The 72,089-nt window shown below is 33.1% G+C and overlaps 5 protein-coding genes and 1 non-coding gene across 10 annotated transcripts; all 6 read left to right on the top strand.

The window, feature by feature from the left end:
* Positions 1-3,483: 3,483 nt before the first annotated feature.
* On the top strand, positions 3,484-7,354 carry LOC129876771 (GDSL esterase/lipase At5g45960-like). Its single transcript, XM_055952264.1, has 5 exons — positions 3,484-3,785; positions 4,416-4,546; positions 5,102-5,335; positions 6,229-6,496; positions 7,078-7,354. Exons 1-5 carry the CDS (start codon positions 3,530-3,532, stop codon positions 7,266-7,268), a joined length of 1,080 nt encoding a protein of 359 aa, XP_055808239.1. The 5' UTR covers positions 3,484-3,529; the 3' UTR covers positions 7,269-7,354.
* A 2,088-nt stretch (positions 7,355-9,442) lies between these two features.
* Positions 9,443-24,311, top strand: LOC129876620 (apoptosis inhibitor 5-like protein API5). Its single transcript, XM_055952102.1, has 16 exons — positions 9,443-9,621; positions 10,624-10,788; positions 13,061-13,160; positions 13,251-13,316; positions 16,502-16,599; positions 16,687-16,761; positions 17,035-17,184; positions 18,742-18,807; positions 18,892-18,957; positions 19,209-19,319; positions 19,591-19,680; positions 19,756-19,862; positions 22,551-22,665; positions 22,757-22,822; positions 22,903-23,006; positions 23,744-24,311. The coding sequence occupies exons 1-16, from the start codon at positions 9,538-9,540 to the stop codon at positions 23,940-23,942; spliced, it is 1,662 nt and encodes a 553-aa protein (XP_055808077.1). The 5' UTR covers positions 9,443-9,537; the 3' UTR covers positions 23,943-24,311.
* Positions 24,312-25,608: 1,297 nt separating this feature from the next.
* Positions 25,609-25,682, top strand: TRNAI-UAU (transfer RNA isoleucine (anticodon UAU)). The gene has a single exon. It is a non-coding gene; the product is annotated as a tRNA-Ile (tRNA).
* A 3,802-nt stretch (positions 25,683-29,484) lies between these two features.
* Positions 29,485-37,506, top strand: LOC129876542 (protein IQ-DOMAIN 9-like). 4 transcript variants are annotated; one of them, XM_055952000.1, is made up of 7 exons: positions 29,485-29,650; positions 32,569-32,733; positions 32,956-33,034; positions 33,497-33,649; positions 34,639-34,866; positions 36,579-36,692; positions 36,772-37,506. In XM_055952000.1, the coding sequence occupies exons 3-7, from the start codon at positions 32,984-32,986 to the stop codon at positions 37,141-37,143; spliced, it is 918 nt and encodes a 305-aa protein (XP_055807975.1). In that variant the 5' UTR covers positions 29,485-29,650; positions 32,569-32,733; positions 32,956-32,983; the 3' UTR covers positions 37,144-37,506. The 4 variants fall into 4 exon arrangements, with proteins under 4 accessions (XP_055807975.1, XP_055807974.1, XP_055807973.1 ...); XM_055951999.1 differs by having other exon boundaries at positions 32,608-32,733; XM_055951998.1 differs by lacking the exon at positions 32,569-32,733 and having other exon boundaries at positions 29,486-29,650.
* A 13,787-nt stretch (positions 37,507-51,293) lies between these two features.
* Positions 51,294-59,560, top strand: LOC129877358 (nudix hydrolase 15, mitochondrial-like). The gene is made up of 4 exons (XM_055952857.1): positions 51,294-51,788; positions 53,178-53,320; positions 58,972-59,091; positions 59,181-59,560. The coding sequence occupies exons 1-4, from the start codon at positions 51,374-51,376 to the stop codon at positions 59,403-59,405; spliced, it is 903 nt and encodes a 300-aa protein (XP_055808832.1). The 5' UTR covers positions 51,294-51,373; the 3' UTR covers positions 59,406-59,560.
* Positions 59,561-66,910: 7,350 nt separating this feature from the next.
* On the top strand, positions 66,911-69,934 carry LOC129876361 (nudix hydrolase 11-like). 2 transcript variants are annotated; one of them, XM_055951775.1, is made up of 4 exons: positions 66,911-67,254; positions 68,467-68,609; positions 69,443-69,562; positions 69,644-69,934. In XM_055951775.1, exons 1-4 carry the CDS (start codon positions 66,969-66,971, stop codon positions 69,845-69,847), a joined length of 753 nt encoding a protein of 250 aa, XP_055807750.1. In that variant the 5' UTR covers positions 66,911-66,968; the 3' UTR covers positions 69,848-69,934. The 2 variants fall into 2 exon arrangements, with proteins under 2 accessions (XP_055807750.1, XP_055807751.1); XM_055951776.1 differs by having other exon boundaries at positions 69,446-69,562.
* The last annotated feature ends 2,155 nt before the right edge of the window (positions 69,935-72,089 follow it).

Here is a 72,089-nt window from a genome sequence, read left to right on the forward strand (position 1 = left end):
CTGAGATTAACTATCCTGGGATAAGTTATCTCACCATGTATATGGGATAACTTTTTTCATCACTATTGTATAAATGGTGGGATAAGTTATCCTAAATTTTGCAACCAAGCAACACAACAAAATTTTATTCATGGACTATTTATTTTTATCCCAGGACTATTTATTTTTACCCCACACCAAACGACCCCTAAGAATAAAGTTGAGTTATTAACCTCAAACTTCATTTTATATATGTATGAATTACAAAAAATAGGTTGCCCGTCTAAAGTAATCTAAATTTTTTTCTCTTGTCTACTTTGTCAAATATGTCTAACAACACTAGATAGTTCATTAATTCTTTTTGAATATATTGGATCTTGTTATTATTGAAATTGTCACGTGATTATGTTTTGCCAATCGTATCAATAGATGACTTGGAATAAATGCCTTAGTCATCTTACCATCCTAACTACGTACGTTGATTTCATTTGTCTTATTTTTGCTTTCGTTACCTCCACTTCTTTGTTGCCTAGCTGAGAGATCTCCATCCTTGGCCATCTTGTCAAATAATATGTATAGCAATCATCCACCTCAAACATGTCACTGCCATAGTCAATATCATAAGTTGTAGTTGGCTCATGGCTCTTTGCTCTTTGCCAATACCTTGGTGGTAATGGTCAAGCTTTTTTTTAGAGTTATCAATTATCACTTTCATAGATGGATTTGCCTTACTTGAAGGCACAGATATGGGGCTTGAGGACCTAACTTACTTCGTGCAGGTGAGGAAATATGCTCCTCGTCCTTAACTAAACCTGAGCACCTAGGAGCATTCCGTTTCCCTTGTTTTTCCTTACAAACAATCGAATCGTTTGTAAAATTAGCTTAAGAGATGGATGGAAAATCTTTCACCAAATTCTTATCATTTTCTGTGGAGATTAGTTTTTGTCTGGATATTTGCTCTCCAAGTGACTCCAATGATGGGGAAGGAACATCATGATCCGAGGTGTGATTGTGGTCATAATAAGTGGTTTGACCATTGGGTTTGCATTTTTCAACACTGCAGCCTGTGACTCCTTGATTATCCTACCAGTTTTTGGATTAAATATATGAAGAGTTGGAGTGGCTGCATTGACCTCTTAATCAAAATTGATCATCAGGGTATCAAAGGTGTTAGAGCACACCAACTTTCTTGACACTTTATCTTCACAATTTATTGTCTGCTCCTTACGAGATAGACTAGTGCAGTCTAATTGCTGCAGTTTGATGCTACCCAAAGAAATTTTTTTGCTTGATACTTCAGTCCAACCTCCCTTGTCATTTTGATTCAACGTTATGCCATGAGCACCATGTACCACCAGATTCAAAAATTCAATCCAAATTCTCCCCACATTTTTGCACCTTCGTAACCAAACTAGGATCTTTTGTCAGATAAAACACCAACAACGGATAGTTTAGGATTGGAAGCTCATGAATCAATCTCTAAATTAATTACAAGAACCCCTGAATTACTAGTGAAACTATCCTTTGCAGTTAACACCCAAAACCAAATTTTGCGACACAATAGCTGAAGAAACATATACCACCTAACGATTTCAAGAACCAGGTTCTTGAACTAGTACTACGAATGTAAACAGTAAAGCAAAGACACAGAATTTATTGTGGAAAACCTCCTTGTTTAAGGGAAGAAAAACCACAACTTACATCTCGTAGGATTTCTACCAAACTTCACTAACTTTCAAAGAACGGTTTTAGATTACAACTCAATAATCAAGGAACTAACTCAAGCACCTAACTCTAACTATTAACTATAATCGCAACTCAAACTCTTCAAGAAGTCAAACCCACTTCTTGTTACAAGCTTCACTTTCTACTTTAGAAAATTATAACTCAATAATATTCTAAGTAGAGTTCAAACACATGATTTAACTTTTAGAAAGAAAATCTAACTCTAGTTCTTCTTTCTTCAATGTTTTGCTCTTGAACTACTGCCTTACCTTTTTCTTTGAGAAATTCCGATATTAGATTTGCAAAAGCCAAGGAATCCTTTGTGCGACCTTTTCCTTTTATAGCATTGTTTTTTGAAGACCTAGTTGAGTCCTACAAGGAAAGTACAACTTTAGTTTTATTGCATTTTCTTATAGGAGTCCTATTGTGTCATCTCTCCTTATTTCTGCGTTTTTGACTTGTATAAGGATTTTTTCAATTTCCCGCGTCTGCCCACTACACCATCCAGCAAGTGAACCTGATTCTCATAATCTGGTTCTCAATTGTCATTATCAAAATCTACTTGAATGTTGTCAACAATAGCTAAGGTGCGATTTAGTATAATTGTAGTATTAAGAGCATCATCTCGAATACAAGTATCAACTACTCGATCTCCATGATTTTTAACTGCTTCCACTATTGCTATTTCATTATTTTTTGCATCCACAACTCGAGTATTATCATCAGTATTTCGATCTATATTTGCTAGTATCCTCTTCTCATTTAAAATTTGTTGCAAATCACCTTTAAATTTCTCCCCATTAAATTGTTCCTCTCTAACCGCTATATCATTTTTGTGATTATTATCTTAATTCTTTTTTAAAATCAATCGACAACTATTTTAATCGTGACCTTGATACTTACAGTGGTTACAATATAAAGGTAAATTATCATAAACAAATTCCTCGAACACCTTTTGAATCTTACCAGTCTGCTCGTCCAAATACTGAAGACGCATCCTCTTAGACAGCTTGTCCATAATATTGAGTATGATCACCTTCACCCCAAGAGTGCTAATTAGTTTGATAAATATGATTGTGTGTGTATAGATATGTCTGGTTCCCACGTGGAAGTGGCAGAGCCACCTTGAGTCCAGGGGGTTCAGCCAAATCTCCTTCGCCGGAAAATTATACTACCTATAAATAGTTCAAATAATTTTTTTATGTATATATAGTAGATGTTGAACCCTCTTCGACTAATTTGTATGTCTACTCTTCAGATTTTGAAACCTCTTAATGAAAATTCTGGTTCCGCCATTGGCCATTGCCAGGTGAGTGTATGAATGTATATGTGTCAAATTAAGGTTTATAGAAAGTTGACTAGAAAACCCCATGCAAAACTATTGAAAATTAGAAAGCATACGTTATAAGCTTTCTACTCTTATTCTTTTTTTCTATTAATTATGAACCATGCACATTCCATAAATAGTCATTTGGTGATCAAAAGAGTAGATAATACTCATATTGATACTTACCAAACTCTAAGAATTTAATTAATTAGGAGTGGTGGTTAAGAAAACTTTAAACAACATTGAGAGTGTTTGGTCCATCAAACAAGTAGAACAAAAGCAACACTACAAAAACACGAAACAAATAATTAAATCCAATTAATTAGTCATGCATGCTATATACATATATATATATATATATATATATATATATATATATATATATATATATATATATATATATAAAAAACTCCTTGTTATTATGAAGTCACCAAAAGCCACAACATTGAAGCTTTAAACTTTCCAAATTTTCTTGATTAAGCCACTAATTATAATAAAATGAGTCTTTTACATTCTTTTTTTGTTCTTTTGCTAACTTTCTTCATGTTGGAAACTCCAATTCAAGCTCAATATTCTAAGAAGAATAGTTTAGTTTCTGCCATTTTTATCTTTGGAGATTCAACAGCTGATCCTGGAAATAATAATTATATAACAACTCCTTTCAAGAGTAATTTCTCACCTTATGGGAAGGATTTTCTTAATAATGTTCCAACTGGAAGGTTTACTAATGGAATGCTTGCTAATGATTTCATTGGTAATTTACTCTGCCAAGACTAATTCAGAATTTAGAATCAGTGAATTTAGAATGAGTGTTATCTTATTATATATATATGTATTTGTGTTAAATTTCTTTTGTATATATACACACATTTTTGAGTCAGGTACGGAGCTATCCTTGTCCAAGGTAAGTTAACAAAGACTCATTCATTGAAAAATTATACTATATAGATAGATCAGAAAGATATTTTTATGTATGAGTTTAATTAGTAATTTTATACATTGTCAGTATAAATATTTTTTACTCCATTAGATCGTCCAAAGGATATCTAATAAGTTATGAGATTTGAAATCTTGAAAATAAAATATATAGATTACCTACTACAAAAGATAAAGATGATCTGATGGTATATAAATTAATTAAACGGTATATATCATTTAAATTCTTTATGTATATATAATACATGTCGAACCCAGTGTATACATATTTTCTTTGTATATATTATTTTCTCCTAGTGAAAATCTTGACTTTGTTATTACTGGTTTGAGCTAAAAACAGTGAGTTCAATTAAACCTATAGAACTCGACTTAAATCCGCCTCTGCATATATACACATGTTTGTTAGTAATTCCTACATGTGATTGAATTTTGTGGTTGATTAATGCAGCTAGGTATGTTGGTGTTAAAGAATATGTGCCTCCATATTTGAATCATAGTTTAAGTATTGAAGAAATCAAGACTGGAGTTAGTTTTGCATCTGCTGGAACTGGATTTGATCCCCTTACACCAAAAATCAGTGTATGTGCTATCTAATCTCATTTAGAATAAAAAAAACTATTGATACGTCTTATGATAGTGAAATTTGGCGATAGTAACATAGTCATACTAGTGGAATTCGAACTCCATCACTAATTAAGGTGAAGGTGTATGCAGCTCGCCAACTAAGTTTAAATTATTTGAGATCCTACTTTTTGAAAATTTTGGAATTTTAAATTGAAGTTAAAATTTTATGCAGATTTCATAAAGAATTGGAAATTTCATAAATTTTGAGGGTTTGTTTTGTAGGGAGGAAAACATAATTTTTTCATGTTCATGAGTCGGTCAAAATTTTTGAAAAACATTTTCTCTAGGAGAATAAGTTCACTAAAAATGACTTAAATAGCTTACGTTGTAGGAGTAGGAAAAACAAGTTCCACAACTGGCATTGCATATTAATTGTGCCATCCACCTTCCAACACACCTCATTTTCACTTCAAAACCCGTAATTCCCATCCCCACCATTACTCCATATTTTATAGTATTTATCTAGATTATATAATTTTTTATAATTTTCTTTTTTTTGTGGAGATACAGAATGTGATCTCATTATCAAAGCAGCTAGAATATTTCAAGGAGTATCAAAAGAAAATGGAAGCATCTATTGGGAAAGAGCAAACACAAAATTTGATAAAAGAAGCATTGTTTTTAATTAGTGCAGGCACAAATGACTTTGTTGTCAATTACAACACACTTCCAATTCGTAGGAAAAACTACACACTCATAGCCTACACTGACTTCTTGTTGCAACATGTTCAACTCTTCCTCCAGGTTGGTCACCAACTTTAAGAATTTTTCTCTTATTAAAAAAAAAATTAAATTATATGTACCGACAATATAATTTTAAAAAATTATACGATCCATGTAAATTCTTATGTGGTCTTCCAGGTTATTATATATATGAGAAGTTGTCTAATATTATTATTGAAGGTCAATCTTATAACTTGATATTATAAAAAAGCAAAATTTTCGTACATAGTTATAGTTTCTCTCCTAATTATAATATTTTGCTCAGTTACTAACAACATTTGGATTATAAAACGTAGTGGAATATATTGTGTCAGGGTATATATATGTGTGCATAATAGTAGTGAAATACACTATATTTGTGCGCATAAACTGGGATAATCATGTGTATACAACATCTCTACACTGTATCTGCGTGCATAACAATGGTGAAATACATTGTTTCCGTGCTTAATAAGTGTATCTGCGTGCTTAATAAGTGTATCATCTACGTGTTTACAATCTCCCTGCCTAATTGTTTTCGCAGGAATAATAAGTGTATCTGCTATAAAATTCCAAACTATCGTTATATTCTATAATTTTTTAAAATTAGCTACCACTATTTCGCATAAATATAGGGCCTTAGTTTGTTGTGTTACATAATTTATTACTCCATTTATCTCAATTTTTTTTGAAAAAGTTTCTTTTTAGCATGTCTCGAAAAGAATGTTGCTACGTTTTCATATGTAAAAATATTTAACTATAAAATAATCTCATTTTACCCTTAATGGAATGATTTATAGCCACACAAATAAAACTTAGTTTCAAAATATAAATTTTAGAAGTCTTTTGTTATAGCACTATATTTTTATTAATCCATTAAAAAAAATGTCAATGATTGCCCCCCCCCCCCCCCCCTTTGGCTTAATTTTGTGCAGGAATTGTTGGATCAAGGGGCTAGGAAAATTGGTGTGGTAGGTCTACCACCAATGGGTTGTTTACCAATTGTCATCACCCTTCAATCTGATAATGCATTTTCAAAGAGAGATTGCATTGATTTCTACTCTTCTATTGCTAGAGACTACAATTCCAAGCTCCAAAGCAAGTTAAATGACATGAAAATTAGGTTTACAAATTTGGGTTCTAAAATTGCTTATATGGATATCTATGGACCATTGATGGACATGATTCTAGGCCACAAATATGGTGAGTAATTCTAATTCTTATGTGCGGAATATGAGAAGAGTCGGAGCATATTTAGATCAATTTTATATAAGTAGTCTTTTCTTTGCATTTTGAACCTGTTATTTTCTGGTCAAACAATAGTAATTTAATTTATCATTGTGTTGAGGCTTCCTTCGGAATAATTCTAATTTTGACACTAAATTAAAAAAAATTGTTTTCATAAATCGAATAATGAATACATAACATATGTGTTCATTCATGCATTATAATTACTAAATCATTATAATTAATACACAATCTTATTTCAGTTTTATCATTTATTCGTAGTAAATTAATATAATTTGATATAAGCACTTTATCCATCACCACAAGTATCACAACAAGTTATATTATATGTCTCTATGTAAATACTTTTAATTATAACAATAACATATTTAGTATAGTTTCATATAAATGAGGTTGTCTAAGGAGGATAGAATGTACGGAGGAATATATAGCGTGTAAACAGACTTTCTGATGCTTATTTTGAGAGTTGAGAGGTTGTTTCCGTTAAACCCTCTGTTATATGAATACTTTTAATTATACTTTGTTTTTATGGATAGATTTTGAAAAGGCTAACCGTGGCTGCTGTGGAACTGGCTTAATGGAAGCAACATTTATGTGCAACCCAAATTCATATGTTTGCCCAAATGCATCAAAGTATATTTTTTGGGATTCAATCCATCCAACTGAGAAGACATATTATCTTATTTCTCAAGCATTTGAGCCAACTATTGATTCCATCACCAAATAGTTTTACATGTAACTTCTCTATAAAGAAAATTTTATATTATGAGGTATTTTTAATTGTTGTAGTAGGTAATCTATTTTATTTATAGATTAATTAAAAGTTTCGCATTTCAAAGAATTTTTATGCGTTGTTATTTTTTAATTAATCTTATAGCATAAAAAATATTAATCTATTGATGATGTAAACACTACAGCAAGCAAACGAGACATTCAATGACAATATATTTTTCTTTTAGCGACAATATTTATTGTAGCAAGTAATTTAGCAGTAAGCTAGCTACAAGGTACGAAACAGAGTATGACTATAATAAATCATAGAGCAGTGGGGAGCATGTCCATCCCATTAGATATCATTTGAGCTTCCCCTTTCCTAAGATCCTAGACGTGGTACTGACGCATGAACTTGGTTACTGATTTGACCGGTTTGTTGGCAAAAGGAAAGGTCTTTTCATTTGTCCAGAAATATGTTTTTGGCCTATCTATCGATTGAACCAGGGACTGGACTCTTGTTAACAAACATAAGAAGTGGATTAAGAATAGGGGAAGAGCAGCTCTACTCATACTTCTGCTTATGGAAAGACATAATAAGCACCTTATAAAACATGCAAGATCTCTTAGTAAGCCCTTGTTGGCATATCAGGTGCCATTGAACACAGTCCAGGGAAAGCATCTATCTATAGTGATAGTGATCCATCGCCTTGAGTTGAGTCTCCACCATATCTATTTCCTGCTCGCTTGTAGCGGTTGGTTAGACTAGGCCGGTTAGAACCTCTCCACAGTTCTCGATTCTGATTGAACTAGGGAGGATTGGTATTGCTGGGGGAGATTGTTCTTCCTCAGATGGCTTGTTAACCATGGTCTCTTGAAGGTTTCATTCTCTTACCAGCTCTCCCAGCCAACAACCTGCTAACCCTAAGCTTGCAAGCACCTTGGTCACATCTAAGTCCCTATTCAATTTAACTTTATGAGATCGAATCTCCTATTGTTTCTCAGTAGCTCAGTGGTAGAGAGGTCAGTTGTTAGCTGATTGGTCATAGGTTCGAATCCTACTTGGGGAGATTTGATTGATTCTGAATTCTTTAATTCAGAATAAAGGGGTTCGCTTTGCCCGTTAAGAGTAGGCAGCCCGTTCCCTGTCTTTGTTTCTATTGCATTCTATCTCATCGTATCACATTCTGTTCTATTGAGTCAATTTAGTTGCATCCAAAATAGCTAAAGTTTTTAACGATATTTATATAGAATATTAGTTATAATATCCACATTATATTATTACCGCTAAATATAATATAACAATAATTATATTATTCAAAGATTTCTACATTCATTTAACAATCACCGGCTACCACTATTCCTCATCATTATCAACTACTGTCTTGACGTTCACTGTAATCAGCTATCACTATCTTCAACCACAACTATTGTCGCTATCATTTACTATAGTCAGTCATCACCATCACCATCGCTAGCCATTAATTATAATCATCACAACCAATCACTATTACCACATTAACCACTACTGGTCACCACCATCATCAGTAATGACTATATATAGTCAACCATCATCATCATTAATCATTGTCACAATCATTAGCTATTATTATCATCTAACTATTAACCAACACAACTACCATCAACTTCTACTATTAGCCACCATTATCACTAGCTACACCCACTACACCATCATTGACTAACACCATTCTCAATCGACATTCACGGTAAATCATAATAAATGTTTTTCTTAAAGACGTATCTTAAAGGTAAAAGAACCTCTATATATAATATTTACTTTCTTTGTTCACTTTTATTTCAATATATTTGAACTTAACACACAATTTAGAAAATAATGATTGATTTAACTATTTTACCAGACTATTTATATTAATTATCGGTATTGAAAAACAATTTGAAGGAATAAGAAATTAATGCTAATTTAACATAGAAAAGATACGTATCTATTCCCCCCCTCCCCCCCCCCCCCCCCCCGTATTTTGGCCTTTTTCTCTTCGGTATATAAAAAGGGCAGCTTATGCACTTAAGCTCCCGTTATGCGCAATCCAATCGTGCAAAATTCTTGCAACTACAGAAACTACGACAATTTCTGTGAACAGACGCAATATTCGAAAAAGGGCCCGAACACGAGTCTATTACGCGGCCTTACATATATATCCGTTTTTTCCCCACTGATCTGAAACCCGATTGTCAGCCCAAGTCCATTCCCCTCACTTCTACTGTCTCTACTTTCTTCTTCTGCTTCAACTTACAAAAGCTTAGCAATGGCGGAGTCATCCGACGAGGCCATTATCGAGAAGCTTTACGAGTACGGCGAACGGCTTAACGAGGCCAAAGACAAGTCTCAGGTCCGTAAAAATTCAATTTACCTTTTCGTTTTCCCTGTCCTAGGGTTCGAATTTGCATCAAATCTGTAATTTTTTCCGAATCGAGCTAGTCTTTTATTGAATTGTGGTGCATTTAATCAAATTTTAGATGTAATAGTTTTAGTTTAGTTTGATTGAACAGCGGTGTATTGAATGAAATTTGTAATTTTATTTTTCCTGAGTAGTTTCAGCTAAGTTTTATCGAGCTGTGGTGTATTGAGTCAAATTTTATGTTTTTTTTCCCGAATAGTTTCAGCTAAATTTGATTGTACTGTGGTGTACTGAATCAATTTATAATATTTTTTTTCGAAAAGTTTCAGTTTGATTGAACTGTGGTATTATTGAGTCAAATTTCTATATTATTTTCGTATACTTTCAGCTAAGTTTGATTGAACTGTGCAATGATTCGGTGTAGAATGTGGAGGACTATGAGAGTATAATTGAGGCAGTGAAGAGCAGCTTGTGGTGTATTGAGTCAAAGTTATATATTTTTTCGAGTAGTTTCAGCTAAATTTGAGTGAACTGTGGTGTACTGTATCAAGTTTATATTATTTTCGAATAGTTTCAGCTAAGTTTGAATGAACTGTGGAATTATTTGGTGTATAATGTGGACAACTATGAGAATATAATTAAGGCAACGAAGAGCAGCATGTGGAGTATTGAGTCAAATATATATATTTTTTCGAGTAGTTTCAGCAGAATTTGATTGAACTATGGTCTACTACATCAAGTTTATATTTTTTTTTGAATTGTTTCAGCTAAGTTTCATTGAACTGTGGAACTATTTGCTATATAATGTGGAGGACTATGAGAATATAATTAAGGCAGTGAAGAGCAGCATGTGGTGTATTCAATCAAATTTATATTTTTTCGAGTAGTTTAAGCTAAGTTTGATTGAACTGCAGTGGATAGAATCAAGTTTATATATTTTATTTGGAATAATTTCAGCTGATTTTGATTGAACTGTGCAATTATTTGGTGTAGAATGTGGAGGACTATGAGAATATAATTAAGGCAGCGAAGAGCAGCAGTGTTAAAGCTATGCAATTAGCAGCTCAGCTAATCCCCAGATTCTTCAAGTATTTTCCTAGTTTATCAGTCCGTGCTGTAGATGCTCAGCTGGATTTCTGTGAAGCTGAGGAGCTTGGGGTCAGTCCTTTTGTATCTGCTTCTTTTTGTTTTTATTTCCTTTTACATCAATTTGGACCTTTCTCCACGTGTGTCTGTCAACCTGGTCTCATGCTAATATTCTTTATTCGTTTCAAATTAATCAGCTTGTTTCTTTTTCTTATGATTATTAAATTATGATAAGGTTTCTTTGTTGTTATTCCTTAGTGAGTTTTTTTTTGAATAATGTAACTTTTAGGCATTATCATATGACGTCAAAAACTACTGAGACACAAGAATGAGTGCAAGAGATGGGAATTGTCTTCAGTTTCAAACAAAAACAACATACCCAATGGGATCCCACAAGTGGGCGTTGTCCAGTTTCAAAAAAGATGGGAATTGTCTTTCAATATTTTAACTGAGATTATGTGTAGTAGGTTTGTCTATTCTTTATCTGTTCTTGATGCCAAAGTTGTGAGGGACTAGCTTAGGTAGCAAGTAGCAACTAGGATTGACTTAAGAAATTATTCATATTGCTGGAGGTGGATGAGGAAAAAAGTTACTTCCTTTTGGTTCAAGTAGATTTATTAATTTAGAAAATATAAGGCATTTTATACTACGAGCACTAAGATAGTTCATATTACCAGAATATATTCAGAAAAAACATCCGTTTAGCTATGCAGGGAGCTCAAATCTGATATTTCATCTTGTTCACAACATGAGTATTATTCCAACACTACAAAAGATGAAGAAAAGCCTTTTAAGTTACCGAATTGTCAAATTTGTCATCCTTCCATCTTCAAAGTATCTATTTTTTCTCTTTTTTTCAACATGCTCAAAGCTGTCAGGCTACCGGACAATGCATAAAAAGATGGCTGATTGATTCGGGGTCTGCTTCACATGTAGCATATATTATATAACGAGTAACCCTTATATATCAAGTTCTCCTGAGAAACACAAGCCTCATTTACTGCAGCCCAACCGAAACAAGCTACTCTAGGAGGCACTTCCACTATCCATATCATCTCAAGTAGAATAAATTGAAATGTGCTTATTGTAATTTGGTTCTTCCTTTTTTAGTTGGCCATTTCAGTAAGCGTTTTATTTCTTATTTTTTTCGACAAGCAGTGATTGATGTATCCAATTGCATCATAAAATTGTGTTCATGAATCACATGATTTGGAAACTGAATTGTTTTGCTGTATGTTGGGACTTGGAAGTATCAATTCATGATTGAACTGTAGAAATGAAGATAGTTGTTTGCCGGCTCAAGAATATGAAAAGAAGTAAGGAAAAAAAAAGAAATCACGACACTGTAATAATTGCTTTCAAAGCCATCCTACGTGTATATTTTATGCTGCAAGTTTATTGTTGTGTTCTTTCCCTGTTGGCTTAATTTTGTGCTTAAGTGGAAAGATAAGGTAAATAAGTTAAAGAAAATATAGCCTGTAAAAGTTCAAGACAAATATAAAGAGAGAGGAAAGACCAGTACTCTTTTTATGTTTCTGTGGTGACATTTCATTTCAGGTTCCAAACAATTCTTGTATCTGGATTATTGGTGCTTAGATACCTATAATTTTTGTTGTGGCATAGTTGTATATGTTGTGGGTGCAAACCTTAGAAAACATGGTTCGAATTCCAATAGATTAAGAACTAGGTGTTTTTTTTCCAGCAGCCTAGCTTTGATGGTAGAGTTACTCGGTAACTGTTTTGGGGACTTGAGAGGTAGCATGACCCTGTGGAATAATTGAGGTAAGCGTAAGCTTGTAATAAAATATAAAGAAACCCTGTCTTTTCTCCTTAATCTGAATCAATTTCATTTTTAGATTAGAAAATGGGTAGGCTAGGAGGAAAAGATCGTTGTGAGATTGAAATTTGAATTGATTCTGTCGGTTACCTATTCTACGTTCGAGATTTTCTCTGTTTCTTGATTATGTGCAAGACTTTGGTTTCATTTGTATTTATTATTTTCTTTCTAGGTCTCAATTTTCTTCAGTTTCTTTTTGGTTTTGCTTTCTGTCTTGCTTTACTGCTTTTTGACATGTTTAAAATATCCAATTAGTAATGGAGTTCCTAGAAATATTTCGACTGCGTGATTTAAGTTTCTCTTCACAGCTTACAGATAAAAAAGAAATAGGACTTCTCTTAACAGTATTTGCAGCATAAAATGAGGCTAGAAGTTTGTAACATTGATGTTTCTAGATTAGATATTGCCTAGTGCTAGTTATATATGAAATGAACTAAAGATATATTTTACTACTCTAGGGGATTCTATGGGAGCTTTGAACTTTGTTTGACCAATTATTGCTTGCAGGTTCGAGTGCAAGCCATTCGTGGACTTCCTCTTTTTTGCAAGGATACACCCGAGCATCTTTCAAAAATTGTTGACATACTTGTACAACTCCTGACTGCTGGTATAGAAATATATTAGTTTTTCTATCAAGGAATATTGATTGTGAGAAAAAGATATGTGATCCGACTTCTCTATCTTTCTATTCTTCCAGAGGAAAATGTGGAACGTGATGCAGTAAACAAAGCCCTTCTGTCCTTGCTAAGGCAAGACGTAAAAGGTATGTTGATTCTTTCCCAAGACATGGAAACCATGCACATAGGTTTTATCTGTAACTAAATTCATCTTAAAATAGAGTAGAAATTAAATTGCTGAACTGATCAAACTGCATTTTCTTTCGTCTGCTGGATGTGATTTCATGTTTCCTGGTACCACTCTCTTAGCAAAAAGGTAGAACAATAGATACATTAAAGTCTGGTCTAGACCAAATGATGCTACGAAACTATGGATGTTTTGCATGGTATCACTGTTTCAGTGTTTCTTGTATAGTGCCTTGGTAGTTATATGATCGTATAAGGAGACATCCTATCCCTCAACCACTGTAAGACATTTTAACAGCCCCTGCAAACCCAGGTTTGACATTTGGAGCATGGTGATGATAACATGGGGTGCAACGTTGCCTGAACCAATAATAGGGATGGATCTGACGCTGATACTATGTGAAGAAATTGAACCTTGAGCCAAACTCAACCCCAAAAGTTGGCCCATGAGGAGAGATTGCCCAAAACCATATAAGAAGACAAGCAACTCATCTTTCGTGGGTCACTGAATATGTTCCGTTAGCTACATTGAATAAATCAGCGAATTTGTTGCTGTAGTGCACATTATAGTTTGCATTTGATGCACCATTAGGCATTAGCGAGCATGCTCTTTCGGTCAATACCTGGGCAACTGTATACCATTGTTCTAGCTTCTTATATGCCATGATTAGGCTACTAGTGCCAGGGGTTTTGCAGCCATTGGTATGCCATATTAAAATGCATCTTTTTATTACACTTATCTGACATAGAAATTATGTTGATCAAATCCTTCTACGAAATATGTTCTTGTCCAAATTTATAATTAGCTTAAATAAGAGCTTAAGCTTTAGCTGTGTGGATATATCAGCTACAGAAAAATATTTACTTTAGTATGACACTGCTGAAGGACATAGAAAAATATTTACTTTAGTATGACACTGCTGAAGGACATAGTGCACATTTGTGCTTTCAAAAGGAGGAAGAGAAGATGTCTGCGTGGGATGTAGTTATTTGGGTACTTTGGATAGAAAGGAATAAAAGAGCATTTGAAGGACTAGAGAACTAAGTTGCTCGGACTCCCCAAAAGTGTTGTTGCACCCGTGTCGGATCCTCCAAAAATGCACTATTTTTTATCAACACGCACCTAATGACATTTTTGAAGAGTCTGAACAACATAGCTAGAGAATGAATTTTTACCTTACCATTATTAAAAAGGGACCATAAATGAATTTGTACCACTGAGAACTTGCCTTTTTTTTTCTTTCTTCTTTTGATATGATGACCAGAGGGCTTATCTTTGGTTTTGAGTGAACCTTGGTGCACCCACGAGACCCCCCTGTTAGTGTAGATGATTGGATGTCAATTCTAAAACAACCATGTCCTTTTGCAAGTCATCCATTTTCTTGTATTCGCTTGTATATCAAGGCTTCCCTGCAACACCAATAAAATCATTACCTTATTTTAAAAACTATGACCTGTCACTAGCTGGGATCATTTGTAAAAGCAGATGAGTTAAAGATCCTTTCCGAGTGCTAAGGGTACCAGCACTTTTAAACACGAAAACCAAAAAAAGCATTAAATTACAACAACATACCCAGTGTCCACAAGTGGGGTCTGGGGAGGGTTGAGTGTACGCAAACCTTACCACTACCTCGTGGAGGTAGAGAGGTTGTTTCCGAAAGACCCCCGGCTCAAGTGCAGCAAATAAAAAAAAAGCATTAAATTCTATTGGAAATTTTAGCATAAAGCGAAGATAAAGTGCTGGCTTGATTGCTTTAATATAGAAAGGCGCAAATGAAGAGAACCCCACAAAATAACATGTAAACCATAACAACTTTTTTGATAAGAAAGTAAAGATAATTGACAACACATTCCAAGGTACCAAAAACTGTACAAACTAAGAAAGCATTTTCCTTCTATATGTTGAAGGAATACAAAAGGTCTAGCCTAATACAGGAATATTAATGATTAACAATGAACACACAATAAATATTTGGACAAAAGAATTAAATAAAAGTATAATTAGGTAAAATAGTTTATATGTAGTGTTGCCTTCTTCTAAACATTGCCATTGGTAATGAGACGTAAGCCTTAGCAGCTTGGTTCTATACTAAATCACTGTCCAGGTGAGGCGAAGCGCTTTGCCTATGTTGCACCTAACCCTAGCGGTACCATGCAAGTTGTTTTGCTTGAAATTTGCATTATCTTGTCCCCAAAATTATCTGGATTAATATACGGACTATGGAATCTACTTTATCAAAAGAGGGGGGGAAACGAGAAAAGTAAGAAATCATCTTTTATGAATTTAAAAGTCAAGGCATGGATGTCATGATATGTTTGTGAGCTGTTGTAATAGGACTTAGATGAGAATTAATATGTGGCCAATTTTTACAACTCTAATGTCAATTCCCATGGTGCGTCCTTAATTAGTCAGAGGTGGTATGGGATACTTATATCAATTTATTGAAGTCTGCAACCTATATCTTCATGAAAATATTTGGATCGTGGATGCTACTTTCTTAAACAGCTTTTCCTTTTATTCTGAAGCAGAAAGAAGAAAATGCAAAGTAAAGGAAGAAAATAACCACAATCAAGCCAAAAAGAATCTTATATACATATATTACGTACAGACTTCTTTTTCATGAGGTTGCATGGTATTCAACCCAGAGTCCATTATGCATATTGGAGTCATAGATTGAAGAGAGGTTAGAGCAGCATATAGTCATAGGTGTGAGATCCTTTCCTGCTGCTTCATAATTTATTTTCGAGCCGAGAGTCTTCCGGAAACAACCTCTCTACCTCCTCGAGGTAGGGGTAAGATCTGCATACACTCTACCCTCCCGAGATCCCGATTTTGGGAATACACTGGGTTTGTTGTTGTTGTACACATTGATGTGGGAGAGGGAGAAAGAGAGGAGGACAGGGGCAAAGCTTAGAAGGGAGAAGAATGCCTGAAGGGTTTGCAAGTTTAACAGATAAGCAGTCCAAGAAAGGATTCTCTGCAGTAGAACTAGCTGTCGCTATGAAAACTTTCAATCACTCATTGCTCTGCCTTCTGTTAATTCTTTTTCCGTTGTTTTTCTTGATGCTTTAACTGGGACAATTTTTTCTGATAGAATTGCTGTTCTGTTAGTAAGGCAATTTGACTTTCTTTCTTTTCCTGTAGCTTCATTGACAGCTCTTTTTAAGCACATTGAGACTATTGATGAGCAGATGTCTGATGACAATCTCCGTGAAAGGACATTAGTTTTTATAAAAGACAAGGTAATAAGCTCAACATTCTCTTTGCGGAAGTTGTTACCCATTTATAGGTCTTATGTATTCTAATTGGCTATATAACTTTGTCTGCAGGTATTTCCTCTAAAAGCTGAGCTCCTCAAGCCTCCAGAACAAATGGAGAGGCACATTACTGATCTGATAAAGAAGGTAGTTAAATTCTACTCCTGTTCTTTCTGTCCTGTAGGGAGTTGATGAGGAGATTTGTTAAGTGTTTTGATTTGCATTTCAGAAGCATTGTTTCTTCGACTGTCTGTCAGTTCCTGTGGTACCTTGTAGAGTCTCCATACAATTTGATTGTTCTCTCCTAGAATATGGGGATTCCTGTAATACCAGTGAGGAAAAATTCCTAGATAATAAATTCTGCATGTTCTAGACGATCTTTCAATGAGAATGCAAGAAGATTAATTGCATCTATTGCAGAGCTTACAAGATGTGACAGGAGGTGAATTTAAGATGTTCATGGATTTTTTGAAAAGTTTGAGCATATTTGGAGATAAGGCTCCTCGAGAACGTGTGCAAGAACTGATTGAGATCATTTCAGGCCAAGCTGATCTAGATGCACAATTCAATGTAAGTGTCTGTTTCATTTTAGAATGTTGTAGAAATTTCTGGTTTCCTGCTGTTCGCGCAGTCAAAAAGCATCACACTAGGGTGGTTGGTTGGTTGTTTGTCTACTGATTTATTTCCTTTAGTTACTGAAGTCCGAAAGAGAAGGGGAGCCTTGGAGTAACTGGTAAAGTTGTTGTCATGTGACTAGGAGGTCACTGGTTCAAGCCTTGGAAACAGCCTCTGGCAGAAATGCAAGGTAAGGCTGCGTACAATAGACCCTTGTGGTCGGGCCCATCCCAGACCCTGCGCATAGCGGGAGCTTAAGTGCACCGGACTGCCCTTTTACTGAAGTACGAAAGTATTGATTGTTCGAATCTCAAGAACTAACAGTTGGATGCTCAAAACTTCACTTCAGTTTAGTTGGTTTCCATATTAGCAATTTCACCCCAAGGTGAAAACATTTAAAATCTGCCATTGATTGAAACCAATAAACTCAACACATTGGGTAACTTCTGTCTCAGATTTCACTCATCAAATCAATCAAACTAGTATGAATTTCCAAAAGCATTGGAGCTGAACAAATCTGACTTGGAACCCTTTTTAATAAAACTGATCGAAACCTTAATACATGAAAGCTGCTTGAATTTTATATAATTAGTGCTATCAAAGGCTAGAATGCACTAAGGTCTGTTGGGGCATCATGCACAAAACACAAATAAAGTGTGAGCTTTAATGAAAAAAGGGTCAAAAGAAGAAAAAAAGTACCAAAAAGAAATCTATAATTACCCTTCAGGGTGGCCCAGTGGTTTGGGCTTGGAACTTCCATGTTGGAGGTCTCAAGTTCGAAACCTCTTGCCAGCCAAAGCAAGGGGTTTGCGCACCGGGCTTGCCTAGTGCGGGTTTCCTCTCCTGTGTAGTTTGAGAGCTATTGCATAGGAGTGGGGGTTTTACCCTGTGCGCACCCAATAGCGGTTGCGGGTTTTCCTTGTCATTAAAAAAAAAGAAAAATCTGTAGTTCAAGAATAATAATTCAAAGCACCAATAAAAGTTATACGGGAAGGGAATTTTAAAATATTAAAATGTTGAAATATGTAATGTTTTGTATCGCCTTTTCAAGATAACAGCCATTGATGACGAGACATATTATGGTGATTGTGCTGAAGCGTCCGTTAAGTGAGACAGAGAGCTCAGTCTGTTTTGCCTAGACAACTTTAAGCGAGCCTTTGACAATATTGGTTAAAATTATGAGCTTTTGATCTTAAGCATATAGGTTTCACTATGTGTCTGCTTTCTTGGCATGTAGCACTTAAAGCGCTACAGGAATGAAACCTCTGAATTAATTGATTACTAAAATCAGTATACTAAATGTGGTGTATGTTGTAATTCGTACATCACCTATGCCAATAGAAATCATATGCCATCCGGAAAGAATTAGATTTCTGGTCTATGTTCTCCATCTTTTTTCCCTGTGAGTCCAAACTCCTTGTCTGGTGAACTTCTGTACCATCTGTGCGCTTGTTAATTTGCAGTGCAGCTGCTCCTGCTACATTCATCATCTGAATTGTTTTAAAATTGCAGGTTTCAGACGGAGACCACATCAATAGATTGATAGCCTGTTTGTTTATGGCTATTCCATTTTTCGAGGTTTGTCCTTATTTGAGTACTTCATTACTTTTTCAGTACTTAGTAGAAATTATCATGCCTAACTGATTTCTATGTTTCATGCAGAGGGGTGCCTCAAATAGCAAATTTCTAAATTATTTGAATAAACATATTTTCCCGGTATTTGACAAGGTAATACCTGAATTCCTTGTGTCGTAGCATAGTACTTATTTGGTTCCCTTATCTGCTATGAAATAGTAGGTATCACATTTGGTATAATTTCGGGGCTTAAAACATATTTGTTTATTATTGTTTCAAATAAGGAGCTAGTTTGTCGAAGAAAAATGTAGAAAGACAATCTTTCTAAATTTATTTGCTGTTGTTGGTATTAATTTGTTCGTTTGGTAGTTCCAACAATTGTTCTAACCTATCTTTGTCATCAGCTTCCTGAAGAACGGAAGGTAGACCTGCTCAAAAACCTTGCTGAGAGTGCACCATACACAATTCCTCAAGATTCAAGACAGATCCTTCCCTCTGTTGTTCAACTATTAAAGGCAAGTAGTTAGTTTTCCTCAGTTCTGGTTAGAAGCACCTTTTTACATGCAGAAAATTGTAGGGTCGATAAACTTATATATATTCTAAAAGTTTTTCCTAGATAAAGTTATCTGTTTAGAAAAAAAAAAGGTTTTTCCTAGATCCGCATATAGATTAACTCTACCTTATATAATTCCATGAACTGAAAACTTTTGAGTTTGAACTACTACTTGAATGATTTAACCTTTTCAATTAATCATTTTCCTAATGAAACTTGTTATTCTCTTTTAGAAATATATGCCTCGTCGAAAAGCGGGAGAAGAGATGAACTTTACTTATGTTGAGTGTTTGCTGTATACTTTCCACCATTTAGCTCATAAGGTACGTCCTATTTCTTTTGGATACGTATTGTGTATCTGCACATTGAGTTCTCACCACTTATTTGTTGTCGGATAGGCGCCAAATGCCACCAATAGCTTATGTGGTTACAAGATTGTGACTGGACAACCATCTGATAGGCTTGGGGAAGACTTCGCGGAGAATTACAAAGAGTTCACCGAGAGGTAATTTGTTAGTTTAACTTTTTTCTAAATTTTTGCTCTTGAATATATCGTCCTGCACCGAGTGCATATGTCAAATAATGTTCTTGAAATATTTTTATTCGTTACTTAGTCAAATGCACACAGTTTTGCCTATTAGCAAAGTTGGTCGCATTGGTTCCTGCATGCAAAGTAGGAATATTACTGCCAGGATAGAGTAATAATCAAAATTTGTCAGGTCTAAGTGGTTATAATGTTAAAACGTAGGCCATCTTAAGCAAGGTTATCTTTAACTATTAATAGTTAGACCGCAAAATATCGAGGTAGGTGGTTCAACTGCAGTAGATTATAGTGATTTGGTTAGTTATCAATCAGCACAGGAAGATAACTTACTGAAAAAGCTTGATCATATTTTATGTCCCCGTCTTGCTCTATAGAGCTTTTTTCGTAATTGAAGACATGCATTCCAGGTAGTGCTCATAGTTATTGGAGGCTACATTGCTCGGACTCTCCAAAATTACTGCCGCACCTGTGTTGAATTCTTTAAAAATGCACAACTTTTGGAGGATCCGATGTGCACCCGGAGGCATTTTTAAGGAGTCCGAGCAACTAGATTGGAGGTGCGAGGTGCAAAAAGGAATAGATGATACTACAATGACCTGGGGAAAATAGAGGAATGCACAATTTTAAGAAACATACTTTAGCAAGACATATCAAACATGCTTTCAGCATATGTTTTCTATTCAAATTGGTTGTAGCAAGTGTGGGAGGAGGAAAAAGAGGAGGACGATGGACTAGCAATGACCTAGGAAAAAGATGAGCAGTTGAGGGTTGGGAGGAAAAGAGGAGTGGGCAAAGCTTGAGCACATACCTTATAGAATGGTGAAAAAGCTCTTTGTTTGTTTGTTTATTATTTATGTTTTTTTATTTTTTTTGGTGCAAGTGTGTGTGTGTGTGTGTGTGTGAGAGAGAGAGAGAGAGAGAGAGAGAGGGGTCTTAGAGGTTTCTGTCATTTTGTTGAAATTTACTTTAGTTACTGCCGTAATTTTTAGTCTAATAAGTTGCTTAAGTTTAGGATAATTTGTATTTTAAATTTCTATTAGATAGATTAGTTTGTTGAGATATTTTAGTTAGTTTTAAATTTCAAACTATGCAGATTATGCGTTTTAAGTTGGCTATTTAAAGCCCCTCAATGCTTAATAAAATTATTGAAAAGTAATTGAAAGACATTTTCAATCCAAAGAGAGTCATTTTAACTCCTTTTTTGTTGCCCCATCTTTTAAAAAAACAATAGTGGGATCAAGAGGTTTATTAATCTCACGGGATCTATGAGTTCTTTCAAAAAACTACCATACAATTTTTAACCTGGAAGGGCTACCTTTTTTAACCCGGAAGGGCTACCTTTTTTAACCCGTAAGGGCTACCTTTTAACCCGTCAGGGCTATCATTTTCAACCCGTGTTTATTTTCAAAGCGTAGGGCTATTTTCAACGAATATAGATGTCAAGCAGCAGTCTCTCTTTGAATGCCCAAAAAAGTTTCATTGACAAAACTATCAGAATTGGTCAGTGAAAATGAAATCGTATTTTGAAAGATATCTTTTATGTGATATTGTGATGAAAGAAAAATCATCACAACAACTCTCTACAACTCTGATCAATTTCCAAATGAAAACACTTTCAAACAAGAGAAGATCATTGATGGTGTTTTTTAAACACAAAACCAATAGAAGAAAAAAAAAGAAGAAGAAATTTTACAAGTTCAAAAACAATCAAAGAATCACCAACCACTAAAGCAGAAATTGAGGAGGAGCAATTTTATAAATTGCAGTAACTAAAGCAAAGGAGGAGTTTTGAAATTTGCTTTAGTTACTGCAGTAATTTTTAGTCTAATAAATAGCTTAAGCTTTTAAATGAGATGGTCACACACTTCAACACATTTTCTAGGCTAAATCAATCATTATGTTTGCTTCCGTTATTTTTCCTTTTCATTGATCTACTATAGCATCATAAACCCAATCAAAAAAGTAAATAAAACCAATATTCCCAATAAATATATATATAATCCTAGAAGAGGAAACACGTAATCAGTGAACTGTACTTTTTTCCTAAGCAAGCTATTAGAACTCTGTGAACTGTGGTTGGCTCTAGATGTCCAGGTCACTGATTGGGCGTTGTCAATGATTATGTCAAACTCCTATGTTGGAAGCGCTTATCCTTTTAACTTACTGTGCTTTCTTATTTTTCATAACTTATTGTGCTTTAGGAGTGGCAAAATAAAAATTAGCCCATGAAAATATGTCCCGCCCATTTATTAACTCAACCTGTTTTGACCCAACTAGTTTAGCTCATCTAAAAGTTAAAACACGGGCTGATATGTAGCTCAAATTGGTCCATGAGCTTAAATGAAAAAGTGGAGATTCATAAAGCGATCCCAACTTATTTGGGACTGAGGAATAGTTGTTTAAGAAAACAAAGAAATTAAAACTTAGTAACAGTTGGGCTGGTTGGGCTATGACCCCTTGTTTTAGCCCATTTGCCCCAATTCATTTCAGCCGAAGTAGCCTTTGGGTGGGTTATTGACCCGCTCATTTCTTAAGACAAACCTATTTTTACCCGTCCAAATTCAGCTCAACCCGTCCATTTGACACCCCTACTATGCTTGCATTCCTTCAAGTCATGGATTCACTTATCTTCTTTGGTATTTGGTTCAGGTTAAACTGTGTTGAAGAGCTTGCAAGGGCTACCATTAAGAAATTAACTCAGGGGATGGTGGAGCACAATACAGCATTTGCTGCTGCTAAATGTGAGGAAGAAAAGGAAAAAATCGTGAGTGCATTCTCCAGGTTCTATCAAAATGTTCTTAAAATGCTATTTAATGGTGCACTATTTGAGCAGTAATATCTTTTGGGTTCTGCAGAAGGCTCAAAAGCAGAATACTACTACAGGGCTGAGGACTTGCAATAATATACTGTCTATGGCACAGGTAATTAAACTGAATTTTAAGATATAGAGATGTGCTTATGCGAAACTGTCTTGAACCAATTGTTATCTTTGATAACTCAGCCTCTACACGCAAAAACACCTTCATTCATCGGGGACAAAAAAATCAACCTTTCCTGGAAGGAAGTTGTGAAATCTACAGCACCAACGACTGCAGCTTCAACTGGGTATGTTATTGTTTGAACTACTAAACAGAAAGAGGGTGTGGCTACACTAGTTTATCTAAACTTGTCTGATCTCATAATTAATATTGTTTCATCGATAGATAACTAGCTGCATAATGATATATATCACATTAGTGAAATGAGATGTCGAGTATAACCCCCACCCACCCCTGCCATAGTATTACATTGATCTGGATTCAATCAATATTTATAGTGTTACAACTCAAACCAGAGGTTTCATTGTTAATAGGCAAGTTACATATGAAAGCTGTCTTCCTTCAGCCCATGTGTAGTGGCTCAACCTACTTCTCATTCCGATTGGTTTGCAATTATAGCACCTTTATCGGTGGTTTGAAAAGCTTCTATCCCCAGAATAAGCCTCTAGTTATTATGGAATTTTATGCAGCCACTATGATGCACGTCTTTAAGTAATTCAATCATCTGAAAACATTTTACATTTGTTTGTGATTTTGGTCATGCTAAAAGGTAGGTTTCTTGCCTTACTGTTTATCTATCATCTCAAGATGCTTTTAGTTCTTGAATGTTAATTGTTTGAACTCAATTTTTTATTGAGTTATACCTGTCATTTGTTATTTGCTGAACTGTTGTTGCTAGTTATTTACTCAAAATCTTATTTAGTATGGCGCCTTAGAAGAGGTTTATGTTTTTTAGGACGGTCACTAGTTACCCTTTCATATACTTCCTCATCTTACCTAAGTTTTGCCCCTTCTTTACCCCAGAGTAAAACGACCCGCTGGTGCTATTAATGGTTCCAGTAGTTCTGGACCAAAGAAGGGTCGCGGAGGTGGTAGCATGCAGAACCAGCTCGTTGATAGAGCTTTTCAAGGACTATCATATGGAGGGAGAAGTTCAAGAGGTAGAGGCAGGGGAAGGGGTTTTCGCGGAAGGGGAAGAGGAAGAGGAAGGGGATATTACTAACCCAGATCCTCAGTGTGATATGAAATACTTCCCTGTGAACTAAAAAGACACAGAGACGCTAGTTTCGTCTTAGAGATGCAATTTTGAGAAGTAGCGAAATGATTTGTGGATTCGGAAATGTAGTTGATCTTGTACACGTGATGATATAAGACTGTCAAGTATATGGCAGTCTGAAGCTGATCTTTCTCAAGATACTCTCACAATTAGCAGCAGTTTGGTGGCAAATGAAACGAAAAAAAAGAACTTAGTCACAAGATTCTAATGGAGATTTTGTAGTATTTTATTTGATTTTCATATTGTTTTGTTGTTTAATTTATGATTTTCGTTTGTGACATAGTTTATGTTTAATTTATTGTTGTCATCGTTTTAGTAAGCTGTGTATTTAAGCTGTTTTAAGTATGATTAGATATAGTTGGAACTTTTTTTAGTATGACGGTTTGACTATATATCTAGGGATAATTGCTATTGGTAAACACTTACCTACCAAACCAATTCAAGTTGTATATTAATTAATCAGGTTATAATGAATCGCTCACGGATCCACACACTGAAAATTGTATTATCAATCAATTTGATTACACACTCACCACCTATTTTGAATAGGAGTGCAAAAATCGAATGATCAATAAATTGAATCAAAATTTTTTATTGGGTTAACGAATTTTTAATAATTTTATAAAAAATAATAATTTGGTTATTAGTTCGATAATGGTTTTTTAATGTTGGGTTAATAGATAAATCGATAATCTAATAAGACAGTAGTAATTTACTACTTTACCTTTACATAAATATTAATATTCGTACCTAATTGGTGACTACATTTGCCTGTTAACCTTTGATTTACATTATTGTCCTAATTCTTTTATTGTGTTGCACTTGTTCTTTTCATGTTAGTTATTACTGTTTCTATTTTATGAACATTCTGTAAAGTTACATTATTGGCTTGTTGCGTCAAATTGTTAGAGAAGTTATATTATTGTTTAATGACGAGCATTTTCTTATTGGTTAAATAAAAAATCAAACTGTTAAGAATCAAAAATTGATAATACATAAAATCGAACCGAATCGATCGATGCACACCCCTAAACACCATTTAGTTTCATTGTTCAATTTTTTTATAACAAGAAAAAACTATTGTGCAACTCTTTTGCAACATGAAAAAACCAAAAGATCTTTGGTTGATTTGTCTCGCTCTTGGTTGTTGGGATAAGAGTTACTAAACTGGTGGAATTAACTATTTTTGGGGAAAAGAATTACTAAAATGGTGGAATTAACTATTCCATGTAAAAGAGTGAAAAGACTTGATAACTTGATAACCAAATGACTCTTTTTAATTCTTTATATATATGGTAAAAATCATTTGTTGGTTCCTAAATTTGTGTCTATATGTAATGCTTAATTGTCAAATTATTCTTTAATGATGATCGATGCCCATTTGGAGCACCCACTTTTGCAATAAAAAGAGAAGCAGTATTACTCATAATAAAAGTTTATAGTTTCTAAACACTAAATTATTTTATTCTATAGACATAACTACAATTAACAGTTCACTTAACATATGGACAATTCTATTAAGATTAAATAAAAAGATAATTAATTTATTCTATATACATAATTGCAATTATAAAAAGTCTAATTAAAATAATGTTTAACTAGCTAATAAAATGGTCCCGTAGCTCAGTTGGTTAGAGCGTTGGTCTTATGAGCCGAAGGTCGCGGGTTCGAGCCCCGCCGGGACCATTTATAAAGGTGTCTGTCTGATAAGTTGTGTTTTTTTTAGTTTTTGGGCCTATCAAGTTAGGAGTAGGCCCATCTCTTTTCTAACAAGGCCCAAGAAAATTAACGACATCCTCGGAAGTGCTTATTGGAAAAGTATTACTTTTTTCAAGAGTAGCAGTTTATGTGTGATTAATTTATTTCTTGTCTAATTCAAAATTTAATATAAGAAAATACTTTTTAAGAAAAAGAAAATTGGTTACGGATTTATGAAGCCTCATTTGTTAGTTTGAAATTGAAAAATAGATTTCATGCAAATTGAACAATGAGATTTCAATATAAGTATTCGATGGCTAATAATCTACCAAAAGAGGATAGATCCTACTTGATCGTTAAAAAAGAGTTAGTAGCGCTTTGATCACGAGGGACTTCTTTTGATCACTCCTTATTTTCTTATGAATTAATTTGAAAAAATGTTTTTATCAATATTAGAATAGTAATTTGTGCTTGATCAAGAGTTCAAAAGTGCTTTCAAAAAAAAAATTATTTTTCAACTTTTGAAAATAACTTCTGCTACTATTTTATTTTATTTTATTTTATTTTTAAAAAAAATACTTTTAACTTCTTAAAAATTTGACCAAATTAAACAAGTTAAGTAGTATTAATTAACTAGCCCAATTAATAAGAATAATTAAGATCTTGTAATTGCCTAGCATGTGTGTTGAATTGTTATGATCACCCTACTTTTGTGCTTGATTTATGATTGTGTATCATTGTTATTTTAGTGAAAATGATATGATCACCTTCTTAAGTTGCTACCATTTCCCTCCTTTTTTCACCTCATTTTCTTGCCACAATGAGTAAGGTGACTTAATGAAGTAAATATTTATATGTATCGAGTTATTTATATCAAATTAATTTAATTTATTATGATAACGTAGTTTAATAGAATGAAAATATACATTAATTATTTATGTGCAAATAATATTATATATTTATATTAATTTGATATAAATATCGAGCGAACAAATTTTTATTCTCTTATTATTTGTCTTCATTTATTTTTGTACCCTACTTGGTTTAATGATTGATGTCAATTGTTTGAAAATTGAAAGTTGGCTTAAAAGTTCCAATTTGATGTCATCGCAAAGTGCTTCCTTAATAAACTTTTGACATTTTAATACTTGATATTTTTCTTAAATATTGTTTTTTCGTATGGCTTTTAAAAGAGTAAAATGGGATCATATCATATCATAAATAGAGAAGATATTTTTTTGGTGAGATTGAGACTTTATTATATACCTTATGGGTTAGTTAGTTAATTACATATTCTATATGAGAAATTATAATGCAAAGATTATTTATGTGGTGATTAATAATGAAAAATATTGTTATATTATAAAAGGACAGTTCAATGCATAAATCATTTTGCGTTGGCGAGATTTGAGGAAGAATTACATCCTAAGAGATGTGATGTAGATAGTTTACCCTAATACAAATATTAATAATTATTTTCACCGCTCGAAAAAATACTAATATCTTTGAATAGTTTAATCCCTACTTTGCTAATATATATATTCTTATTATCTTATATTTTATTCAACACAAAATAATATATAAATTCTCGCCTAACATAATACATACTGTACAACATTTAATATTATCAATCAAACACTGCAATAGTAATAGGACGACTATTTTTTCTTGTGGGACCAACTAAACATTACATTATCATGCAAGATTTTACGTTCAATTCGAATTAATTAGCAGATATATTATTTCTCCGTTTTAAATTTATTTGGCACTTTATTTTTATAAATCAGTTCTAAATAGAATACTATATTTTTATATTTGAAATGATTAGCTTTAACATTTTTTTAAAATCTTTAGTGAGAATTTTTATAAATGACATAAATATTCTAACATGTTTAAGACCACGACTCACAAGTTTTAAAATTCCTACAACTAGAAAATATGTGTAGACATCAAAATTTTATGAGATTTTACAAGACGAGTCTATTTCGGTTAGGATTTTTTGGAGGTTTACTCTACTTTAAACCCTAGTTCATGCATATATAAATGTATATTCCCTTGAAAAGACATCTCGAAAATTTCACAAATTAATAGAATATTCATAAGCAGATCAAAATATGTCAAGCTTTTCTCGATAATCAAATATTTCAAGAAGATCTACAAAAATATGTCAAACTCTTCTTAACAATCAAATACTTCAAGAAGATCGACAAATCATTTAATGGAAATCAAGCTCAAATCATCCTTGCTAGTTTGATAAATACGCTACTTACGGCCCTTGAATCACCATGAAGATCAAACTAAAATCATCATGATTCGAGAAATACGCCACTAACGACCTTTGAATCACGGAGAAATCCAAAGAAAAGAATTAAGAGAATAAACATATTTGTACCTAAATATTTTATCAATAAAATTATTTTTCTTCATATTTTATTTGTGATTGCAATTTATTTTTTATTACATTAAAATTTATTATAAACAATATGTTATAACATGATTAAGACTATAAACTTTTAAAATTATTATTTATTTATAAAATTCCATACCGAATCAAATTCTGTCATATAAATTAAAATCAGAAAGAAAACAATCACAATTAAAGCCATAGAGTGGGAGTTGGTTCAACAGTCGTTGTAGCAGTGTATTATTGACTTTACTATAGAAATTAAAGATTGATTTGAAATGTGAGAGTTGGTTAAACCCCCTCTGATTGAGGGGAAAATGAACCCTTTTCTAAACTCAATATAAAGACGTTGTTTGCTTCGATATTTTTTTAATTATAATAAAATATTATTATAAAAAATATATAATATAATATAGTATGAATGATTTATTTTATAAAAAAACATGAAAATGACTGTTATATAGAGATTTAAATATATAAAATAGAATTATTATCTGTGTTGATTTGCGGCGATATATACTACTCAAATACAATCTAAAATATGTTATTGATAGGATTTAGAGCAACCTTTTTATACATTTATTCAAGAGATTTGCCCTATGAATAAATCATCATGGAAATGAAGTACATCTCATGATCTTCCTAACTTGTAACAAGTTATCTCAAGTTCTAAATAGATAATCTCTTGTCTTTGATCTTCAGATTTTGATATTAATTAATCATTTTTACTTTCATTAATCTTTAATATAGTTTTTATTTGCTTATACTATTAGCTCCTAGCCAAAAAAAGAGAAAAAGAAAAAACATGGGATCAGTCCTAATTCACTTGTTTTTAATCCCATTTTACAAATTTTAACTTAGTTTGCACCCACATGATTTCTACGACAAACATTAACGATGCCATTACACCAAAATAATTGTTACATAAAATGATAACTTTTATTATTACATAACAATAATAGTTACCCCGTCTCAATTTATGTGCCACCTTTCGAAATTTGAGATTCAAACAATATATCATTGACCGTAATTATTCATATATTTTTAAAAAATTTTGAATTGTTGATCATTATTACTTGTAATACTTTTTATGTATTTTTAAAATATATATATAGCTTTTGTTTAAAAATTTTTGAAAATTTCACACCCAAATTTACCATCAAAATTAAACTATTTGATTCTGGTAATTTGAAATATGCCATATTTTATACATTTGTATTTAACAACCATCCAAACAAGCTGTTATATTCTATGGTTCTTTGTTAGTTCAACTCCTTTAGGCCAAAACATAATAATAATAATCACGGGCTGTTGTTGTCAAGCTAAAGGGCCATGGCCAATCCACATATTTTTCACATTAATGACAAATGTATAGACTAAAGTACCTACCCTTTTGCTTTTTTTGCTTTTTTCCTTTTACATTCCTCACATTATTTCTTCTCTTTCACTCAATACTATTTTGCTATTTCATTACTGTCATCACTACTCTTTTTTTGTTTCTTTGTGTTTTCAAGATACCCTTTTGCCAGCAAGGGATTTTGCTACTATTGTGGTATGTTCTTGTACCCACAATTTAATTTTTGTATGTTTAAATTTTCAAGATTACATTTTTATGTGTTATTATTACTTTCTGGTGTAAATATGTATGTGAGTACTCTTTGTTTGACCAAAAATTTTTGTTCACAATTTATTTCCTATGTTTTAAGTTTCAAGATTACATTTTTATTTATTCTTGTTACTCTCTGGTGTTAATATGTATTTGGTACTCTTTGTTTGACCAAAATTTTTACCCACAGTTTATTTCCTATGTTCAGAGTTTCAAGATTACATTTTTATGTGTTCTTGTTACTTTCTGGTGTAAATATGTATCTGGTTACTCTTTTGTTTGACCAAAAATTTTGGTTCACAATTTATTTCATATGTTCAAAGTTTCTAGATTATATTTTTATGTGTTCTCGTTAGTCTCAGGTGTAAATATGTATCTGGGTACTCATTTGTTTGACCAAATTTTTTTTTCCACAATTTATTTCCTATGTTTAAGTTTCAAGATTGAAGGGGAGGCTTGGAGTAACTGGTAAAGTTGTTGTCATGTGACCAGGAGGTCACGGGTTCAAGCGTCGGAAAGCCTCTGGCAGAAATTTCAAGATTACATTTTTATGTGTTCTTGTTACTCTCTGGTGTTAATATGTATCTGGGTACTCATTTGTTTGACCAAATTTTTTTTCCACAATTTATTTCCTATGTTTAAGTTTCAAGATTACATTTTTATGTGTTCTTGTTACTCTCTGGTGTTAATATGTATCTGGGTACTCATTTGTTTGACCAAACATTTTATTTCCTATGTTTGAAGTTTCAAGATTACATTTTTATGTGTTCTTGTTACTCTCTGGTGTTAATATGTATCTGGGTACTCATTTGTTTGACCAAAAATTTTTGTTCACAATTTATTTCCTATGTTTAAAGTTTCAAGATTACATTTTATGTGTTCTTGTTACTCTCTGGTGTTAATATGTATCTGGGTACTCATTTGTTTGACCAAAAATTTTAGTTCACAATTTATTTCCTATGTTTAAAGTTTCAAGATTACATTTTTATGTGTTCTTGTTACTCTCTGGTGTTAATATGTATCTGGGTACTCATTTGTTTGACCAAAAATTTTTGTTCACAATTTATTTCCTATGTTTAAAGTTTCAAGATTACATTTTATGTGTTCTTGTTACTCTCTGGTGTTAATATGTATCTGGGTACTCATTTGTTTGACCAAAAATTTTAGTTCACAATTTATTTCCTATGTTTAAAGTTTCAAGATTACATTTTTATGTGTTCTTGTTACTCTCTGGTGTTAATATGTATCTGGGTACTCTTTTGCTTGACCAAAATTTTTGTCCACAATTTATTTCCTATGTTCAAAATGTCAAGATTACATTTTTATGTGTTCTTGTTTCTCTCTGGTGTTAATATGTATCTGGGTACTCTTTTGTTTGACCAAAATTTTGTATCCACAATTTATTTCCTATCTTCAAAGTTTCATGATTACATTTTTTATTGAGTTCTTGTTACTCTTTGGTGTAAATATGTATCTGGGTACTCTTTGTTTGGCCTTAATTTGTAAGGAGAAATGAGGATTTTGTGTATGTTGATGTGGGAAGGAGTCCATAGTAGTGTTTGGCTCATTGGATTAATAGCACTGTGCTATTGCTTCCTTACTGAAAGTCTGAAACTATAAACAAAAAGGGGCTTGATTTGGCTGCTCTGTGGTTTCTTTATAACCTACTAGTAGAGTTAAGAGGGCTAGAGGCGGAATCAAGATTTAAACTTTATAGGTTCTAAATTCTAGGATAGCGATATTCGGTGTTAGTAACTGGGTTCTGAATTTTAATTTTGTACGTATTTGATAAATTTGTTAATATACATACAAGGTTTGAACTACAGCTATTAGGTTTGGCCGAACCAGTGCGTTGGCTTCTAGCTCTGCCCCTGGTTATGCTTTAAGTGCTACAGATCATTTGCAAATGATCCCCCTGCAACCTGTCTGTTTTATTTTAGACATAGGGGTGGGATCACATGGTTGGTTCCCCATGATTAGTATGAATTTTATTACATGTTTGTGTCTGTGTAAAGAAATTCGTTAATAATATGTTTATGCTAAATCTGGCTTATTATCCTAAAAGAGTAGTGGGTGTGGATGCAGTGATACTCATGTCCTGGATTGGCCTCTGTTTAGGTAGAATCTTTCACTATCTACTCGGAGTTTTTGTTGGGTACTCCTATTGATATACGGCGTAATGTATGTTCGACCATAAACAGATATTAAGTAATGCTTGATCAATTTTTTTAGAACACCTTATGGTGTCTATGATCGGCAAAGGAATAATTAATTTGAGAAAAGGCTTGGGAGGTATGTTCGTATTCTGAATAAAATTACGAAAAGGTCTGAGTTAGTTAGACATTGCTATATGGTTATAGAAGTTTGACCTACAAGGACCTTTGTGTCTAGGATGTGGAGTTCTTTGTATATGAAACGAATTGTATTACTGGATTGCATAATTATCTTTGCATTTGCTTGATAGTCATTGTTCTGAAGACCAACTTTTCTTGGTTGTACATCACATAAGAAGATGATTGCTAGTTACTAGCATAAAAGTTTCATAAGCAGTAGGTAACGTGTTAAGTACACATTTTTGTGACGATTGATGCAAGGTATCGTATTCTTAAGTAGTATTTTCGTTAATGTGCTGTATAGTCCATCTGTTCAAAATTTCTAGGCTGTTTGAATGCCTGTATCTAGTTAAGGGATTTGGAATAATTCTTTTTTCTGCTTTGGTCCACCAAATCATTGCATCACTTGCATTCACTGATTAATTATTCCCATGAGCTGTAGTTTAATTGCACATTGAGTATTAATAAAGCACATATATCTTGCTTTTATTAGAAAAGTTCCATATAATATAACATGTGCTAGGCTGGCAGATTTTATTTCAGAACTTTGACTTCGGTTGTTCTGCATAGTGATTGGAAAACTACGCACCGTTTGTACCTTGCTTGAGAGGTGTAGTCCTCCTAAATCTCCCATTTTTCTGCCTACCCAAAGAAGTGCAAGTGAAATAAGTTGAAGTAAATACAAGCAAATTGAGAGTAAGCAAACATCTTCTTATTTTCAGTTTTTCGGTTGTAGTCCCATTTCCTTCCATAAAAATTGTATTAAAAAGTCCAAATCTTCCTTCTTGATGCACAACCATTTGAAATATCTTCATTTCTTCCATCCTCGGATTCAAGTATGTATTAGACGTGGCATATGAAAAGTAAAAAACGTCATAACTAATACGCTTTTCTTTTTCAATTTGTTATGCCCTGCAGAGTAAGGCATATATAACAAGCATCTGAAATGGGGTCCGGATACTGGCTAAAAAATGTAATCAGATCGAAAAGATTAAAGGTAAGCTTCCCTGCTACTTATCATATCAACATTTTTTCTTTAACTTTTGGATTTTAGAAGCTGTGGATCATTAATATATCATAATTTCCAGACTCAACGTTAAGATTTACATGATATGATTGGTACTGTGGACAAGGAAGTAAAGGCAGTTGACAAATAATAGTTTGTTTAAAGGTTTAAGAAAAAGTTGTTTGCTTTCTCAGATTGATTCCTTCAATGGTGCTTGCTATTAATTCCTGTGTGTGTCTCTGTGTGGCGTGTGGCTCGACTAAAAGGTTGAAAGAGTTATGTATGCCACTTAAATAAAATAAGTATTCTTAAGACGGGAAGTGAAATTAGTAATGGATACGCTCTCATAAATCATGATTCTATTATAGCTCACTCCTAAAGTTATTTTCATGAGTAGCTTTCTTCTCTGGTACTAGACAAGATCAATCAGATTCATAGTTTTTCTTGAGACAGGGAACTTCTATTGGACGCAAGGGGGATGGCCAGTCTCAGAAAGAACCTTCAAGAAGAACAAATGGTGCCTCTGTCAAAAAGCACAGAGAAATGGGAATTCCTTCTGAGGAAAAAGCAGCCATAAGGATTCAGACAGCTTTCCGTGCATATAAGGTAACATAATGTGCATAAAGATTATAGCAAATAGATGTTGTTTAATGATTTCCTTCATAACATGCCTATATTTCCCGAGTAAACTTCTCTTTTGATGTCCTTTTCTTGAAAAGTAAAATGTTATAACTTTGTAGTTATGACGTAACCTTTGCTTTTACTTTTCTGTTTCCGCTCATGGTAGTTTGTCCAATGGAGCTCATAGGTATAGGAAGAAGCTCTATCAAATAGGGATTTCTTTTTTTCCGACCTTATTTCAGTTGTTAATACAATATATACGGACGGCCACTACAAAGAGTATTACACCCTTCATCGTGAAATATAGATTACTTCTAGAACCATGTGAATTGCGTGAAAGTAGGATACTCCAAATTCGGGGGTCAGAGTTTTCGAAGATGTTGGAGAGAAAAATGTGATTTTTTTCCTCAATAAAGAGATGCATGTATCCTTCAATGGAGTGGGATGGATATTGAGGATTCATCTAGCTGATCCCAACTAGTTTGGGATGGATATTTATGGTATTGATTTCCCGACATTTAATACTTTTAGTTAGATTAAACATATTCCAGAGTTAGTTTAAATATCAAAATTATATAGTTTGATGTGTTTTTGGATTCTAGTTTATAATTTTGGTGCTTAACGAATCATGCTAAATAATGACAAAAACATGTTAACATAAGTTTGGCTAACTCCACCAACAAAGGTTGTGGTGGAGTAGTAGCTACTATTTTATCCTTAATCAGAGATCTCGTGTTCGAATTCTCCCTGGGTACGGAGTCGCCTTGGTTAGGAAGCGCTTTACCCCAATGTGGGACTTCTCGACGCAAATCCGGATTTAGTTGGTCTCCAATGTTAGTTGGTTTGGCTAGCTCCATTCAGTTATAATTTGCCATAGGGATGATCATGAGTGCATAACTTGTTTTCCTATAGTCTTCCAAAGAAATTGCTACAACTCTTTCTGTAGGTTGAATATATTTTTTCTCCTTTTCCAGGCAAGGAAAACTTTCCGTCGCTTGAAAGGGACATCAAGGTTACGTTCTATGACAGAAGGCCCTTCTGTGAAAAAACAAGCTTCGACAACCTTGAATGCTCTCCATTCATGGAACAGGATACAAGCTGAGATTAGAGCGTGTCGTGTTCGTATGGTCATCGAAGGACGTCTTAAGCAGAAGAAGTTGGAGAATCAATTGAAGCTAGAGGCAAAGCTTCATAATTTAGAGGTTACACTTAGCCATTTTCTTCTGCTCTTGACTGGTTTTATATTAGATTGGCCATAGGATATTGAAGCCTTCATATCTTTTTTGCTCTTGTATACTAGGTTTTATTTTTTTAAAAAAAATATTATGGAAAAGGGTAAAAAATGTCCTTAAAGTATGCGAAGTTGAACAAAAATGTCCTCCGTTAATAGTTTGGTCAAAAAATGGTTCGATCTATCTTTAGAAACAATATTTTCATTAGGAAAAGAACGTGTTCAAAAAACAATGTTTACTAGACAAAGGACATTATTGACCTAATTAAGTAACAATAGGGGTATTTTTGAGCCAAACTATTAAGATCAGGGGAGATCAGGGGAACTTTTGTTCAACTTCCCACAGTTTAATGGCATTTTTGACCATTTTCCATATTTTTTATGATATTTACCTGCTAATTGTGTTCACCCTAAAATAAAAATATTTCCTAGAAAAGATTACTCTTTGGTTGCATGACAAGTTTAATTAAACAAATGGAAACATAGAACATTGTTGAAAGGAACACATGCAATCTTGTTAGCGAAGAAACTACAAGGTATGACTGAACGAAATCGCCACTTTTGCAGTATTTTTGGTTCTTATGAGCTATGATTCTCGTAGTAGTTCTTCAGAATTTAATGCCTGAACTTATTTATAGTAATCCAACTTGTTATATTTCGTAGAATTCAACGGAATTAGGTTGCTCTTGTTTTTCTACATTCCAAATGTTGGATTTCGTGACATATTCCAAGTCCCGTGTTACCTTCTTAACATCCTTAGTGACTTCTGTTCTATGAATATTGCGCATTCTTACAAGTTACAATAACAGAAGACTAAATTACCAATGCTTCTGTCGAAAACGATGAAAGAAAAAAAAAGGTTTCCACTATCTAGGTACACTCCCAAAAAGGACTATATATTAGTTATGAGTAGGATCATTTGAACTACTTCCATGTTCTTAACCTTGTTTGAAGTTAATTACACCGTTACATGTGATTAATCTATCTCATATGACGATATGTGGAAAACAATCTTAAGTAGTATGTGTATGAGTACGACAATGACGATATATTTGTAGCAGTTTATCAGAGATCCGATTGGATCATAATCCTTTACCATAAAAATAGATGCATGCGTGGCAGCACCAACTATGAGAAATCCTTCTCAAATGATAATTCATTCCCTCATAGGACCTGTTCTTTCGCAAAGAGGTTCTTCGTGCGCAAATAGCTATCTAGAAACTTAGTCCCAAAGTTACCTGAAAAAACAAATTATTACAAAGGATATTAGGAATTGTACTGTAATTTCATCCTTTTGTTATTTGGATAGTTATGTGAAGCAAAAGGTAGAAAGTGGCGGAGGAAAGCCCAAAACTTGCACAAATTTCACATGTACATTTAATAAGTATTCCAAGACCATAAAAGCCCCCATAATGGAAGAAGTGGGTTTTAACTCATGTTAATCAGAAGTGCCACTCAAAAAGTTCTAATATATGATATAGCTTACCTCTAGTTGCTTGGACTCTCCGAAAATGTTTCTCCCGTGTTAGATCCTTAAAAAATTCACTATAGGAGGATCCGGCATGTACCCGCTGATATTTTTTGAGGAGTCCGAGCAACATAGGTTTAAGTTAACAAGTTTTGGCCCTGCATTATGCAGTATTAGATTCCGTTTCTTCTCTAACATGAGCCAATGGCTGACAGGTAGAGTGGAGTGGTGGCCCTGAAACAATGGAAGTTGTTCTGTCTAGGATACATCAGAGAGAAGAAGCAGCAGTGAAGCGGGAGCGGACAATGGCATATGCATTTTCACATCAGGCATGTTAATTTCATACGATTCTCTAGGTTACATAGTATTTACATCGTCCATTTCAGAATAAGAATCATCATCTTTCAGAATATTATGTCACAGTGGAGAGCCAATTCCAACCCATTCTTTGGATCAAGTAACCATGACTTAGGCAAAGCTAATTGGGGCTGGAGCTGGAAAGATCGCTGGGTCGCTGCTCGACCATGGGAAAGCCGAATCACTGTTCAATCAAGTCCAAAAGTTGTCAATAGGACAGCAAGCAAGACTCCTAAAAGTTATAAAACTCAAACAACAAAAACACCAGGTTCTGTTAAATCAACTTCTGCCAATTGGAAACGTGCTATGAAGCCTCGAAAGCTATCATACGAAGCAGCTGATAAACTAACTGGACACAAAGGTTTCAACAAAATTGAGACAAGCATTGACAAACAGGAGGGTGGTATCTTAGAAAGAAATTGAAAGAAAATAATATGTTCAATCTAAGACGTGTTTCTACAGTTTCGATGAGGATTAATGATGGTTAAAAACTTGAAGTTGGATATGTGTCTGAGCAGTGAAGTGAAGTTTGCCAGTTTTTCGTTTAAATTTCTGAATTATTCCGAGCTTATGTATATGAAAGAAAAAAGGGTTGTTCATTGGTTATAATGTGTATAGATAAAGTATTTCTGTTTATAAGTTATTCAGAGCTCCGAATATTCAGTTTCAATGTTTCTTTGTTGTGTTTGTTGCCAATTTTTTTGCTCAGAACATCTGTTTTGTACATAATGTAAAAGTTATTGCAGAGTGTTTTTGGTTATAACAACATCTTATTTCTTGGTGATACTTTGTTATACACACCATTGCTTCTTCTTTTTTTTTCTCTTTTCAGTGAACTGTTATATGTATTGCATGTTGGTTTCATATACAATACCTAGATAGACACTTTAACTTCGCCTCCATTGGCGGTTGAACACTTTGACTTTTATTGTGACTATCTAGACGTGAAACATGTGTATCTCGTAACACCTTAACTTTGGAAAATGTACATCTAGACACCTTAGGGTGCATTCTCAAATTGGAGCATTTATGAAGCCAACTTAAATCAACTTGGCCTCCACTGGCAGTTGAATACCTCAATTTTTATTGTCACCATCTAGACACTTCAACTTGAAGCATGTGTTTATCGCAACACCTTAACTTTAAAAATGTATATCTAAACACCTTCAAGTGTGTATTTTCAAAATTGGGGTGTTTACGAAACCAACTTAAGCCAAGTTAAGGGTGTAGACGAATGTGCATAACATAAATCTCCTTTAAAAGTTTTGAACATCTTATTTCCCAAATTTCCACATTAAGAAAACTAGTATGTGACATAAGAATGCATTAAATATCATTTTCAAATCTTTTTAATTATATAAAGCTTCATAATTTCCTTATCAATGTCATCCTAATTGCATTTGGTAAATTTCAATATCTAAGTTACAGTAAATTTTTAGTTATCTGGCATATTACCTTTTTTATAACTACTAGAAAAGGACCACCTGCATCAAAAAGTTATAATAATATTAAGAAAACTTCCTTATTCCTTGTATTGATTATTCATCCTTTTTAATTAATAAAAAAAGACTCATTACATTCTTATATGGTCATATGACATTATGAAGGAAGAAAATTTCCTTTTCAAGTTTTAAGTTTTTATTTAATTTTTCAATTTTTTTGATGATAAAATTTTGCATAATATTCTAGAACTTTGATTTAAACTAATTAATTTTTCATATTTTATTAATAAGATTTTTGAAAACAAGAACCAAGGTACCGTTTTAAAAGAAATGGCAGGTACTTCTTAAAAGAACCACCAATATAAATAAATACTACTACTAACAGATGTTCGTCGTCATGCTTGGACAATTTTGATATTTCTTAGATTTTCTACTTTAACATTGTTGTAATTGATGGTGTAGCATTTGTACTTTTCTGGATTTGGACAAAAAAATTCTATCACTTTTGATTAATTCTACTGGGCATTTTTAAAGTTGTATTAATGTTAACATGGGAACAATCTTGCTACAATCTGTACAATTTTTCTCTTTACTTTATTCTTTAGTAGACAAGTAGCCAATATTTTAACTATGTGGAAGATGTAAATGAAGAATACTAATTAAAATCTTCAAAAAATAAATATGGTTTATTATAAAATAAAAAAACACTTGATTTTATCGGTGTTTTATATCTTTTTTACACATGCTTCCTTTTTGACATGATTAATACAAACGCTTGATTTTATCGGTGTTTTATATTCTTTTGGCACATGCTTTCTCTTTTACATGGTTAATACAAACACTTGATTTTACCGGTGTTTTATATCTTTTGACATATGCTCCCTCTTTTACATGGTTAATACAACGTATGTGAAACGCTAAATTGCTTATGCAAGAGCTTAAAATAGATAAATAAATTTATAAGTTTAAGCTACTTGAAAAAAAGGTCTTCTTCGACCTCATAAGTTTTCTCTTTTATTTGCCAAAATTTAATTCTTTCGCGATAATATCTTTTTCGTTGATTTTTGTTATTTTACAATTTCATACATATTAATAATTGACTTAAATAATATAAATTAGAAAAGAAATAAAAAGTAAAAAATAATAATTAAACTTATTATATGTAAATGTAAGTGTTACTGTTATTTCTCATATTACAATAATATTTCCAAGAAAAATGACTTTGAAATTTGTAATTTTAAATATGATATAATAGTTATATGGTTATCAAACTTTTTAAACTGATAATGTTAAATATGTCATAATATTTATGTGACAATAAAAAATTGTTATAAAAACAAAACTAAAAGTGTTAAGTTAAATTACCTCTAAATTGGCAAAAGATAATTCTTTTATATAAACTAAAAAATGGGATCAAATTAAACTTAAGCAGAGGGCATACATTGTAACGAAATAGCCTCTTAAAATTCACTTATAAAATTACATTCAATATATTATTATTGCTATTGAAAGACATACACTTTAACATAAATTATTGGGTCGTGCTAGCACAGCCAGTGCCATCTAGTAAAATTATAAGTACGAAAATAAGGAAGATAATACTATAAACTTTTTGTATATTTGAACTGTTATAATATAACTCAAGCAAATAAAGTGTTCCTTCAAAATTTCCACATTAATTTTGTAATGAAATCTATACTATTCTTTAAAAAAAATGCAAAAGTTGAATTATCAAAATGTTCATCAAATATTGAATGATATTATACTCTCTCAGTCAAATACTATTCTTACAATAATTATGTACAAAAATGTAAATTCACATTCAAATACAAATAACAAAAAGAAAAAAAGAAGAAAAGGTTCCACAAACTATAGAAATGGAAAACAATATTCTACCATTTATAGAGTCATAAGCATTTTTTTAATGAAAAACTGGTTAAATATGAAAAAATTGTATTATTCTTTTACGAAAAGAAAAACTCAATTATGATAAGAAATTGACAAAAAATACCTAACATTTTTCTTGTGAAGTTATGACCATAATTGATGGATAAAGGACAGTCCGGTGCACTTAAGCTCCCGCTATGCGCAGAGTCCGGAGAAGGGCCCGACCACAAGGGGTCTATTGTACGCAGCCTTACCTTGCATTTCTGCCAGAGGCTGTTTCCAAGGCTTGAACCCGTGACCTCCTGGTCACATGGCAGCAACTTTACCAGTTACTCCAAGGTTAAAATATATTTTTTTTCTTTTTATATATTCGTACTTGAAACGTAAAATGTGGATGACATTAATGGTGATTATCATAAGTATTTAAATATTTTTTTATACATAATATATTTTTTACAAGAATATTATTAAACAACATTTGAGTATGACTGTTATAGAAGGATAATTTTATAAAAAGTGTACCGCTATAATAAATGACAATGTTGTCACAGATAAAATATTATTATAAATAATAAAATATAACATGAAAAAAAATCAGGCTATTATAATAAAATATTATTATAACAAATAATTGATATAGCCCTGTTTGACTGTATTATGCCAATAATAAAAGTGAAGAAAGTATCTTGACAGTTGATCAATTGTGCAAAAAGTTTTAATGTGAGCATGCCTATAATAAATATGTAGCCTCCATATGGCAATCAATCATTGTGCTCCAACCAAAAGAGGAAGCCCTAGCTAAGCTTGTTAATTAAATACTCCTTCTGTCCAATTCTTGTTTTATCTGTTTTAATATGTTTGTATGATTTTTTAATTTGATACGAAATTAAAAAAAATAAAATATATTTTTGAATTTTGAATTAAACATACATAGAATGTGCCAAAATATCATGCGAAAAATTAGAATTAAAGAGTTGTAAAAAAAAACATGTTTGAACTATGCTTACTCATGAGTCATGAATTGAGTAATATCTCTATTGCTACTAAAGGAGTGACAACTCCAGGTAAAGAAGACATGCTCAAGAACCTATATCTCATTTTAGGAACAAGGGGGAAGAAGTGGGGACTTGAATTCACTTCCCTGTTTTTTTTTTTTTTTTTTTTTTTATAAATAGTTGGTACATAAAGTATCTCGCATTTATGCAAGATGTGATAAAAAGTCGCACCTCAAGGACAATGGTGGAATCAGAATATTTAGTAAGGGGTTTAAAATTTGAAAAAGTAGACACATGAACTAGCCTAAAGAGGTTCGATATCTACTATATATACATTAAAAAATATTTTAATCATATATAAATAATATAAATTTTCGTCCAAGGGGGTTTAGATGAACCCCTCACTATAAGGTGACTCCGTCCCTGCCCAAGTAAGTGTGACGTAGATATCCTATCCTGATGCAAATATTAGTGGTTGATATCACATCTCTAACCCACAACATATAAGTTATAGGATACACGAAGACAAATTTACGATTACTCCAAGACTACTTCCTTTCTATAATAGGAATTATACAAATTAATACATCTAACTCACAAATATTTCAGCTCCCAAAAAAGAATGTTATAATGCTGGAAATGGACTTGATGAAAAATTAGCTAATCTTGATAATGTAGAAGAGTACTGGAAAGTGTACCCTGTTGTTCCTCTTCTTGTTGTTGGATTATTGGAGCATTATAAAGTCCCAATAAGCCATCATTTGCAAATCCAATATTATTGGAATAAGAAATAGTTTGAGGAAAATTAGAAGTGGACTGAAGGGGTTCCCTCTGATAATTGAACATTTGATTTTGGCCTAAAACTGTGGGGAAATTTTGTGGTGAAAAGATGAATGTTGAATCCTCTCTTAACTCTAAATTGGTCTTGGTTAAGAAGCCTTGATGATGATCACTAGAAAAACTGATGGACTCATTTTGATGAGATGACTGAAAATTGAAAATTTTGCCTAATTGGACTGTTTGGTTTTTGGTTTCCGAGGGAAAATGGCTTTGTGGGTAAGTCTGCAATTCACAAGAAGGTTGAATCTTGGCATCATTTGGTGATTGTTTTTTGGTTTCTGAGTGAAATTGGCCTTGTGGGTAAGCTTGCAATTCACAAAAAGATTGAATCTTGGCTTCCTTTGCTGATTGTCTTTTGGTTTCTGAGTGAAATTGGCCCTGTGGGTAAGCCTGCAATTCACAAAAAGATTGAATCTTGGAATCCTTTGCTGATTGTCTTTTGGTTACTGGGTGGAATTGGCCTGGTAGGTAAGTCTGCAATTCACAAAAAGATTGAATCTTGGCTTCATTAGTTGGTTGTTTTTTGGTTTCTGAATGAAAATGGCCTTGTGGGTGAGTCTGCAATTCACAGAAAGATTGAATCCTGACATCATTAGGTGGTTGTTTCTTGGTTTCTGAATGGAAATGGCCTTGTGGGTAAGCTTGCAATTCACAAAAAGATTGAATCTTGGCATCATTTGGTGATTGTTTTTTGGTTTCTGAATGAAAATGGCCTTGTGGGTGTGTCTGCAATTCATAAAAAGATTGAATCTTGGAACCATTTGCTGATGAAAACAAGTTCAAATTCCCAATTTGGCTGGCATTTGCTTGACAAACTTTTGAACTCTGTTCTTTATAGCATCCCTCTGGAAATTGATCAATTGAATACTGCATTGTAGCATTAAGTTTCGAAGAATGGGTAGCCAACTCTTCTAACTCCGTTTTCTTATCAGCAGACCAACTCTGTTCAAGAGCAAATTGGCCTTCTTCGCTTTCCGCATTTTGCCAGTTCAATGCTTTATTTGTCGAGTGAATCTTTCTAGAGAACACTTGAAAGGGAGTTTTTTCAAGCGCATTGATAGCTTTTTGAGCTTCTTTAATCAACCAATCGATGGCCTTACTAGGACGGTCATAGCCAAGACGATCTTGCACGTCGTAGAACTTAATTGCCGTGTTAGGAGAGAGCCTAACACGCCTGTCCTTCGGACCAGTGGCTGTTGAAACCTTGCTATGCCTGTCTTTCCTCCCCGTGGTTCGGACAATGCGGCTTCCATGGACTTCCATAACATCTTGTTTCGCCCTCTTTCCCTTCCTTTTAAGTGATACTTTCTTGGTTTCTTCTTTATGACTTGGACATTGTGTGTTGTTTTGGTGTTTTGGGACTAAAGTTGCACTAGAGGGAGTGAAATAATTAGGCCATTGTTGCAAATGCTGGTTATTTTGGTAATCACTTTGGAGATCATCATCTTCTTCTTGTGATGATGATTTATCTTCTTTTTCATTTGATACTTGAAGCTGATGATTCATTGGAGGATCCAGATTTGAAGTAATCTTCTTCTTACTTTCTTCTAATTTTTTTCAAATGTAGTTGGTACTTGGCAATTGCTTTTAATAGAACTTCTTGTGACTTTTGGACCCTCAAGTATAAAGCTTGTAGTTGAGTATAACAAATGCATAAATAAGTGGAGATATATTGAAAATTTTCAGTACGATATTGCTACAATATGTGACATAGTCACGATTTTCACTAAAGAAATTTAAAATATAAAAAACATAAATATAAGAATAAGTTAGAGTTTTCAACATCTAATATATCTACATAAAAATAATTTCAATATTATATACAATATATATCGTGTAAGTTTTTGATGAAAAAGGTTCAGATGAATCTCTTGCACCTCCAAGGTCTATCCCATGCTCTTACAAATATTGAACCACCAAAAGAATGCAGTTGGTGGCAAAAATTCTTACTTTAATTAGAGTACTCAAATTGGAACTTATTAACCATAGGCCTCATTTGAAGAAACACTAAAATCCCCCAATGAACTTTCTAAATTCTACATAGATGATAACTTTCTTCGTTAAAGAAAATTGAAATCGAGAAAGAGATGACTTTATGAAATAATAATTATTAATTTGATAGATGGAATTTGCTCAAGTGGTTGAATACCTCCATCATTGACGATAGGTAAAAAATTCGAGTCATGCTGAAGTATAAGTGAGAACACTACTGATCCTCGTCAAGGGTGGGGTGGGAAACAGTTTTCGTGTGACACTAGCAAGTACTCCTAGTACTAAAGTAGACAACTCAATTCAATCTTTTGGATTCACATTTTATCTTTTTGTGACATACATTATGATCAGTAGTGTTCAATATATTACTCTCTCTGCACAAATAGTTATTTCTGTTTTCCCGTCACTTCATAACCAATAGTAGTCCCTACAAAAAGACAGTAATTGGCTAATTGCCACGGTCATTTTTAAATATTACTATAATTTTGAACCCTTGCATTATTAGAAACAAAAGTTTTTTCATGGCAAATTAATAAAAAATTAATGTGTTATAAAAGATAATTTTTCTATGAAATTTCCATTAAATTAATTCACTGAAAGAACATATGATGGAAAACATAAACTCATTGAAATACTAAGAAGCTTCCTAATTTTTTTAGTGTGAAATCACAATTATTATTTTTATTTTCTCACCAATTCAAATAAAAATATATGTAAAAATAACCACTGAATATTGATGGTGCAAACTGCACAAATTTATCTTATGTACATTAATAGAGTTAAAAGAAAATTATAGTATCAATGTTCTTAATTTTTTTTTATATATTTGTGGTTTAAAATATGACATCATCGACATTTTTATGGTTATATATAGTCCCATTATAAAGTGTAAAATGTATGAAAATTTTATAATTAAATTATTTTTTAAAATATAAAAAATCATCACTCTTTTCTTGAACAGATTACAAGAAACAAGCAAATTGCATGCGTGCATGTGCGTGGTCTTTATCACTCAACTTTAACTTGCTAGTACATTTTTTATTCTTTGTTATAATTATAATCTTATGTTTTATTCACTGCAATCAAAAATGATTTTTAACGACAATAAATATGCATATTAATAAAAAGTGTTAAAACTTTTATCGGCATTAGTTAATTATCATTAGATTCAATGTCGCTATAGGCTAAGCAACATTTATAAAGAGTGTTAATTGCCTCTAAAAATATATTTTTAGTGACAATTAAGCTATTGCCGTTAATTAATTATTGCTAAAGATTATTTTTGGTGTAATGATTCTTAATTCTTTAATTAAAAAATAAAATGTTTTATTCATTTTGTCCAATGGGGTGAATCTAGGATATTGAAAAAGGGTTTCTCCAGACTCTTTTCATCGTAAAATTATATTATGGATATGTTTGGCCATAAAATTTTAAGATGGAGGGAATATATCAACCAAAACATAGAAGAGATCTCTAATCTAGTTTAATTAGTCAGGTTATACCAACATGAGTCGTGAAACAGTTGTGGGACTGCTTTGAATCAAAGATCTCAAGTTTGAGCCCTGAATTTTACAAAATTATGTTGAGAGCACCCCCTCAAATGGGATTTTATAGATCCTTGGAATGTCTTTTTCTAATCCAAATCATTATTGTTCCCTAAACCTTTGCTAAATCTATTGTAACAATAAATAATTCAGCCTAAAAGCTGAAAAGGGTCTAATTAAAGTACATAATTGACTTGAATTAATTGATTATTTACTTAGGCTACTTAAGAGCTTTATGTAGCTCGTTTAATGTGCATATACCGATCCCTCTTGATTGAAATAGTACAATAATTTTTTTTTAAATGAAGGTGTCCTTTATTCGATTTTCTTATTGTTATAACGAAATATTATTATAAAGAACTTATATAACATATCAATTTTAAAAAAATGTAATTATTATGACTTAATATATTTTGATGACTTGACAAATGATTTGAGCCAAAAGGAGTTGGGCTAGATCAAATAAATATCTAATATGGAATTACATATGCTAAACTAAATGAACAAGGTACAATAATTTCATACACTAAAACAAAAATAATTTTTAACATAAATAAATATGGATATTAACAAAGAATGCTAAAACTTTTTATCAACATTAATTAATTATCATTAGATCTAATATCTCTATAAATTTTAGGGATATTTATAAGGAGTTTCCTGCCTCTTAATCAATACTTACTTTTTAAGAGACATGTAAAATTTAAAGTTTACTAATAAAAATAAATAGAAAGAGTATTATTAATACTAAAGTGATTTGTATTTAACTAACTTGCTTTTACTAGTTATCATAAATATGCAGGTACTTATATAATAATAATTATCTGTACATTTCAAAAACTTTATTATCATTAGTTAATACCATGTTGCCTTTGATAGTGATAGTTCATGAACTACTATTATTAATTATTTTCCCTGAAGTACTCTAAACTTATTATCATTAATTATTATAGTAGTAAGGATAGCCTTTAGACTTTAATTATGAGTTAAACCTACATTAAATATGATTAATTACCTATATTGTACATCATCATATTTTTAGACTTAAGATGGAAAACAAGATTCAATTCACTACTGGCACTAGCACAAGACCTTTCTATTTTTTTTTCCATTCGAAGTCTAATATTTATATTGGATTCGATTAAATCTAAAGTCGTCTTAATGAGCCCCACATTGAGGGATTTGGGGTGGGTGGATTGTTAAAGACTAATTAAAGTTCTCCCTAACAAAGGTGATTCCGCATTTAGGGGGACTTTAATTTGAGATATTTAATTAATGATGGAATATTAGTTAGCACTTACCGGCCACTCCGTTACAACACCTTTCTATTTGATAGTAGATGAAAATTAATTTGACATATTTTCTCCGTTCATTTTCACTTATCCAATATTGACTTGACACCACACTTCTTAAGAAACAATAACTAGAACGACAATTTTACTATATCATCATTTGAATATGATAAATTCAATGTTTTGAGTAATGCATTGAAAAATGACTATATAGTTTAGTAATGATAAATTAGGAACTAAGTAATAATTATCCCTAGATTTTCGAAACTCGACAAATAAAAATAAATATTTATTTTTAATATATTAGATAAGTAAAAGTGATCGAATGAAATAGTTCTAAATGTCTTCAAATAGTCAGTATACAGAGTCGAAGCTATAACCAACGAAAGGCATGGTCAATTTAATATATATATATATATATATATATTAGATACAAAATGATAAATTATCTTTTAATTTTTTAAATTGGATAACTATTATTAGATATCTTAAAATAGTATAGTGGATAAATAAAAATGGATGGATAGAGTATTTTCTATGCTACCACTAGTTGCATATGATTTTTTTTTTGGTTTCTCACCTCATATCCAGAGCCCGTGGAACTCCGATTAATTTTGAATGCATTATAGGGCCCATTCAAAAATAATGCTCCTAATATAATTTTTTTCATACCTAAAGCTCGAAATCGAAACCTATTACCGGTGAATTACAGAGTTGGTGTACTGCTTTTCTTGTTAAGCTATGATGACACACACGAAGAATTGGTGTGTATAGAGAACCCCAATAAGGTTGAAGTACAGAGTTCAATGATACATCACCATGAATTGACATGTGGAGAGATCCACAATAAACTTTTACTCTTAAAAAAATATTATTGAGTAGGATCCATTCATAATGATGCAAAATAATTCATTAATTAATTTTCCACTCGAAATTCTATTATTGACATGTATAAATATTATTATGGGTGTCAATGTACTTTTCCTAAGGAAATTTTTGTTGGTTGTCTTGTTTGGACAACTGTTTAGTAAATGATATATATTATGATCTAAATATTTCTTCTGAGCAAATTAAAAATTGTACAAAAAACTGTTAAAAACGATCTAAAATTTCATAGTTACTATAGATATTATATAATAATTTAATATTTTATCTATAAAATTAAAAAAAATATTAGATTCGAGTCTAACGTTATTCAAAAGGAAAATTTCATAAGAGCTGCATGATCATCCCAACCAAATATCACGATATTATCTCTGTGTTGCAATAGACTGTTCATAAGGCACACTTTTACAATATGCATTATAACATACTTCCTAAGGAAATCAATGACCTAGAGTGCTTTAGTGGGATTGCTTCATTTTTAATCAGAGGTAAAATCTTAAGTCAAAGCTAATTTTTGATCGAATTTTGAAATAAATTATATAAACTGATTATTCATGTCACGATCCAACCCATCGGGTCATGCGAAAACCAACTCCAACTCTCCACCTAAGTAGGAGAAATCTTAATCCCCCCTTATATGGAATAAGCATTGCAAAAGTTACATAAAACATAAATAGTAAGCCAGATTTTTTTTAAACCTGTAGTAATTTAATAACTCTGGTTTTATACAAACTATTGTCTAACCCCCAAGGATACTAGTCTAAATAGGTACAAGAGCTCTAAAGAAACATGGTATAAGATAAAATGAAAAGACACAACTCCAACTATAAAAGGAGGAAAAGTAGAAGCTGACGGAGGATCGTCTTCACCTTCACTTATAAAACTCCACTGACCCTGCAATTAGACTATGCCAAAAAGTATAACAAAAATAGTATCAGTACAAACAATACATACTAGTAGGCATCATCGGTTAATCTGATACCCACCGCATAATATATAGGAAAATAAGAGAAGATCATAAGCAATAGAAGTTTATGTACCGGCCCACAATAACATACAAGTAACCCCTTACTCCCACCTTTATAGTTCTTCACCCACCTACTAACCACGGGTTCACTACCAACTCTGATTTTTGAGATTGAGGCCTGTGATACCCCGCAAGGTCCTCAAAGAACACCCTAACATCAAGCCAGTCGGCTACCTTACCCACTCACAAGGCAACATAACCACCACTAGCATTAACCCATTCATCTTACCAGACATAACCTAGTCATCCTACAAACACACCTTTTAACTAGTTTTTCCCTTCATGTATCAAATACAACAATCACTACCATTTGATCAAACTCCAATGAAACAACTTTCTGCTGACGAGAAACCTTCACTCTTAAGTCCGAAGGTATAGAATATCACAAATATCACAACATGGCCTCACAAGGTTCCGCACTCTTACCCACGAATGAGCCTATACAGCTCAGTCCTCCACTAATAATAACCACAGACTCAACAGGATTCTTTTATAAGAGTCTTACCCTTTAGTCCATTAACAGTTACATTCATTATTCCACAAATGACAGATATCATCGAATTCTCTCATGGGACCATCCACACATACTTAACCCTCTCATAGGTCCCAGACTTAACCATATATGCGTCGGAACATGACACCCAATTCAAGAACGTGTTGAAATATGACACCTGAGCCTCACAACCACAATAATCCACATTTACAGTTACAATAAACAAACATAAGCAATGCCTATACAATTACTCAAGATCTTGCTCTCAATTAAGATAAGTTGCTAACCCCTAGGGTTTATCACAATCCTTCTCATTTTTCCTACCAATATACGTACAGTTAAGGCAGTTACGAACACACAAGTCTAAATACGAGAATATCACTACCAATTTTCCCAAACTCATTATACAACTTTCTTACACAGGTCACATCAAGTTCGACCACAGAAAACACCTGTATTTTTACCCGTGAACCGTGACCAAAAGCCTAATTATAAAACCTCTAACTAAATTCATTTATACTATGCAACATTTATAGATTTAACTACTCAGATAAGAGAAGCCTAGTCTACCTGGGCGCCAAACAGCTGTAGAGAGATAATGCAGCTCCAATCCTTGGTTTCAGATGTTAGTCGGGCAAGATAGATCTGAAATCGACCAGTTGTAATCCTTCTAGGGCTGAGATTCCTTCCTCCCCTTTTTTCCAAGTCTTGAACAACATTTTTGAGGATTTTTGCAATAACCCTAGCCCATACCTTACACTTTGGGAGCAGTAGGGAAATAAGAAAATCGCAACTTAAGTTTTGTATCACGACCTCTAGCTCTGGCGGCAGAAATCCCGCTAGAGCAGCACTGGCGGAATTCTGAGGCACAAGAGACAAAATTTCTCTATGATTTTTTCTGCTCTTAATTAACGACGGATTCAGGTCGTTACAATTCATAAACTAACTAATTCAATTCTTTGATGAATTATTTATTTTAACTTTAATTACTAAGTCAAATATTCAATTTGCTCAACTTGTAAATTAGATTACAATTCTCCAATTTAAACATTCAAATCACATGATTTAACGATTAATCTCAAAAACTAAACAGAATTATCTTAAGTCATTTGGTTGCTTAAATTCTGTATATTTAGAGGCCGTTTGGATTGACTTATAAGCTGTTTTAAACTTTTTTTGAGTGTTTGACTGACCAACTTAAAGTCATTTTGTGTTTAAAATAAACCCCAATAAATAGTTGAGTTTATTTGGATGAACTTATTTTAAATAGTTTATAAGTTGAAAGCAGCTTATAAGTCAAAAAAAAGAAGTTGGCCTGCACCTACTTTTTTTTTAACTTATAAGCAGTTTTCAACTTATAAACTGCTTAAAAATAAGTCAATCCAAACAGGCTATTAATATCATATTCAGTAACATTCTTTTACTAAGTATAAAATTCAACAGAAATATACTCCGTTTGGATGCTTGTTAGATATTTTTCATATTGTATCATATTATATTATATTGTATTGTATTATTTTAATGAATACGATATTTGAATAGATTATATATTCTCCATCGCTACATATTTTCACACATCAACAATTTGAATAATAAATCAACAAGAAAAGTAGGGTACATGGTAAAAATACTATGAAAAAGGTATTATAAAAGATAAAATAAAATTATGAAATAATAAGTAAAGACAAAATGAGAATAAAATATTAGGATAATACATAAACATATCATTTAACTTGACTTTAGCTGACATCTATGCCTTCCAACTTTGAGCGTGTATAAGTAGACACTTAAACTTGTATAGAATTGAACAAATAGACACGTTCGTCTTACGTGACATCCTACATGGCAATTTGTATCCTACGCGGCGTCCTATGTGTATTATGTCACGTAGGACGCGTATGTCTATTTATTTAATTTTATACAAGTGTAAGTACTTACTTATATACATCTAAAATTGGAGGATATAAATGCCAACTGAAGACAAGTTAAAAAATATGTTTATATATTATGTCAAAATATTAAGGTAACGATGAGATCTCACCAAATTGGTGATTACAAAAATGTAATTTTTCTCATTATCTAACAATAAATTTAAACAATACGACACAATTTTGCAATTTTAAAACAAAAATAAGTTTTTTTTTTTTTAAAAAAGAAACAAATTGTTGAGCTTGATTTGAGATTACAAAGGATATGATGATGTACTTTTTGATAAACCCAATACGAATTTATAGTAAGATTTATTAACTATGATGAATGATGCTATCTTCAATTCGAAGATTGTCAATATTTTCAATTTCATCATTTCAATCTTCAAATTCACTTCGCAAATTCATCATCATGGATTCTTCATCTTCATCATCATCAGCTAATAAAACTTCTCAGAAATTATTTGTTTTGGCTCAACAGTTGCGTCTTTACAAACCCCCACCACCGACACCATTTGACGACGACGACGACGCTGATTTCGAGGAGAAGAAATTGGAAGAAAGGGTAGGGAAGGTTGTTTCCCAATTGGGTTTTCAAGAATCGGTAACCCCAGTTGCTGTTGTGCATAAAGAAAGATTTAAACCCGAAAGAGCTGCTGTTTTGATCTGTTTATTTGAAGGGGTTCATGGGGAACTTCGGGTTATTCTTACTAAGAGGTCTTCCAAGCTTTCTACTCACTCCGGTTAGTGAATCTTTAGACATTTTTCGTAAAAGCGGAGTCAAGGATTTTGAAGTTTATGGGTTCTGCCCGTATCACATTTAGATATTTATACATAGTAAATAGAGGGTCTATGTAAAAACAAATGGCCCTATAAGCTCTGCCCCTGATCATAGTGTAGTGGGGTTTTGGTAGATTAGATGCAGAACTTGTAATTTAACTAAAAGGATAGCTTTTTTTAGCATTGGGATGAAATGGGTCTGAATAGAATGGGTTGGATATGGAGGTGAATGATTCGTAAAGCTGATTGCAAGTTTTTTATCGGATTGAGATGTAGTTGATTGATTTGATATGTGATTTGATGCATGTTGTTTATATTGTCGATGGTGATAGTGTAGTTTTGATGTTTGTATGGAACTTTAGTCAGCACAGTGGATTCTGCTGAGCTACAATGTATTTTTCATATCTTAAGGCAAATTCTTGTGTGTGTTTTCCTTGTTAATATAGTGTGTAATTTCTATTAGATAATGAAGAGCGCTGTAGTTCACAATTGGTAAATAAAGATGTCTAGTCTATCTGATATCCTTGTAACTATATATTGTGTTGAAACTTTTGGGCCGTAGATGAGAGGAGGGGTTATGGTTGTTGATTGATCATTATAGTGTAGTGGGGTGTTTTGGTAGATTATATGCATAACTTGTAATATATACATAATACTCATGTTATAGTTTTTTTTAGTAGTGGGATGAAATGGGTCCGAATAGAACAGTTTGGATATAGAGGTCAAGGATTTTCATATGGGCCACTCCAAATAGTTTCTCGGATTGAAATGTAGTTGATTGATTGCTTTGATATGTGATTTTGATTTGATGCATAAAAGAGGTATGCAGTTTATATAGTCGATGGTGATAGTGTGGTTTGATGCAGTTATGTCTTGAAATATGTACCATTTTCTTTTAGATTATTAAGACGGATTATGGTTCATCATTAGTAATGAGATGTTTGGTGTATCCAATATCCTTGTACTCGTCCATTGATTTCACGATGTTAAATTGATTGTTAAGAACCAAGCTGGCATAATGGTTTAATTCTTATCTTGGTTATTTTTCTCTAGAGATTGTGGTTGGATGCTTCTGAAAACCAGTTTGATACATGTATGTGTTGCTGCTAAAAATGTTGTTGCGCGGATGTTTAGTCAATTTACTATCTTTCTTGTGATTGAAATTTAGGGGCTTGCAAATTTGTCTAATTGAGCATCATTTTTGTTTGTTCAAGATATGAACTATCTATAATCTTTTTACCAAATTGCTTAAAGTATTCTTAGTTAATATTTTCTGTTATTGCGACTGTCCTTTGCTATGTTTTTAGTACGGTGATGGTTAGCTGATTTTACCTAAAATGCTATTCATGCAGGTGAAGTCGCATTGCCTGGAGGAAAAGCAGAAGTAGGAGATGTAAGCGATTCTGACACTGCAACCAGAGAAGCAAAGGAGGAGATAGGACTAGATCCTTCATTGGTTAATGTTGTGACTTGCCTTGAGCCATTCTTGTCTAAGGTATGTGGATATCATCTATAATAAGTCACAGAAAATAAAAAATCTATAATAAGACAAACTAAACTCTAGTCTGTCAAGAAACTTTGGGTGGATGTCATCATAGCTTGGTTGAAGGACAACTTGTATCCTAATAAGCCTGCTGAATTGTTATCTGAGCTTTCTAGGAAACGGCATGAATTTTATCAGAAAATTTGTGTGTTTACATTAATGATAACAGAGATGTATCTAGAGTGTAATGGTGAATCTGCTGAGAAAATCAGCTCTGTTCTCCGTGCTAGCCAGTTGATGAATTTAGTATGGACGACACACTTCCATAAGTCCCAATATGTTTCTTCAATTATTTCTTCATCAAGATAAAATCTATTTAGAGCTTTGTTCCTTGGGGGAGCTGTGCTCTACTGATGTTCGAGCTATGTTAATTTAGCCTTAATATTTGGCTGTGCGTTCTTTCCTTCTATATCATATTGTACGGTCTCCTGCAAATCTTCAGTGATGCTGGTTATCTGATAAGTTCATGTTATATTTTATAGCACAAGTTGATACTTTCAAATCATTTGCTGAACATGGAGCCAAATAAACCTTTTAAACGAGATTTTGAAATGTTTATCAGAAAAATGGAACCCTGCTCACTGTTTATTCCTTCTATGTCCAACTTAAAAATCTCCGGGTCTTACGTTTGCCAAATTTATAGATCTCTTAGCATCTTGAAAGAGCAGTTGTCACGACCCGAATCCGAGTGTGATGGCACTCATCTCGATCCACCGAGATAAGTCAGCCTAATACCCAACGAAAAGTAGATGCGGAAGAAAAAGAAAAGAATCAAAATTTAACTTAAGCGAAAACACGTAAAATAAACTCAACATCCTCCAAGATTGGTTGTCACGTGTATAAGCCACTAATTTATTACCGAAGTACGAAAAGAAATACAGTCACAATGTCTTTGTCTCTAGAATAAGACTAAAACATAAGAAAAGAGCAAGAGGTGTCCGCTAGATGGATGTAACAGCTACCTCGACACTCGGAATGATAGCCTCGAAAGTGGTAAAAAATGTTAGAAGATCAAGCAGGCCTATGCTCACAATCTACACAAGTGTAGAAGCAAGGGGTGAGTACCAAACAACACGGTACTCAGCAAGTGGATAACTAAAACTAAGCAAAGCTTAATAGATACAAGTACTCCTGTCCTCCCAACCGAACCTCCTTAACTACAACCTGCATAAAATCAGCCCAACTCTACACTTGTACAATAACAACAGTAATACAGTCCACAAATACTCATCAATAGTCTCGTCAATGAATTATACCAAATCAAGTTCAGCACACACAGAGCAATATGGGGGTAAACACAAATTCACAAATATCAGAAAGGTGCAATGCAATGAAATGATGCATGTCTGTTCTATCGGTACACATCCGCTGAATCACAGTCCGGAACCCATGGGGAACATTTCTGTTTATGTAACCTGCCACGGAACGTGTGGCCCGTCCCCTCAACATATATATCTTGCCACGGAGCGTGTGGCCCGATTCCTTTATTTCATAATACCTGCCACGGAGTGTGTGGCCCGACTCCTTTTTGTTTCATATCATTTTCAGTCTCAACACGATATGTCAGAACCAATGCAATCAATTCATGTTCATATAATTCACGATAATAAAATGACAACAACAATAATTCTTCCTATCTCACACCGACATAGTCATTTCATATGTCCAAAATAAACTCATAATCACAACATATCAATTTCACCAATACATGTCATTAGATCACCATTTTATACCCCTCATCTCCATTTTTTTAAGGCCAGTCATACAGTCAATAACTCAGTCCAATTCTCATTACTCTCTAGTATACATGACATGGAAATACAAACATCTATAAGCTTAAACTGAGGTTTAGAAATTCACTTGCCTCAAATAGTCAAGCAATTACTCCGAAACCTGAGCCTTCCCTTTTCGCTGGGTTTCCAAATCAATGTAATCTAATCAAATGAATAATCATCATAAGATTTCGAAATTAACAACATTCATGTCACTATATGTCTAGCCTAGACCCAAAAACTTACCCAAATCTATAATCAAATCCTAAACATCAAGTCTAGGGTTAGGTCTCAATTCCTCCAAACATCATAAACCTAATAGTATTCATATAATATAATACACTTAATATTTAATTTGATATACCAATATATCAAAACTTGAATAATAATATGATAGCTACAAGAAAAGGAATCCAAAATCAACCCAAATTGTACGAAACCAGTATGACTTAATCTGCATGAACTAAGCAAAACCTTATCAAATTTTGTATACAACCAAATGATTATGACCAAATCTTTCTTATTAAGATAGCATGTCGTCTTAGTAATTAGGTTTTGCCTTAATGATATGTAAAATGGTTCTTTAATTAGTACTAATTGTTTTGGTGGTCAAAAGTACTACTTAACTAGTTAAAAAAAAACAGTGCCAACGTTGATGTTTCAACTAAAACGTAGGTCTTTCACCTAACTACGTAAAGGCAAGAACATATATATACTAATTTGCAGAACACGAATTAACCATTACCTGAAGCAGTTTTGGTTTCTCTTCGCGAGCGCCGTAGATAAGTTTTCCTCCTATTCTCTTTTCTTTTATTTTCTAACCAATTATGAATTAAAAGTAAAAACCCTACTACTTATTTTAATAAATAAAGTGGTATAAGATATTAACTAAACTAACACTTTAGTCCATCAATTAAATTAGTTATCTAAAGTTACCCCTCAACTAAATAACTGTAGTTATCGAATAGTCCAAATTTATAATTTAATTTTTTTTTTTTTTTTTTTTTTCGGAGAGAGTATTTTATGGAAGAGAGATGACTCATTCTCAAAATGACCAAACGGGTCATTACAGCAGTGTTGCACTTAATGTACATTAAACAGAAAGACATTGCACTTACTTTACTAGTATTATGCTAATACCCAATTTAGGTTGCTGTAATTTTGTACATATCTTTGGTATTCCTATTGCATTCCAAGTTTTTGTGGTGTGAAGAGTATTCAGGTGCTGGTTTTAATGTTGTAAGGTTAGTTAATATACTGCATATATAATTGAGCTGCACAGAACAGAGAACAGTTTTTTTTCTCCTCTCAAAGCGAGTTGGTGCTGTTACTTCGGCAGTGAAGCTAATTAATCTCCAGAGTAAAACAAAACTGGATAACATAAATGTACACATCCCCAAACTATATAAAAGATACTACAGATCTCAGAATTAGATTTTCAAGAGTATCCATAACCAAATTTAAAATACTTATTTATAAAGATCGAATATTGCCGTTGGATTAGAAATAAAAATGAAATTTTTTAATGGTCTAAGGATGGAGTAAGTTAATGAAGGTGATCAATGTCGATATCTTCATTAAAGCATTCCTCTATTTCTAGTAGACTTTTGAAATGTCAACCATTTCCTTCAATCAGCAGAACGTTCTTTTACTTGTATAACTAATTACATGTTCATTCATTTAAATCTCTACATTGATATGTGATGCATGTGGAACAAATTCATGCAATCCAAGGTCGTTAAAATCCTCCTCCTGAGAACTTTATTTAACAAAAAAAAAAAAAAGAGGAAAAGGGGCACTACTTTTGGTTTTCCCTTTTTTTTTTGCTGCTTAATTGCCCCTACCTTCTGTTAAGACCTTTGAATAGGTAAGTGCTAGAATAAATAGTTTGTCAGGCCAATTAAGTGGAATGTGGGATGTTTTAATACCTTTGTTCGTTTCTATGGTTTCCCCCCTCAATAGAAATTTTGAAAGGAGGACTTCCTTGTGTCATTCCAATACTCAATAATTTGTTCAGAGATATCTAGAATAGACTAGAATCATGTACATATAATGCCTAACCTACATAGCCATACAATAGCTAAACTAAAAAGACTTTTATCAAACAATAGATCTCGTATAAGTGCACCAATAACGACTAGCCTTAGTCCCAACCAATTGGTATAGTCTATAAAGATGCTTCAATTGTTCTTCTCCGTTCTTTGCTGAATCTAGATTCAATGGGTGAAGATCAGAAAAAATCTGAGAATAAGTGCTTAAAGTATACTTGTAACATAGAACCCGAGGGTGGGTGACCTTGTGGTTAATGAAAGGGGATGTGAACAGAGGCAAAAAAACACTAGGTTGTTTCTTTCCATTACTAAGCCTTGGTGGACAAAGTTATCCGGTACCTACCAGGTACCTTGTTAAATAGTCGAGGTGCACACAAGTTGGCCTAGACACCCGAGTCATTGAACATTGAATTACCTAAATGAAGGAAGGTCATGATAGGGCTTTACTGGTAGTACTATCTAGCATGGAAGATGGTTGGCCATGGATTAGGTTTGAGGAAGTGACCAATCAGTTATCAGCAGATTCTATTTCATGAAAAAAGATTAATTTACTTTCAGACAAAAATTAACCTATATTAAAGAAAATACTGGAAAAAGCATAAAGCAGACAAAAAAGAAAATAATCAATATGCACAGATGTTAATAAGAATGTAAACCTATCATCTGCTAGCAGACTTTCCATTTTATTTTCCTCCAATTTGAGTAGCTTGTCATCAGCAATCCACCATCTGAAATAAAGAGAAAAATATATAAAAAGGAGAAGATTAAAGAAATATATAATGTTAAAAGAATGGATAATAATGGTAGATAAAAGGGAATTCTCTTAATTTACATGACTTACCATATTAAGCAAGGACTATTGTGTTTTAGGATGTAAACATTTTTTTTGATCTATTAGGAGGTAAGAATTAGTTGGTCATCTTAGATTATCACTTATAGTTTCTATATTATTAGGCAATATTTTAATATTCTAACGGCTATGGTGAGAATTTGCTGCTACTCATGTAGTCGGGTGGTTTTACAAACTGGCAAATTTTTAATGACATGTTCAGTCTTTTAGGTCTAGCATTGGTTTCCTCAAAGCTGAACTGTTTGTTACTTATCAGTTCTTTGATTTATAAACTGCTGGAGAAAGTTTTTGATTGTAGAGGTGCTTTTTTAAATACTGTGGTGTCTAGCGCAACTTGCGTGCATCTAGACTAATTTCACAGGTAGTTCTGGGTAATTTTTGTCCATTAAGGCTTGGACAGATGGGAGGAAATCACCTATTGTTTTTGCTTCTGCTCTGATTTGAATCTTCTGAGACCTCATTGTTCTCAACCCACTTCATTGACCACTAGGCCACACCCTTGGGTGCAAATTATAGAGGTGTTTTTACCTCTTTGGCATCCAACTTTATCATTAACAACTTTCAGAACCATTTTCCTTCCAAAAAAAGGGCCTTGCTTAGTGCAGTTTCTTCTGCTTGTCTTTCAGAAGCAAGGAGTTTATACGTGGATATCTTGAGGAAATCTTTGGTGAATCTCATTTCAGATTTATGTGTAGTTAGCTCATCCGCTATGCTTTACCAAGTTTTTCTTGTCTCAAAATTAGTGCTGGTTTTGCATTTACGCAACAGTGACCCCAAAATTCTGACCCCGATGAGATTATTATTGGTGCTGAAAATAACTGGTGACACCATTTCACTAGCAACGAAACAATGCTGGCTCTAGAATGCTTGATCCCTTTGTACTACCTTTAACTTGTGTGCGTATTTCTAATGCAATTGTTATCTATGCAGCATCTTCTTAGAGTAATTCCCGTGATTGGGATTCTTTCCAATAAAAAGGAATTCAATCCCACTCCTAATGTTTCTGAAGTAGAAGCAGTTTTTGACGTCCCGTTGGAGATGTTTCTCAAGGTTTGTACTCGTGAACATTTCCTTCAGAAGGTCACACAAATAAGTTTCTTCTGTTTGTTGGATACTTAAAGCGCAACGTCTTTATGCAGGACGAGAATAGGAAATCAGAAGAAAGAGAATGGATGGGAGAAAAGTATTTGATTCATTTGTTCGACTACGAGATGGACAACAAGAAATACTTGATCTGGGGTCTAACTGCTGGGATTTTGATTAGAGCAGCATCAGTTGTGTACCAGAGACCACCTGCATTCTTGGAACAAAATCCTAAATTCAAGCTCCCTAAGGTAGTGGACAAGAATAGTACAATGAGTTAAACTGTAATTGATCATTGTTTCTTGTATAATCCAGCTTGTCTCATAAATTAAATGCATTACAATGGAGTATTGTGTATTCTTCTAATCATATGATGTAGTAACAGAATTTAAGACCATGAATAATAAATTTTACAGCATTTTTTTCCCTTCTCAAATATGTGCACAGTGGAATATTGATGTTTTCCTTCCAGATGAATGTGCGGCGATCTGCTCCACAAAGATAAGGGTAAGGCTTGTGTACATACTGTTCTCCTTAGATTCAATTTGTGGAATTATGTTATTGTTGTATGAATGTTGGATGGTGTCGTCGTGGTGAATCAATTGAGTCCTTTAATTGAAAAAGATTATGGGTACTGTGTTAATAGGTTTGATGAGTTCTTCATTCGGTGTTCTGTATTTGCTTTGAAACTAGATTAACTCAAATTTGCTTCAGAAAGTCCGTCCCATTTTAGAGGAAAAATGCTCTCCACCAAAAGTAACTCATATTTTAGAGTTCGAATTCGAAACCTTTAATTAAGAATAGAAGAATACTTACCACACCTGAACTTTGGTGGTTAGAACTTTAGGAATAATGAGAAAACCTAAATGATAAAGTTATATCTAGCTCATTAGCAAAAAGAAAAATAAATAAAGTTGTAAGTTGGCCATAAAGGGGTTGCAAGCCAACCAAGAAAGGACTGCTAGCATCTGCCATCACCTAATTAATGGGAGATAATCTTTTAAAATGATGGAAAAACATCTGCCATCACCTAATTAATGGGAGATATAATCTTTTAAAATGATGGAAAAACATCTGCCATCACCTAATTAATGGGAGATTGTTGTAAAATAAATAAGATTTAACAAAATCAAGCGAAGAGTGTTGTGAAATTAAATTATAGAAAAGGATAAGTAAACCACATAAAACAGAGAAGAGGAGTAAGAACAATGGAATGTTTATTTATGTTTTTGTTTTTCTACTTTCTGCATCTCTACACAGCCTTTTATAGGCAGAATTAGAGGGGGACAATAATTAGTGGTAGGGAGAAAGAAGAAAGAAAAATGAGGGAAAAGGAAAAGGAAAGGGACGTCCACCACATCCACTTTCATTACACTCCCCCTTGGATGTCCACGTGTAGTGTGCTTCAGTAAAATTTACAAGAAATATAGTTATCATAAATACTCATAGATCTTGTGCCTCATTAAAAACCTTATCAGGAAAACCCAGTGGGACAAAACCTTGGTTAAGGAAAAAAGAGTGCAGCGCGTATTTTACTCCCCCTGATGAAAACTTCATTTGACATTTTGGAGACGGCGCATTCCAACCTTATACCTTAGCTTCTCAAAAGTTGATGTTGGTAATGCCTTTGTGAATAAATCTGCAAGATTATCAATTGAACGAACTTGTTGTACATCTATTTCACCATTCTTCTGAAGATCACGTGTGAAGAATAATTTTGGTGAAATATGTTTCGTTCTGTCTCCTTTTATGAAGCCACCTTTCAATTGAGCTATGCATGCAACATTATCTTCGAATATTATTGTGGGTATTTTAACATTATTTTCCAGGCCACATCTTTCTTTGATAAACTGTATCATCGATCTCAACCATACACATTCTCTACTTACTTCATGAATTGCTATTATTTCAGCATGATTTGAAGAAGTAGCAACAATGGACTGCTTTGAAGATCGCCATGATATAGCAGTTCCTCCGTGTGTAAAAAATAGCCTGTTTGAGATCAAGCTTTGTGTGAGTCTGATAAATAACCTACATCTGCATAACCAATAAGGTCTGCACTACCTCTGTTAGTATAAAACAAACCCATATCAATAGTACTCTTTAGGTATCGCAAAATATGCTTGATACCGTTCCAATGTCTTCGCGTTGGGGATGAACTATACCTTGCCAGCAAATTTACAGAAAATGTTATATCAGGTCTGGTTGCGTTAGCAAGATACATAAGTGCACCAATCGCACTGAGGTATGGTACTTCAGGACCAAGAAGTTCATCATCCTCCTCTAGAGGTCGAAATGGATCTTTTTCCACTTCAAGTGATCGAACAACCATTGGAGTACTTAATGGATGTGCTTTGTCCATGTAGAATCTTTTTAAGATCTTTTCAGTGTAGGCAGATTGATGGACAAAAACTCCGTTTGCTAAATGTTCAATTTGCAGGCCTAGACAAAGTTTTGTCTTTCCGAGATCTTTCATTTTAAATTCTTTCTTTAGATATTCAATCGCCTTTTGGACCTCTTCAGGGTTCCAATGAGATTTATATCATCAACATAAATGGCGAGTATAACAAATTCTGATTCCGTTTTCTTAATAAAAACACATGGACAAATGACATCATTTATATAACCTTCATTTATCAAGTACTCACTGAGGCGATTATACCACATATGCCCTGATTGTTTTAAACCATATAATGATCTTTGCAGTTTTATTGAGTACATTTCCCGAGACTTTTTACATGCTTCAGGCAATTTTAATCCATCTGGAATTTTCATATAAATTTCATTATCAAGTGAACCATAAAGGTAAGCTGTAACTACATCCATTAGATGTATTTCAAGATTTTTATGTACATCTAAACTGATGAGATATCGAAAAGTTATTCCATCCATAACTGGTGAATATGTTTCTTCATAGTTGACCCCGGGTCTTTGAGAGAATCCTTGTGCAACAAGACGTGCCTTGTATCGTACAATTTCATTTCTCTCATTTCATTTTCGCACAAAAACCCATTTATAGCCAACTGGTTTTACACCTTCGGGGGTTTGGACTACAGGTCCAAAAACCTCACGTTTAGTAAGTGAGTCTAATTCTGATTGAATTGCCTTTTGCCATTCTGGCCAATCACATCTACGTCGACATTCTTCGACGGATTTAGGCTCAAGACTTTCACTATCTTGCATGAGGTTAAGTGCAATATTATATGCAAAAATATTATCAACCGTGATTTTAGATCGATCTAAATTTATCTCATCACCAGAAGAATTTATTGAAATTTCTTCATTCACTTGAGTGTCGGGTTCACTGATTTCTTCAGGAATATCAGGATTACTCAAATCTTGACCTTCTTCGGGGGTTTCTTTTGTAGTATCATTTTTGTTATTCCTTACGCTTCTTTTTCTAGGATTTTTATCCTTTGAACCCAATGGTCTACCACTCTTCAGGTGTGTTTGAGATTCAGAAGCTATGATACTAGTAGATGGTTCTTTTGGGACATCAATCCGAATAGGCATATTCACTGCAGGGATATATGACTTAGTTATCCGTTTTAAATCAGTAAATGCATCTGGCATTTGATTTGCTATATTCTGTAAGTGGATGATCTTTTGGACCTCCTGCTCACATGTGCAGGTACATGGATTAAAATGAGATAGTGATGAAACCTTCCATGTAATTTCTCTTGCGGGGTCCTTTTTCTCTTCCCCTAATGACGGATTTTTTTTTTATCAAACCGACAATCTGCAAATCGAGCAGTAAATAAGTTTTCTATCAATGGTTTAAGGTGGCGAATTATGGAGAGTGAGTCAAACCCAATATAAATGCCCAATCTTCGTTGAGGGCCTATCTTTGTAGGTTATGGTGGTGCTACTGTCACGTATACCACACAACCAAAAATTTGTAAATGCGCTATAATTGGCTCATGACTAAATACTAATTGTAACGGAGAATATTTATTATAATGTGTTGGTCTGAGATATACAAGTATTGTTGTATGTAAGATAGCATGACCCCAAACAGTAATTGACAATTTCGTTTTCATTAGTAGAGGTCTGGCTATTAATTGTAGGCGCTTAATAAATGACTCTGCAAGGCCATTTTGAGTATGAACATGAGCAACAGAATGTTCAATTTTTATCCCAATTGATAAGCAATAATCATCAAAAGCTTGGGATGTAAATTCTCCAGCATTATCAAGGCGAATGACCTTAATTGGATAATCTGAGAATTGCGCCCTTCATCTTATTATTTGTGCTAACAACTTCGCAAACGCCAGGTTGCGAGATGATAACAGGCACACATGAGACCATCTAGATGATGCATCTATTAGGACCATAAAATATCTAAACAATCTACTAGGTGGATGAATAGGTCCACATATATCTCCATGTATACGCTCTAAAAAATCAGGAGATTCGATGCCAACCTTCAGGATCGATGGTCTGGCAATTAATTTGCCTTGATAACAAGCAGCACATGAAAATTCATCATTTGTAAGAATCTTCTGGTTCTTTAACGGATGTCCAGTTGAATTTTCAAGAATTCGTCTCATCATTATTGATCCAGAATGACCTATTCGATCATGTCATAGCACAAATATATTTGAATCAGTAAACTTCTGGTTTACGATTATATGTGCTTCAATTGCACTAATTTTTGCATAATATAGGCCAGATGACAAAGTTGGTAATTTTTCCAAAATATATTTCTGGCCTGAGACACTCTTGGTTATACCAAGATATTCAGTATTTATTTTAGTTAGTGTCTCAACGTGATATTCATTTCTGCGGATATCTTTAAAACTTAACAAGTTTCTTGGGGATTTAGAAGAGAATAGGGCATCTTCTATAACAATTTTTGTCCCCTTAGGCAGAATTATAGTAGCTCTTCCGGAGCCTTCAATCATTTTGGAATTGCCAGATATCGTAGTAACCTTAGCTTTTCTTCTAAGCAAGTTGGAAAAATATTTCTTGTCTTTAAAAATAACATGAGTTGTTCCACTATCAATTACACAAATATCTTCTTGATTGATCATTGATCCAAATAAAATTTGAGGCATTTCCATATTTTCTTCAAAAGGAAAGAAAGTAAATATTATAATTAATACATAATTTATTATACAAAATTTTATTTTATTACATGGATCTAAAAAAATACAAATATAATATTTAATACATACAACAACAAAGAGAATTATTTAAATATTATCGGGCTTATCAACATTCATGTTTACTTCTGGAAAATTAAAGAAATCAGCTACATCCAGATGCATGGGCTCAATATTGTCCTCAGAGATGAAATTTGTCTCTGGATTATTTTCTGCCCTTTTTAACGATGCTTGATATAGCTGAACTAAGCGTTTTGACGACCGGCAAGTCCGCGACCAGTGCCCCACACCTCCACATCTATGACATACACTTTCTGAATTTTTCTTGGGTAAAGCTTCTGGCTTTTTACCCTGCCTTTTATATTGCTGATCATTTCTCGGTGCCAATCGATTATCATGATTATAATTTTTTTTCGCCCCTGACCACGACCACGACTGGGGTCATGACCTTTTTCTCATTGGTTATAATTTGCCTGATTCACTTCAGGGAGCGGCAATGAACCAACAGGCCGACTATCATGATTTTTCATTAATAATTCATTATGGCGTTCAGCAATAAATAGGTGAGATAATAATTCAGAATATTTTGTAAAACCTTTTTCGCGATATTGCTGCTGCAGGAGCATATTCGCGGGTGGAAATGTGGAGTATGTTTTTTCAAATTTATCTTGTTCCGTGATTTCATCTCCGCATAAAGTTAACTGAGCTATAATTCTAAATAAAGCAGAATTATATTCAGTTATATTTTTAAAGTCCATCAGTCTCCGATTTAACCAGTCATAACGTGCTTGTGGAAGCATGACCAATTTCAGGTGGTCATACCTTTCTTTTAAATTTTTCCACAATTTCAAGGGATCTTTTAATGTAAGATATTGTAATTTAAGACCCTCGTCAAGATGGTGGCGGAGGAAAATCATAACTTTTGCACGGTCTTGACTAGATGCCGTGTTATCATCTTTGATGGTGTCTGCCAGACCCATCTATTCAAGATGAATTTCGGCATCTAGTGCCCATGAGGAGTAATCTTTTCCAGAGATATCCAAAGCAACAAATTCAAGTTTGAAAATGTTTGCCATTTTATGAAAAGAAAATTAAATAAAATTCTTATCGCTTTTTGTTACCTTCAAAAACAAATAGCCGGAAACTCGTGCTGATAACGTGTTGTTAAATAAATAAGATTTAACAAAATCAAGCGAGAATTAGAGGGAGACAATAATTAGTGGTAGGGAGAAAGAAGAAAGAAAAATGGGGGAAAAGGAAAAGGAAAGGGACGTCCACCACATCCACTTTCATTACAGAGATAATCTTTTAAAATGTTGGAAAAACTTGCTACGTTTGTCATGATTCATTTTTGTATATATTGGAATGGTGTATCTATGAATTTCAAATTTTGAAGTTATCTCTAATTATGACGTTAATATACTCTGTATGATTTTTTTATTTATAAGCTTTACGTTACTCCTAAAAAAAATTATATGAAGTTTTTTTACCTTTTATATTATAATTGTCACGAAATTATGATGAAATGATTGAAATTTACTACTTTTAATTAAAAGTTTTTTGAATTTGAATGTGAAAATGGAGAATCTTCTCGTTAGAAGCCTTTTATCTCTAAATGAATTTATTTAACATAAATTTAAATTAGTTAATATTAAATAATTAAAATTTTAAAAGAACACTTGTTACACAGTAGAAAAAACTACACCTTCATCTAGCCATCGAAATGGAAAAAGAAAAGGGTGTATAGTATTTGGATTAAAGGACAGAATTGAGCAGCTTGTTACATGGTTGTTACCACTATTGTTGAATATAATGTTTGTTTTGATTATTACTTAAATTATATCGTTAATCGATTATTATATAACGATGAAAAGTTCTATTTTATATAACTATAGATTTAGTGTCACTAATCTTATTTATATATTTATTTGTTTTTCTTTGTTTATTATTTAATTATTTTATTTTATTTTTCAGCCTTTTTTTTTAATAATAACTCTACTGCAGTATGTTATATATATATATATAGAGAGAGAGAGAGAGATTTATACTTTAGAGTACTGATGTGTGGCATTATGTAATACTACAAACTAATACTTACTGTTTATTTAAATGTTATATTCAACAAAATAATATTCCTTTTGTTTTATTTTATTTGACCCATATTGACTTGACACGACCTCTCAATATAGCTTTTATTAAAAGTATATTTACTAAATTAAACTTATATTGAGAGGAAAAAATACAAAGCATACTATTATTGGTGCTAATTACATGAAATAACAATTTTCCTAATTACATTTTCTGTTGAAATAATATTGTTTTGGATAGATGTATCTGACGGAACAGACACACATGAGTCAAATTAGGTTAAATTTGTTCTAAATATACTATATTTAAGCGTGATTCACATGTATACATTGACTCTCTCTCTCTCCCCCATGTATCCATATATCACAATGTATCCGAGTTTAACAAATTTTATGTTTTCATCTATCCAATATTAATTTCATATATTTGTCTATCAAAATCAATTTCTTCCCATATAGCGGATATCAATTTTATCCCGTATATCAGATATCAATTTTTAATTCATTAAGCATTAAAAAATAGCATTCTTTTTTTTTTAAAAAAAATGAACAAATATGTCAATATAAATTGAAACATAGAGGGGAAGAGGAGTACAACACAATAAGGCAAAATATTAACATACCTTCCATTTCTCCTCCTTTTCAGTGTCCAATGGCATGTAACAGATCAGAGAGATTAATGAAATTAGCTGAAAGGCTTCATCTTTATAACCCTTTTGATACCTCCTCCAACACTATAAATACCCAATCTCAAAATCAAGAATTTGTTCCCAAAAAACAAGAATTGGGGACAGATCCAATAGCTAATAATAATAATAGTAATTCAATAAGATCCAAATCAAACAGGGCTGCAGTTTTGGTGTGTCTATTTGAAGACCAACAAGGACATCTTCGTGTAATCCTCACCAAAAGAGCTTCTACACTATCTACACACTCTGGTAATTAGTAGTATTTGATTTGCTGATGTTTTATTCACTAGGTAGTGTAGTGTTGTAGTCAGAGGCGGATCCGTGATTTGAATTGAAGTTTGTGGTTTCTTATTGTGATCTCTAGTTAATACTATTACAATGCTAATTGGGAATCAAAATTAAATATTTACATGGACCTATTAACTGAACATTTAGATCTGTCATTTTTCTTGAGGGAAAAAGGAAGCATTTTTATATTTGGAAGTTCTATTAACTTTACCCTTAGGGGTCGTTTGATAGCTGGTTTAGATGTGAGTTATGCAAATATTAAAAATTCTGTATAAGTAATATCATGTTTAGTAGCTAGTTAGGAGGTCGTTTGATAGCTGGTTTATATGTGAGTTATGCAAGTATTAAATTATGCGTAAGTAATATTATGTTTGGTAGCTGGTTAGGAGGTCGTTTGATAGCTGGTTTAGATGTGAATCATGCAAGTATTAAATTTTGCATAAGCAATACCATGTCTGGTAGCCGGTTAGGAGCTCGTTTGATAGTTGGTTAGATATGAGTTATGCAAGTATTAAATTATGAAAAAATAATACCATTTTTGGTAGCGGGTTAGGAGGTTGTTTGATAGTTGGTTTAGATGTGAGTTATGCAAGTATTAAATTCTGCATAAAGTAATATCATGTTTGGTAGCTGGTTAGGAGGTAAATTATTCAGGTATAAAATTGATATGGTGTTTGGTTTGCAATTTAGAAACCCGCATAATTAGTACATGTATAAGTTATGAGAGAATTTATGTATAATTATATACATGATAGAAGGTGGAATAAATAATAGATGAATAACTAAATCTTACATAACTAATAGCTGCATAAAATACTACATAGATTTGCTCATAACTAATCCTTGCATTACTATAACTTATATAACTCTAACCAACTACCAAATGACTTATTAATGATAAGTTGTTATAGAAATGTGATGACATATTATAAGACTATTAACTTATAATACTGTCTCTGTTTCAAATTGTTTGTCCGGTTTTAATTTGACACGAAGTTGATGAAAGTAAATAAAACTTGAAACTTTTGCCAACCCCTCTTTTGCAACATTCAAAACCTGAGGATGATGGATCAGCTCCTCTATCCTTCTTCAGTAATATACTGGACCTAGTTTTCCTGGCATTGGGCTCAAACTTGTAACTTAAGACACAAATCGTCACTTTAATGTTTTTAGGTGAAGTTGCTTTGCCTGGTGGGAAAGTAGAAGAAGGTGATGCCGATGACATTGAGACAGCATTGAGAGAGGCTGAGGAGGAGATTGGATTAGACCGTTCACTTGTATATGTTGTCACTGTTCTTGAATCCTTTACCAACAAGGTAATGCATTTGTCTTCTTTCGAGTCTTACATTATTTTGTGTTCATGCCCTTTTAAGGTTTCTCAGCTCCTTAAACATTAATGACCAGTAGGGACAGAGTTTGTTTATTATACAAGCCCGTCTCCTTGTATCGAAGGTGAAGGGATCAAATTTCACGGATCATATATATGCCAAGAACAGTGAAAACAACAATAGTTATACAATGGTACTAAGTAATCAGTTGTTGAGAGAGCATTGTGCAAAATTAGACATGACATACAGGTTTCATGTTGGAAAAGCCAAAAAGAAAGAGAAATGAAACTTTTATCTGTGTTGCTCAGACTCTTTAAAAATACAGCCAGTGTGTCGGATCCTCCAAAAGCTATGCATTTTTGAGGGTCTGAGCAACATAGCTTTTTATCAAGTCTATTGTAGATTAACTGATACTAACCTGAATGTCAAATGCTCATGTCCATCACACAATCGATACTGCAACCGAAGTCTTGCTTACCTCGAGAGAAGAAAAAAGAGCCTAATCAAATGATGGTTCTTGAAATTATTTTTGAGCACTTGCATTAAACAGGAGAAGCAATGGTCGTACAAGAAATGTTCTAGCTGATTGTCAAATTAGTGATCTACTCGTTAGCTGTCATTTCTACTTAAGATTTTAATTGATCTGTTACGTTTTCAGAACTTACGATCAATGCTTAGCTGGTATAAGAAGTATCGGGTTGCAAGTTTCAAATGCTTCTGTTTCATTTCATGGGATTTTAATAGGTCTAGGGAAATTTCTCCATAGCATGTTGGTTGATTTATATGGTCTGGACTCAAATTGGTGTTTTGTTTTTCCTCAGAAGGGAATTACAGTGATTCCTGTTGTGTGCATACTTTGGGACCGGAACACATTCAACCCGTTAAGAAATACTGCAGAAGTGGCAGCAATATTTGATGCACCTCTAGAGATGTTTCTTAAGGTTAGTAAGTCTAAAAAACTCCCTTTTTTCGTTTACAAGTTTCATCTTCAGTTGCTCTTACCAACATATGGATTGATTTAGGATGAGAATCGACGAGAAGAAGAGCGTGAACACATGGGAGATAAATATGTACTCCATTTCTTTAATCATGAAACAGAGAATGAGAAGTATATCATATGGGCTCTAACTGCTGGCATTTTGATTAAAGCTGCATCGATTGTGTACCAACGGCCCCCTGATTTTCAAGAACGAAGGCCTAGATTTTGGAGTAGAAGTCTCCAATGAAAGACGTTATTGCCAAATCTATCGCGAGACTTTTTGAACTTTAAACATAAGGGATAGTTCCTTCCAAATGAAGTAAATCAAATTACAGATATGAGCCTTCAAATGTATCATATTATAGCCATTGCTTTCAGTGTAACAGATCTTAGTTTAGTATGTGTTATTACTGGTTCAATATGTTTTGTATGTTATAAAATAAACTAACTCGACAAATTAAAAAAAGAGAGAGTTAGTGAGGAAAAGAGAGAAAGAGAGGACATTGCAGTGTATTTCGTATGTATTTGTGTGTTCCTTTAAATTGCCAAAACAAGGAAATTTATAGCAAAGAAAAGGGGAAAACGTATGGGGACAATGGGGAGTGGAAAGAAAAGGGGAAAAAACAAGTGGGAAGAAAAGTTATAAAGTGGAACATCCACTTGCTCCTTCCTAATGCTCTTCCTTGGATGTCCACGTGTAATGTGTCTCATTAAAAAACTTTACAAGAAACAATATACATAGTTATTCTGAACATTCAAAGATGTTGTGCCTTGTTAAAACCTTACTATAAAAAAATCTAGTGAAGAAAAAAGAGTATACACATCTGGTAATACGCCTTGAGTGCTGCCTCATTATAAACCTTACTAGGAAAACCTAGTGGGACAAAACTTTGGCTAAGGAAAAAAAAGTACAACGCGTATTTTACTCCCTTGATGATAACATCACTTAATAACTCGAAGACGATGCATTTCAATTTTGTATCTCATTTTCTCAAAGGTTGAAGTTAGCAATGTCTTGGTAAACATATCTGCTAAATTGTCACTTGAACGAACTTGTTGGACATCTATTTCACCCTTCTTTTGAAGATCATGAGTAAATTTTTTTTTGGTGAAATATGTTTTGTTCTGTGAGATATACATGCAACATTATCTTCATACAATATTGTTGGAATGTCTCTTTTCAATGAAAGGCCACATGTTTCTTGAATGTGTTGAGTTATGGATCTTAACCAAACGCATTCTCGACTTGCTTCATGGATGGCTATTATCTCTGCATGATTTGAGGAAGTGGCAACCATAGTTTGCTTTGTTGAACGTCATGATATAGATGTACCGCCACATGTAAATAAATAGCATGTCTGCGATCGACCTTTGTGAGGATCAAACAAATATCCCACATCTGCATAACCAATCAATTGTGACGTGGATTTATTTGAGTAAACCAATCCCATATCAATGGTCTCTTAGAGGTATCTGAATATATGCTTAATTTCATTCCAGTGTCTTCGTGTTGGAGAAGAACTAAATCTTGATAACAAGCTTACAGAGAAAGTTATATCTGGTCTAGAATTGTTGGCAAGATACATTAATGCACCAATTGCACTAAGATATGGTATTTCAGCAGCAATAAGCTCTTCATCATTTTTATGAATTCGAAACAGATCTGTATTAATATCAAGAGATCTCACAACCATTGGGGTAATCAATAGATGTGCTTTATCCATATAAAACCTCTTTAAAATATTTTCAGTATATGTTGACTGATGGACAAATATCCTATTTGAAAAATATTCAATTTGTAGACCAAGACAAAATTTTATCTTTCCGAGGTCTTTCATTTCAAACTCATTTTTCAGATATTTTACTACCTTTGAAAGTTCTTCCGAAGTTTCAATAATATTCAAATCATCAACATATGCTGCTATTATTACAAATTTAGATCCAGACATTTTCAGAAAGACAAAAGGGCAAATTGGATCATTTTTAAACTCTTCTTGTAGCAAATATTCGCTAAGACGATTGTACCACATGCGCCCTGATTGTTTCACCCCGTATGAGGATTTCTGAAGCTTTATTGAGCAAGTTTCTCGAGAATCCTTGTATGGTTCAGGCACTTTGAATCCTTTGAAAATTTTCATAAAAATGTCGTGGTCCAATGAGCCATATAAATAGGCAGTGACCATGTCCATTAGGTGCATTTCAAGCTTTTCATGAGCTGCCAAATTCATTAGATACCTGAAGGTAATTACATCCACCACAGGGGAATATGTTTTCATATAGTCAATGCCAGACCTTTGTGAAAAATCTTGGGCTACAAGTCGTGCTTTATATCTTACGACTTCACCTTTTTCATTTTGTTTACGCACAAAAATCCATTTGTACCCTACTGGCTTGACACCTTCAGGTGCTCAGATTATTGATCCGAAAACTGCACGTTTTTCAAGTGAAGTTAACTCTGCTTGAATTGCATCCTTTCATTTTGGCTAATC

Source organism: Solanum dulcamara, chromosome 12, assembly GCF_947179165.1.
Source record: "Solanum dulcamara chromosome 12, daSolDulc1.2, whole genome shotgun sequence".
In the NCBI taxonomy this organism is placed as follows: domain Eukaryota; kingdom Viridiplantae; phylum Streptophyta; class Magnoliopsida; order Solanales; family Solanaceae; genus Solanum; species Solanum dulcamara.

Coding starts and splice junctions, on each gene's coding strand:
- LOC129877358 (XM_055952857.1), top strand. CDS start 51,374: ATGATGCTATCTTCAATTCGAAGATTGTCAATATTTTCAATTTCATCA. Junction 51,789..53,177: donor CAAGCTTTCTACTCACTCCG/GTTAGTGAATCT, acceptor CTATTCATGCAG/GTGAAGTCGCATTGCCTGGA. Junction 59,092..59,180: donor CGTTGGAGATGTTTCTCAAG/GTTTGTACTCGT, acceptor GTCTTTATGCAG/GACGAGAATAGGAAATCAGA.
- LOC129876620 (XM_055952102.1), top strand. CDS start 9,538: ATGGCGGAGTCATCCGACGAGGCCATTATCGAGAAGCTTTACGAGTAC. Junction 16,762..17,034: donor TTACTGATCTGATAAAGAAG/GTAGTTAAATTC, acceptor CATCTATTGCAG/AGCTTACAAGATGTGACAGG. Junction 19,320..19,590: donor CTGTTGTTCAACTATTAAAG/GCAAGTAGTTAG, acceptor ATTCTCTTTTAG/AAATATATGCCTCGTCGAAA.
- LOC129876542 (XM_055952000.1), top strand. CDS start 32,984: ATGGGGTCCGGATACTGGCTAAAAAATGTAATCAGATCGAAAAGATTA. Junction 33,035..33,496: donor TCAGATCGAAAAGATTAAAG/GTAAGCTTCCCT, acceptor TTCTTGAGACAG/GGAACTTCTATTGGACGCAA. Junction 34,867..36,578: donor CAAAGCTTCATAATTTAGAG/GTTACACTTAGC, acceptor AATGGCTGACAG/GTAGAGTGGAGTGGTGGCCC.
- LOC129876771 (XM_055952264.1), top strand. CDS start 3,530: ATGAGTCTTTTACATTCTTTTTTTGTTCTTTTGCTAACTTTCTTCATG. Junction 5,336..6,228: donor ATGTTCAACTCTTCCTCCAG/GTTGGTCACCAA, acceptor AATTTTGTGCAG/GAATTGTTGGATCAAGGGGC. Junction 6,497..7,077: donor GATTCTAGGCCACAAATATG/GTGAGTAATTCT, acceptor TTTTATGGATAG/ATTTTGAAAAGGCTAACCGT.
- LOC129876361 (XM_055951775.1), top strand. CDS start 66,969: ATGGCATGTAACAGATCAGAGAGATTAATGAAATTAGCTGAAAGGCTT. Junction 68,610..69,442: donor TTGAATCCTTTACCAACAAG/GTAATGCATTTG, acceptor GTTTTTCCTCAG/AAGGGAATTACAGTGATTCC. Junction 69,563..69,643: donor CTCTAGAGATGTTTCTTAAG/GTTAGTAAGTCT, acceptor GGATTGATTTAG/GATGAGAATCGACGAGAAGA.